At 42.9% G+C, this 72,089-nt stretch overlaps 1 protein-coding gene across 1 annotated transcript; it reads left to right on the forward strand.

Moving 5' to 3' along the window:
* Positions 1-19,368: 19,368 nt before the first annotated feature.
* Positions 19,369-58,829, forward strand: LOC148033475 (uncharacterized). The gene is made up of 9 exons (XM_087681407.1): positions 19,369-20,589; positions 20,787-20,960; positions 21,121-21,547; positions 21,632-21,900; positions 21,988-22,056; positions 41,933-41,989; positions 42,101-42,153; positions 42,253-42,328; positions 57,174-58,829. The coding sequence occupies exons 1-9, from the start codon at positions 20,549-20,551 to the stop codon at positions 58,294-58,296; spliced, it is 2,289 nt and encodes a 762-aa protein (XP_087537533.1). The 5' UTR covers positions 19,369-20,548; the 3' UTR covers positions 58,297-58,829.
* Positions 58,830-72,089: the final 13,260 nt, after the last annotated feature.

The raw sequence follows: 72,089 nt of genomic DNA on the forward strand, positions 1-72,089 counted from the left end.
GCTTTCCAGGCATAAACCAACTGTATGACCAACTGAAATCTGCCAGCAATATTTGAATGTACCTGAAAAGACAAATCCCCGCAGGAAAAATTCAAACTGAATGCACGAATTTCAGTCAACCAGTTGATCGGTCAACCCTAAAAGTCAACACTGGTCAAACACACAGTAAATCAGTTTTGACCAACTCGCCACCAATAGATGTATGTCTGCAACAACAAATACTACTGCTGTAGCTACAAAACCACTCAATAAACAAGCTGTTTTGACCAAAACTGGGGCAGTTTTGACCAAAATGGTCGTAGTTTTGACCACGAATGTCAAAATCCAGCAAGACCAAGGCAAATGGAACTAGAAGAGAAGGCCGACCAGATCTGTACCAAATTTTACCCAAAACAGTCTCCGAAACCCTAAAACTAGAAGTGGTTTTTGCAAAACCGGAGGTGGTTTTGGAGCAGAAAAGTGATTTTGACCTGATTTTTGCACCCAGTAGGGGCGTCCTGACTTCTAGAACACAGTTATGCCAAAAAGTTTGCACTTTGTCAAACCCATTGTGTGCAAGAAGTGGTTTTCTGATGCAGCAAGTGGTTTTGACAGAAAACAGGCGGTTTTGGCCCAAATGAAGGCTGAATCAGCTTGAATGGAGTCCCCCAAGGTTGGAGAAGCAGCAAGAAGGATGGGAGATCAGATTTGAAGCACTTTCCCGCGACGAAACTTCGAGCAATGGCTGGAAACTCCAAAAAATGGCGATGGGAAGCCTCCTAGGAGTGATGACCAGCAAGAAGAGGAAGCGGGAGGGTCAGATCTAAAGCAATGAAGTGATGGTAACCCGCTCTGATACCATTGTTGGGTGGAGTGGACAACGGAAGCAACAGGAGATGGAGGCAAGAATCAAAGTGTGCTGCTGAAGTTGTATTACTGAAGTTATGAAGAATACAAAAGATACACCTAATATAATGAAACCCTAACCTAACATGATGAAACCCTAACTGGGTGTCATACATGTACTAGGTGTCCCAACTGGAACTAGTACTAAGTGTACCATAGGTCCTAACTTATAATATCTAGGCCTACAAGGCACATACCAAGGAATGAGTGACACCTATGGATAGCCCATAGAGTGGCCTACACTTTATCTGTCACACAAAAGGATTATATCCAGAAAGTCCTTGAGTGTTCATATGCATGATGGTAAGCCTATTGGTTATCCTCTACCTTCTCATGTGAAGATTAGTTAGGTTGATTGTCCACAATCTAATGAGGAGAAGACTGAGATGGCCAAGATCCCTTATGCATTTACGATGGATATTTTGATGTATGCCATGGTACCCACTTGTCTTGACATAGCATTTGTAGTGGGAGTTGTGACACACTATATGGCTACACCTAGTAGATGGCATTGGGATGTTATAAGGGGTATCATGAGGTACCTAAAGGACACAATAGATATATGCATATATTATGCTAGCCAGGATATAGGAGTTGTGGGGTACACTAACTCTGATTATATAGGACATACACCCACTTGTCTTGACATAGCATTTGTAGTGGGAGTTGTGACACACTATATGGCTACACCTAGTAGATGGCATTGGGATGTTATAAGGGGTATCATGAGGTACCTAAAGGACACAATAGATATATGCATATATTATGGTAGCCAGGATATAGGAGTTATGGGGTACACTAACTCTGATTATGTAGGACATACAAACAGTAGGAAGTCCACATATGGCTATGTCTTTACCTTTTGGAGAGGTATTGTTTCTTGGATGTCTAGGGTGCAGAAATGCATCACCCTCTCTACTATGGAGACTGAGTATGTTGTAGCTACTAAGTCTTGCAAGGAGGCTCTCTAGTTAGGCCGGCTGGTAGCAAGCCTCGATATTGCTTATGTGGTCCCTATAGTGCATTCGAATTCTATGAGTGCTATTCAGTTAGCCAAGAATCTGGTCTTCCATGTGAATACAAAACACATTGATGTGTGTTACCACTTTATCAAAGAGGTCATTGAGGACAAGTTTGTTGACCTTGTCAAGATCTCAACTGATAAAAATCTTGTAGATTTTCTCATAAAAAGTCTCTCAACGGAGTGTTTTGCCTTCCTTTGGAAGTTGATGGGCATTGCATGAGATGACGACTTTCCTCATCCTATTGCACTTATGTACATTTGTACTTTGTCATCTTTTTCTCATTCTCTCCTCCTCACTAGGGGCACATTTGTCTTTAAGTGGCAAGTTGTTGGGGGTAAAGCCACGTGTGTTGCCTAGCCACCCATGTATTACTACACTGAGTGACAGTACACACACACATGTACACTATAGGTGGAAAGTGCCTATGATTGTCACTTCATTCTTTATTCTTTCAGTGACATTTGAATAAAGGGAAGGTCAGTCACATTGTGAATGTTGGAGTTCCCACATCTTATGTCTCTTTCTCTCTCTTGCTCTTGCTCCTTCCACCATAGCTCTTGCTCCCAATCACGTGCTTCCACTCCAAGCTTACTCCCTTCACTTCTAAGTGCTCTTCTAGACTTAACTGAAGTGCAAGATCTACCAATTGAAGAAATAACTCAATATTTTCTGATTCTAAAGCTTATTTCCTTGTATTATGAAACTAATTATATCCACGTTCAAACTTGTGCAATGACTCTATAGCAAGCAACCAAGCTTTGCAACCCACTCCATGAAAATTTTTCATTTGTGTATTTTTTAAAAGAACTTTTATTGTTTTTAATAATTTTTTAATTATCTCTCTCTATGGTAAGGTGAAATTTCTTACAAGGCCGAAACTGAAGTCCAAATCTTCTCTAATGGGATGTAAGGAGGAGGTCTCATAGACTAAAGTGGCTTCTAAGGTGTGGTGGTTTGGGAGTCTTCTTTGTCTCACTAGTTTCCTAGAAAAGAAGAAATTGACTAGGCTTCCCCTATTACCAAGCTAGTTTGTTTCTCATTCCATACATAAAGTATTATTTTATTACCAATACAATCTTTTGGAATCTAAAGGTTGTTATGGCAAAAGTCTAAAGTAATTGCCTCACATCATCAGTTGAACCTATATTATGCACATATATAAAATATTGCAAAAATGTGTGACAAAAGTTTGAAGCAACTATATATATAGCCAAAAGAGACTTTTAAGAAAAAGAGCTCAAAGCACAAAGAGATGAAAATTCATAGAAGATACTATGAAACAACAAAAATCTAACATATGTAAGAATCCCAATTGTAGATTATGACTATGGTGTAAAAGTCTGTGCCTAGCTCATATATAGCATGTTGTAGAGGGAGCTCACGCTCAATCGCCAAGACTCATGGACCTCTTATTGTTTCAATCATTTCAAGCGAGCTCTAATGGCTATCTCTCACCTAGCCGACGCACCGTCGATCCTATGAGTGTAGTGAGCTTACCTTGATGCCAAAATGAGTTGCCTCCTCTTTCGCACATGCCGGCAGCTCCACGATCCTAGATGCTAGCTCAAGCATCCTCAAGCCTCCTCCATCTCCAAGCTCCATCCACCATAGCCGCGCATGCGAGAAAAGAGAAGAAAAGAGAAGAGAAGAAGAGAAGAAGAGAAGAGGAGATGGTGAAGAGCTTCACCCTCTTGATCCCTCACTCCGCCACACTCACTCCCTCACACTCTCACACTCCCTCTCTCAAGAGCACACACAAGCAAGGAGAAGAGAAAAAGAGAAGAAGAAGAGAACTCTTGTTAGCCACACACCAAAGAATGAGCTCTCATTCACTTTTTGAACTTTATATACAAAACACTAAATTCCCATGGACGCCCATCCCTTTTTACATGACTGGCCATTGTGGCAAGGTCACTTTTTCCAATTCCCTCTTCTTGCATCATGGCCTCAACCTATACCCGTCTATTCTTTTACAAATAGCACAGGAGGGAGCCTGGCGCTCTTTTACAAGAGTTTTTAGAGCTTTTTGAGACGCCTTTCATTTAAAATTTTGTTTTTTGCCCCAGCTTAGCTTTAGAGGCCGCCTACATGTCTTTGCTCTTTTTCCATCTTTTTCCCACTTTTTCCTTCATTTCTCCGCAACTTTCTCCACCATCTTGACTTGGGGTTAACATCACCCCCCTTCGAGACGGGTGCCAGAGTCCCATAGCACTTCTAACTGCTATTGGGGAATGGTAGGCAATTGGCAATTTGTTTGAGTGAGGGTAGGGCGACATGTAGACTCGGGTGCTTGTGGAAGCTTGGTAATGATGTTTGTTGAAGAAGCCAATTGGATGCCAAGTGGATGATGGGGGCCTCCGAAGTTGGTGGTTTGTTGCCTTTTGTAATGCCTGAAAGGAGAAGGTGTGATGCCCTACCTAAGGGGAGTTTCTACCTTATTGTGTGGTGCATCGTGCTCGTGCTAGTGGAATGGGAAGGTGGATCTAACCACAGGCAAGCTTGGGTGATGTCCCACACTTGAGGACCCCATTCGTGTAAAGGGAGGTGTGGTGCAAGTAGCTTAGGGTGACAGGTCTAACCATAGGCGAGTGTTACCTCCCTAGGTATGTCCTGCCCTTGATGGGTCCTAAGTGTGAAGTGGGGGATCAAAAGGGCTAGGGGGTTAGGAGCGGAGCCGGCCAACCGAAGCCACCGGGCATGCCTAACTTGAGGACCCCTAGGTGTAGTGATCATGTTTTATGTGGTGCTAAGTGCTTCTTCAAGTGAGTCATTTTTTCCATGTCCTTGTGTGATGTTCCTCTTGCTTTTCCTTTCATGCTTTTCTTTTTCTTCTTTTGCTTCTTCTTCTTCTTCTTTCTTTTTTTCTTTTTTTTTTTGAATAAGTATTACACTAGTAAGATGACAGCCAGTGCCTAATTCTCATCATCTGAATTAGGTGGAGAAGGGGGTCAGATGGATTTGCTCAAAAATTGCCAACTCTACATGTATCCTTTAATATTCATGCGAACGTGGAGTGAAGTGGTGGAGAGGAAGGGATGATTACATCTGGTGAACTAGCTGTCATTCATGTCTTCTAGGAGAGCTAGGAAAAAGGAAGGGAGGAGGCTAGCCCTCATCATCAGGCGCGCCATGGCACAGCTGTCGATGGCATTAGGATCAAAGAAGAGGGAAGGCAAGCCACATTCTTGCGGAGTCGGGTTCTGCTTAAGTAATAATTTAAGAAGCCTAAGATAATTACATGTAGTTATGAAAGCTGGATCAGGGCAAGAGGAGAAGTCGACGAGGAAGTGAGTCATGGAGTCATCCAAGCTTTCTGAGTTGAAGATGAGGGCACGTTCAAAAGAGACAACATTAGAGTTGTAGATAATGGGAAAATCATATTGTCCATGGAGGGTGGCATCAAAATCCACTCCTACCCTATGAGGATACGCCATAAACATGGGGTTGTTCCTCTTATAGGGCAAGGTGTTGCAAAAAGCCATCCAGGCAAGTATGCTGATGTCGCACACCCACCTCCTCCATAGGGGCTGGCAGTTATAACCATGCACGGAATGTGGCACTTCAAACACTTTATTTTGCCAGAATTTGGCTTCTTCAATTCCCTAAAGAGTGGGGTTCTTCTCTCTTTCTTCGAGCCACTTCTGTCCTAGTCGGCTACCAATCCCAATAACCTCCTCCATCACCTTGAGTGGTAAGACCCTCCATAGGCTATTGGGCATGAGAAAGTTGAAAGTGAATTGCTCTTTTTCTCTTTCCCGTCGCTCCCAAACTACCAATTCAATGTGGAATCCTGCGGGAATGTCATCAGGGCATGGTGGGAGGGGTGCAAATGGCTACACGATTGGCTTGGCCCTTAGCTGCTTTCTAGTTTCTTCTACTAATTTTTTCCTTCTTTCCCTGAGCGCGGCTTGTCTTTCCGCAGATGTGTCAACCGGTTGTTGCTCTTGGAAATGCGGCGAGGGGGGCTGTGAGATCACCTCTTCTCTAAACCTTCCCATATCAAATTGAAGTTCAGCTTCATCCCCCTGTCGGTCTCCTTGTTGTGTTCCCTCTTCAAACCCTATCGTATCAATTTCCTGGGGGGTTAGGCCGGCCAGTAACAGGTACTTTCATTGATCATCCAGGCTTAGCTTAACCTCCACAGGTTGGGGTGGCATCTGCAGCCCTGCGTGCAGAGCTCTTCGTTCGATACTGAGCTTTTTCTTAACCACCTCCAATGACTCTCCTTCTTCTGGGCAGATGGTGTCCATCAGTGTATCTAGGAAGGACTTTTGCTGGGTATTAAAGGCTAAATGGGCGGTTTCTGCTTTGCTCTCTGCAAGGATGTTCTCTTTCTCTACCAGAGCCAGGCGTCGCACTAGTGTCTTCACCCTTCTTTCATTTTACCCTACCCATTCCTCAACTCTCTTCTTCATCTCTTCCATGCTCTCACCCTGCCTCTGGACCAGGGACACGAGTTTCTCCTCTTGGTCCTTTAGCTCTTTGCTCATGGTTTCCTATTCTTTCTTTCCTTGGTCCAGCTTGTCGGTCATGGTTTCCGATCTCTTTTTGCTGCTGCTCTAACTCCTGCTTTCTTTCCTCATCCCTGGTGGTAAACTCAGGCATACGCTTTTCGATCTAATCGGTTTTTGTAGTCAACTCTTCATGTTGCATGATCAGGAGCTTGTATTCTCTTTGCATCTTCACGAGTTCTTGTGTTTCATCCTCCAGCTGCTGCCTCTAGCCCTCTTCCCTATCATCCTTAGCCTTCAACTCTTGTTTGAGATCAGAGATCTTCCTTTGTTGCATGGCTATTACTCGGGTCTTTTCGAGCTAAAATGCAGCACCGACTCTTTTTCTGACACCAACTCAGCCACAGCTATCTTCCTTTCCTCCTTAGCCTTCTCCAATTGAGAGAGCAGCTCGGCGACGTACTCGTCGTAATTGTTGTGTGGAGGGGAGTGGTCGAGGCCTCCACTTTCTGGCGCTTCGAATCCTGCCTTGACTCAACATCCGTGGTTGGCCTTTTGTGGTTGTGGTCTCAATGCTCTTCCCTTGGGCCAGTTATTCTTTAATAAAGTACTGCATCCACGTCACGAAGTTTGAGACATCTGCGCTGCTGGGGATACTCGGGGCGAGGGTTGTTGCTTCGATGGGAGGCACCAGGAGGGTTGGAATAGGGTGGATGGGAGCCTTGCACTTGCCCTCAGTGACGGCCGGCGGTACGATTTCTAGCACCTGCGTGCTGGAACCGGGCCCCTCCTCTCTGGGCGGGCTCATAGCCCCTAGGTCATCTGCCATGCTTTGTTGTTCGATTGACCGGCGTGTAGCTTCGGCCAAGTCTTCCTCCTCCTTCCTTCTTAGCTCCTTCCCTTCTTCAGCAGCTCTTCTCTCCCTCTCTTTCTCTATTTTCCTATACTCTTCTTCCAATCTATCTACTTCCTATTTTTTCTTCTTCTCCCTCTCTTTGGCCTCCTTGAAGGATTTCCTCTTTACCCTCTCTAAATCCTCTTTCTCTTTTTTTCGACCTTTGTCATGCTTCTTCTTTTGTGTCATCTTTTTAACAGGTTTCTTTGTTGTCTTTTTGCTCATCTATTCCTTCTGTTCTTCCAATTCTTCTTCACTCTCTATTCTGTCACACTGGATACCTCTTTGTCCTGGTGAGAGGGCGATCTCTCAGGTGTTTCTCCTTCTCCTTCCTCTGCATCCTGAGCCTGTTTTACCGCCTCCTGAATGAGGGCAATCAAAATGCTTCCGTAGCCAATGGATGAGGCTTTGGATGAGACCTTCTTTATTTCTATGGTCTTGGACGCCGAGGAATCCCCACCTGCTAGATTATTGCCCAAAGCTAGCACTTTTGCCGCCTGGTCAATGGTCTTACGTACATAGCCATTCCAGTCGACTTCGTCCAAGGTGCGAGCTGCCACATTCTCCAGCACAGGCACGCTGATTCGATGCATCAAGGAGTTGTAGCGCTGGGCTGGAGAAGAGTGCATGCACTAGCTTTGCTTGTAGACGGGCTTCCGCATTTGGAATGTCCTGGATGCTAATGTTGTCATTGGTCAACACTTCTTCCCTCTTCATCTTAAGCATGGCATAAACATCTCTCTTATGCTTTTTCTCTACCTTCGGCTCCAACCCCAACGCCTTCTCCACCAAGGCTGGGTTTAAGTGTACATGCACTTGCTTGGTCTTTTCTCCCCTTCCCATCGTCACGATGCCGCACTCCTAGTCTGGGTTATACGTCCTGAGGAACTCCACACACTTCGTGTGATTAGGCTCTTGTGCAAAATTCTCAAGGTACTTTGTGAGATTGCACTACTCGACAGCTCTCTTGGTTGTTTCCTCCTTAGCCACGACACCCTCTATGTTATGGATGGTTTGAAATTTGAGCTAGTTGTAGGTGCGGTTTAAAAAATTTTAAAAATTCCACACTCGGCCCAACTTGTCCGAATTGCAGGGGCCGAGTGGATGACTCGAATGGGCTGAGGCGCACGGGCCGAGGGCCGAATGGACGACTCGGACAGGGTGGACTCGGATGGGCCAAGGTGCTGACTCGGACAGCCGAAAAGGTCCACTCGGACGGGGTCACTTGGATAAGCCGAGGGAGTCTACTCAGACCGGCTGAGGCATACAAGCCGAGGGCCGAATCACGTTTTTTCAAGGGCCGAGTTTTGCGTGGGCCATGGGCCGAATTGGGTCGCTTGGATGGGCTGAGGGCCGAGCGGAATGGTTGGCCGAGGGCCGAGTTTGTAAGTGGGGCCGAGTGATGTCACCTCAAACGGGCTGAGTAGGGTTTTGGGCCGAGTCGGCCGAAAGACAAAGGGCCGAGGGCCGATTCTGGGATTCAGCCCAGAAATCGACCGCTCGGATAGGCCGACTTGTGCACGATGAGGGAACACCGAGGTGATTTTGATGATCGAAACTGACAATTTAGCTAATCATTTCACACACAACCTTCCAGATCACAACTAGGGTGCAAGGGGAAGTGATTGATATACCTGAAGCGATCGGTAGGCTCTCCAGTGACAAGATCAAATCGATTCTCCGTGGGCTCTCTCTCTCTCTCTCTCTCTCTCTCTCTCTCTCTCTGTGTGCAAGGGTTGCAAATGAGCTCTCCCTTGGCCTCTTGGCTCTTAAACCCCTTCCTAGGTAAGTTTTGGACTCTCCCAATCACTCACTTGTTGCTGACATTAAGCATCCCAAGCAATCTTTTTGCCATTTTTTGCATGATTTGTGCCCTATTTTGCCTTGTTTTGCAATGGTAAACCCTACCCTTTTTTGATTCGATTTCCTAATCCTAACCTACGCTAAATGCAACAAGAATTGAAAGCAAAAAATTGAAATGATTTCTCCATGTTTTCAATCATCAAACAAAACAAAATAACCCAAAATACTTACTTGCTTCGAAGATCAAAAACCCAACTTCTTACCTATCTCAAGCTCCGGTTTCGGGGATGAATCCCTTACTTCGATGCTCGATATGAGGCGTGCAAGTGCTCAAGCTTGAATCCGTTGGTCCGGGCAACGGAACCAAAATGTAGAGGGAGCTCACGCTCAACCGCCAAGTCCCACGGACCGCTTATTGTTTCAAGCATTTCAAGCGATCTCTAATGGCTATCTCTCACCTAGCCGACGCATCATCAATCCTATGAGTGTAGTGAGCTTACCTTGATGCCGAAATGAGTTGCCTCCTCTCTCGCACACGGCGGTAGCTCCGTGATCCTAGATGCTAGCTCAAGCATCCTCAAGCCTCCTCCATCTCCAAGCTCCATCCACCATAGCCACGCTTTTGAGAAAAGAGAAGAGAAGAGAAGAGAAGAAGAGAAGAGGAGATGGTGAAGAGCTTCACCCTCTTGATCCCTCACTCCCACACACTCACTCCCTCACACTCTCACACTCCCTCTCTCAAGAGCACACACAAGCAAGGAGAAGAGAAAAAGAGAAGAAGAAGAGAACTCTTGTTAGCCACACACCAAAGAATGAGCTCTCATTCACTTTTTGAACTTTATATGCAAAACCCTAAATTCCCATGGACGCCCATCCCTTTTTACATGACTGGCCATTGTGGTAAGGTCCCTTTTTCTAATTCCCTCTTGTTGCGTCATGGCCTCAACCTATACCCGTTTATTCTTTTACAAATGGCATAGGAGGGAGCCTAACGCTCTTTTACAAGAGTTTTTAGAGCTTTTGAGATGCCTTTCATTTAAAATTGTGCTTTTTGCCCCAGCTTAGCTTTAGAGGCCGCCTGTATGTCTTTGCTCTTTTTCCATCTTTTTCCCACTTTTTCCTTCATTTTTTCGCCATCTCGACTTGGGGTTCACACATGTACACCAACATATATCTCTACAATCTTAGATCTCAACATAAATCTACATATATTCATCCCACATGCATTATCATTTTCCATACATGAGTTAGACATCAAACAATGGATCTGTGAATCAAAAACATGCCCATATATTCATATGAACAATTTAGAATCTATTCAACTCATACAGACATGTAAATCCCTATTCTAGGTTCCCAAAATACTCTGTGTAAATCCCTATTCTAGGTTCCCAAAATACTCTCCTTTAGCCTCAAACTTCAATCTTGCATCACATTACAATCCTAAAGCAAGTGATATCAAAATGGTGCACTAAAAACCCTATTTTGGGATAGCTAAGAGCAATATTTAGACATAGATCAAAGCTAGATCACATAGAGAACTCTATGAACAAAAATGTTGCCCTATTTCCCTATGTATACAATTAAGAAAAAGCTTCATCAACAATCCATAAACATCAAGGGTTTTCTTTCCCTTCATAGAGCTTAGTATACCCTTTGACATGCCTTAAAAAGCATGCCTAAAGCATGAGAAATCCTTGTCTTCATGCTTGTAGCCCTATCCACATCTAAAATCAACTAGGAAAATGATGCGATTTGTGTTGATTTTCAACCTTCACCCTAATGCTTCACTTCAATCCTCCCCAAAAAGCATACTAATGTCATGTGTAAAGAGGTCCTTAATTCCCTAAAATATGGCACACTTAAATCTTTGGATATATCCTAAGGTTGGAGCTTAATTAGGACTCTACATCTTTTAGGCATGTAGGACATTTGTAAAAACTCCCAGTCATGTCTATATCCTGGGCTTATCTTCTTATGAAGCTAGGAAAATAATTTTCCATACACTTAAAATATTTTTGTAGATGGTTTTTCCTAATATTTTCCTTTATTGGGCTTGTGATCGCACAACAATGCAATAATGAGCCAAGTTTAATTCATGTCCATGAGGGAATATTCAAATGGGTCCACCAAATCGTGTGCCTTGAGAGCACTCAAGGTGACATGCTTCTAAGCACTCCGAGGAATGTATTAAAATACTCAAAGTGCCATGGAAAATAGATCAATGTGGCTATTGCCATGTATGAAACACGCTCGATGTGGTAGTGTGATCCTAAGAGGATTGATAACCTCAAGTGAGCTTGCAAGGTCATAAAGCTCAAGAGTCTTGGTAGCATTGTGACCTTGAGAGAGCACAGTTTAAGGATTAATGGTAGGTTTGTTGGCTACCCAAAAATGCAAATATTAATTCTCAAACCCGAGAAAAGGCGGTAAGAATCTCAGTGCCCCAAGTAGGCTACGGCTTGATGGGAGAATGAGATGGCCTTACACCCCAAGTTGGCCTCACAAGTGGCCTACATGAAGCACTCACTCAAGTAGTTGTGTAGACTAAGATAATTCCCTTGAGTAGTAACTTGAATGAATCAAGAGATATGCGTCGCATGTGGCCTACATGTGACTATAGTTGACTCCTTAACCAAATGTTAAGCACAAGAAGATTGTCTCTAGGGTAGATAAAGATGTACTACGAGGGAAGTGCAATACTATGAGGCAAGTGGTGATGGCCTCAAGGGGGCTAGTTGTGTGATGCCCTAGTGGTTTGAAGGGCTCAAGAGCTACAAAAAGAGGCATGGCCTCAAGAGGCTTAGGGGAGCGGGTGTGCCTCATGTCAAGGAGTAGGTTCTAAAGGTTTCATGGTAGCAATGCCTTGAGACAATGACCTAAAAGGGTGATGGAAAGGTGGGCATGTGATGATCATGAGCAAGCTTGCAATTTTGGTCCAAGGAGAGGCGGCCAAGGCAAGCATCCTCATGAGGCTCATGGGAGATGATTGTAGATGTAACTTGAAGCCTCAGCTAACTCATTATAACAAAAGTTGTCCTTGAATGGTTTCCTTAAGATATGACTTTAGTGATTGAGTGGGGATGATGAAGGAAACGTCCTTGAGGGAGCAGAGAAGATGGTGCCTTGAGTGGGCATAAGGGCATGTGCCCTAAGTGAGTGGAGCTATTTGTCTCGAGGGGAAGGCAATAGGTTGGTTATGGCCCCAATAGAGTGGAAATGATATCTAAAGTAAAACCGTAGCCCAGAGGGCCTCAAACAAAAGGTGAGTAAAGTGCCTCTAGTAGGGGAGATGGAGGCAATGGTCATGTGGGGGAAGGAGTAAGCTACATGCCTCAATAGCCTTATGACTAGACAATTTCCTTGGAAGGCCTCAATTACAAAGAATTGGTCTTGAGGACCTCATGTGAGAAACAATGATCTTCTAGACTTTATGATGATGCCTCAAGGTAAGAGGAGTGATGGAAGTCTCGAAGGAATTGCTGAATGTTAATGTCTTAAGAAGGCTAGAGCAAGTCATGATCTCCATTCAACCACAAAGGATCATAATGGTTCTAGCTACCCACAAAGTGATCAATCATCACTAGGTCCTCAAGTCCATATTGCTAGTAATCTCTAGGCTATCAAGTATGTATCTTGAGGTATGCAAGCATGAGTGATTGATGGTAATGGAACCAAAATATAGCTTTGTACTATGGTTGTCCTAGACTTTGATGGATGAATAAATATTGATCCACACACTTAAGCATTCTCACACTCTAGGTTTCCTAGCCATGGCCTCTCTTTAACCTCGGCTAGTTGAAGGTGCAACTCTTCTTTTGGGATTGGCAATTAAAAAAATTGAATGAGATAGATGAGCTATAAACTCACCATCTTGTTTCATTGATGAGCTTCAAGCTCCTCTGATTCTGATTATTGCTCCTCTTCATAGCTCCACACTTCTTAATCTCATGTTCCTCATATGCAAGAAATCAATCTTCTTCCCTTGTCTCTTCAAGTCAAACTAAGCTCTTCTTCTCTCTTCCTCTCTATTTTATCTCTATGTTCACACCTCTCTCTCTCTCTCTCTCTCTCTCTCTCTCTCTCTCTCTCTCTCTCTCTCTCTCTCTCTCTCTCTCTCTCTCTCTCTCTCTCTCTCTCTCTCTCTCTCTCTCTCTCTCTCTCTCTCTCTCTCTCTCTCTCTCTCTCTCTCTCTCTCTCTCTCTCTCTCTCTCTCTCTCTCTCTCTCTCTCTCTCTCTCTCTCTCACATAGGCAGCAATGGAAGGAAGCAAGGTAAACAAACGAATCTTCAAATGAATGCGACAATGGCTACTCTCTCCTCTCAATCAATCCAAGTGGCAATGGTGGCCATTTTAATTAATTTTAGAAGTTCATAATTCGAAGCATAAAGAAGATGGAAAAAGGAGAAGGATAATCCACATTTTTGTTGGAACCACAATAATGATTTCATTTCATTTTTTTCTCACCTTAAAATATGGTTGGGTTGTTTTACATTTGGGAGGCTTCATACACTTTGCACCATATCTGGTCCTTTCATCACTTGCAACCTTAGGTTTTTGGCACATTGTTCCATCTCTTACATTGACTCACACATTTGTAGTGAATTTATTTGTGCATAATTCTTAAATTACAATTTACAAGGGAGTGAGCTGTGCACTCAAGAATAATTTTGTAATAAATACTTGGGTTTCTTAGGTATTTTGAGGTGCACTTTCACTGTTAGCTTTGGTTTTTACCACTTTGATGTAGTCAATAAACTTTTGGATAGTCAATTTTGATTTTTCCTAATTTTTTGAGCCTAACCTTTGCACACCCATTGTTTTTTTTAATAAATTGCACATTGCTGATCGCTTCTTACTTTTTGCTATTGTAGCTGACCTTGTGGAAAAGGATTAACATCTATCCCTTTTTCAATATCATGGTTATCACTAGAGCTTGCTAATCACCACAATTCCTAGGAATAAAGTTACAACCGCTCCTAGCACTTATCATGATAATTGGTTTAGGATGGGGGAACTTAGTAGGAGACTTAGGGGCTAGCCCTTCCAACTTCGATAACATCTATTTGGAACTGTCTCATTAATATCTTATCAAAAAGCAAGTTCAAAGAAAATATTACAACTTGACTTAAATATACTTTATTCAAGCAAAACAATCAATTATAGGGAAAACAATTATTTCACAATCAAGTCATTTTGAAAACTATTATCACTCAGAGTACTTCATGCTCACAATTACACTAACTAGGTTAACTACTCGTTTTGGTTTCAATTAAAAATGTTAATGCATCTCTTTAGTTGGCCATGAGTACCTTCTAGATCAAGGTCTAGTTCTTTGAGTTCCAAGGTTAGTTTTCAATGGTCTCTTTCCTTCTTTTCTAGAGTTTAGATATGTATGGCTTTTTTCAACAGTAATTGTCAATTACATTTAGGGGTTTATGGCACAGTAGACCATAGGTTTATATCTAACCATTTGAAGTTGCTCTAGACATCCTTCTAGGAAGGAGGGTTTGTTTCTTGAGAGAAACTCAATTACTAGATGGAATTTGGGGGGGGGGGGGGGGGACCTTGATAAAACTATTAGTCTCCATTTGTTTTGATAAGCAAGTTGGGGTTTGCACAAGGGTTTGAACCCCCACAAAACGACCCCTATTATCCAAAGATTCGAGCCTCTCTTACTTACAATCTACCAAGATAAATTGTAATAAGAAACTTGTCGCATCTACTAGTAGAGCCTTGCCAAGATGGTGTAATGTGCTATCTTGGAGATACACAACACAACCATCATTTTGAGTGTGAGATCTCTATGGCAAATTATTGAATATTTTGTGTCCTCACCACTCTCTTTACATGCACATGAGAGATAATGTGAGAGAGAGCAAGAGAGATTTTCCACTACTTGCCCCAACTTGTGCTACTTTGTTGCCTATAGCCATGCTTGCCCTCTTTGTGGGGCCAATTGAGAGAGAGAGAGAAAGAGAGAGATATTTAGTTTAGTGCACTTTGAGATTGCATGTCTATGTGCATGCATACCAACTTAACAAATTGGATAATAGAATATGTTTAAAAATAAATCCATAGGAATGAACGTGGCTAACCACATCAACATGGTAAGAGTAGCAAGCACCCGACCATGCATAGACATATCATTATCAATGATTGGATTGCCCAAGAAAAGTTAAGTGATACAAATTCACATTTTCAGGCAACAATCCATTTCTTGAAATCAGAGACTACCTATCAAATTAGATGACTGGGGCATACTTGTGTATGCGATCTATGTTTATGTATGTTGGAGTAATGTTATATTTTGCATGTGGATGTTGTATGGTGATTTGGGGTTAATGAGAATCAGTGGATCGTAATGAGAGATTTTAAAGTTAATGAATGAAGAGTAACATAGGGCATGTAGAGTCTCTCTCAACACATCATGTTCAATCCCCATGAGCCATTCATATTGTTGTTTACATGTAGACTATTTGGTATGTGAAAATTTTATTGCATTGTGAATGCTTTGGGGTTTAATACCCATCACACGAGCGTGCGCGCACACACACTGTGTGTGTGTGTGTGTGTGTGTGTGTGTGTGTAAATTCATTGTTAGCAATGAGTAAAACATGGTCAAGGGATTGTGAGATCTTCCTTACCTATGGTGAAAAGAGTGAAAAGTCTTCCTTACCCATGAGCTCAACCCCCCTACATCAAGGCTAACACATGTAATTGCAACTTGATAATTAGTCACAAGTAAAAAATGGGTCATATGGATAAGCTACATAGCTTGAACACCACATCCTACAAGCATATCCCCCCCCCCCCCACACACACACACTTCTTCTAGAAATTATATGCCACATGCATACACTCACCCTTACACGTGTATACATAACCTAGAGCCACTCTTACACATCCATACATGCTTTGACATGAGCAAATGATGTAGTCATAAACGCATCCACATACCTAAGCAAATACATACCATAAATCACAATGTTCTCATACCTTTGTGAACATACCATGCATACTCTCAAAGCCCACATATGTACACCCACATTGGAAAGAAACTTAACCTTGAAATACAACCACCATTGTGAAATCCGCACACCTACCATTAATAAAGGGTTTGGAATTCATAAGCTACACCACCTATGCACCACCTTAGGATTATACATGGACATATTCCATATATATGGACATCTTCCATAGCTCAAATGCACTGACGACCAAATCTCTAACCTTACAAATTTTTATCTTTCATCTCTCTATAATTCTCTCTCTCCCTCTCTATGTTCAAATTCTCTATCTTCTTCTTCTTGTTTCTCTCTCTGCCCCCTCTTTCCTCTTTTTCCTTCTCTCTCTCTCTCTCTCTCTCTCTCTCTCATCTTCTCTTTTTTTCTTCTCTCTCTCTCTCTTTTAAATTATATATTTCCTCTTTGTATAATTCTCTCTCTCTATTCTCCACTCTCTCTCTTCTTTTTATTCTTTTCTCTCTCTCCCTTCCCTGTCTCTCAAAAAGGGTTTAAATTTAAAAAAGAATTTTCTCTTTCCTCTTTCCCCCCTCCTTCTTCTCCTATCTCTTTGTCTCTCTCTCCTTTTCTTCTCTCCCCACTTTTCTTCTCTTTCTTCTTCTCCCCCCCTTTTCTTCTTCCTCCTCTCTCCCTCTCTTCTTTTTTCCTTTTTCTCTTCTTCATCTCTCTCTCTTCATTCTCTCTTTAATTTCTTTTCTTTTCTCTCTTTTAAATTTTATTTTTCCTTCCTCTCTACAATTCTCTCTCTCTTTGTGTTATGTTCTCTCTTCTTCTTCTTCTTCGCTCTCTCTCTCTCTCTCTCTCTCTCTCTCTCTCTCTCTCTCTCCCCTTTTCTTATCTCCTCACTTTTCTTCTTCTCCGCTCTCTCTCTCTCTCTCTCTCCCCTTTTCTTCTCCCTCCTCTCACCTCTCTTTTCCTTCTCTCTCTCTCTCCTTTTGTCACTTCTCTCTCTCTCTCTCTCTCTTAAAATTTATATTTCCTCTATAATTCTCTCGGTTTTTCCTCTCTCCTCATTTTTCTTTTCCTCTCTCTTTCTCTCTCTCAAGTTTTTCTCTCTCTTTTTTCTCTCTCTATGTTTTTCTATTTTCTATCTTCCCCCTCTCTCCTCCTATTTCCTCTCTCTCTCTCTCACTCTCAAGTTAAAAACTAGGTCGAAAAAGGTTTAATTTAAAAAAGACTTTTCCCTTTCCTCTTTTTCTTCCTCTCTCTCCCCCTCGTTTCCTCTTTCTTCTTCTTCTTCTTCTTCTTCTTCTTCTTCTTCTTCTTCTCGCTGCTTTTCTTATATATATATATATATATATATATATATATATATATATATATATATATGTCCTCCCCTTTTCTCCTTTCTCCCTATTCTTTGTTTTCCTTTTTTTTACTCTCTTCTTTCTCTTCGTTTTATATGTAATTTTTTTCTTTTTTCTCTTTTAAATTTTATATTTTCTCTCTCTATAATTCTCTTCCTTTATTTTCCCCTCTCTCTTCTTTTTCTTCTCTCCCTTTCCCCCTTCTCTCTTTTAAATTTTATCTTTCCTCTCTCTATAATTCTCTTTCTTTGTTCCCCCCTCTCTCTTCTTTTTCTTCTCTCCCTTCCCCCTTCTCTCTCTCTCTCTCTCTAGTATGTGAAAAACTATGATAGAAAAATTTAAACAAAAATATTTAATTAAAAAGAGAGAAAATTTGAAAATGCTTTAAAAATATTTCATTAAAAGAGAAAGAAAAAAAATAAAGGAGGGAAGTTTCAATTAAAAAGTCTAATTTAACACACACACACACACACACACACACACACACACACACACACACAGGGTTTTAATTAAAAGAGGACGTTTGGGAAGGGGGGTAGGTTTTTGAGAGCTCTCTAGAGGTTCGGAGCTTCCTGAACCTACAAGCAAAATAATATAATAGTATAGATATAGATGTAAGTAGACCTACGCATTCACCAGAAAGCATTATGTATGAGAACACCCTTGCCAACATCAACAATATATGAAAAATTACAACCATGTGAAAGGAGTGAATAGGTCTTGGATTACACTATATGCTCACGAGTCCTTTTAGACCTCGCAATATAAGTCAAAAACATTGATCTAGATTTACATTAAATTTACATGTACACTTATATGTTTAATAATATTAGGAGTTCAATATATTCATTCAAGACACCTTAACATTAATTTGCAAACTACACGTGATTAACCAACTTTTGTAACACCAAGGTAGCATGTCTAGAATGTGTGCATGCATGTATCTTTGTATATGTTGGTGTGTTTGAGAGAGTGAGAATGAGAGAGCATTAAAAAAAAAAAGGTCTCATGAATGGAAGAAAAGTAGACCTTAGATAAATTATTAAGTTTCCCTCAATTCGTACTTACACATAAGTAAAAGGGAGTAATAATGAAAGAGAAAGAGAAAGAGAAAGAGAAAGAAGTAATAAGGAGAGAGCAACACAGAGGGAGGGAGGGGAGATCTTAAGTGAAATAGTCCATGAGAGAGATAGAAAGAGAGGAAGGCAAGAGAGTATTACACATCCACACTTGACATTTGCACTTTTCAAGTATAGCTTACAAATTTACATCATGATGCACAGATCACACCATTTGCTTGATTTTTGCGAGGAAAGGGAAGCAATTGCATGATCTTTGCTCACAAAAATGAGATGTTATTAATAGCATATCCTTTTCTAGCTTCACTATATGCGAGTTATGCAATATAAATAATTTTCCTAGCATCACATCTTAGGCTACAGATGGGTGGCCTTGCTCCTCACGTCCTTGATTTCGATCAATTTTACTACGATGAAGGGTAGGCCAAAAATCTGTTAAAGTGTTAGAGCTTGATTCTCACATCCTTGATTTCAACCATTTTCACTACGATGAAGGTTAGGCCAAAAACCTTATAAACTGCCATGGCTTGAATTGGAATGACACTACCCTTCTAAGTGGGGTTCATTCTTCACAAAGGGAGGGTGGAAATAGATTTACTCTTCGAATAAGGATATGCTTAGATGCTTAGGTTAGATAGGAGAAGTCGGGTATTCTTCCAAGTTCCAATCTCTTGAGTCTTCACAAAGAAATTAAGGGCCGTTCAAGTATTTAATAGAGTGCTTTCAAAAATCTTTATCTTTAAAGAAGCAGCGAAACGGGGGGGGATTGCTGACTCAGAATTATCCAAACAACGACGGGCTACGAGCTGGAAAGCATAGACGCGTCCACGTGTCTTCGTCGCAGAGAAGGAAGGGAAGAGTCGGCCACCTGCGGGAGGCTACGTGTCACTTCCTTTCCAATCGCGGCAGTTGCGCGCCGTCGTGAATCGTGATTTTGCCCTAATTGGGAGTTGCTGGTACGCAGACAGAAACGCAGCTGAGAGAGAGAGAGACAGACAGGGACAAAGAGAGGCTTTTCAGTGTCCGAACGGGAATTATCCACGCGCGGGAGGGGGTCGACCCCCCCCATTGGCCTTGCTGATCCTTCTCACTCATTGACCTCCCTAGAGCGGAACGGAGAGAGAAGGCCGAAAGCATCGCCATATCCGAGGCCTTTCCCCTGCCATCGCTTAATAAACAGGATAATCTCCCTCATTCATCTGGCCAGGCGGAGCAGAGACGAGGAGGAACGCAGCGCCATATCCAAAGCCTCTGCCCTAACAGCGCTTAATTATCAGGGGAACCTCCCTCATTGACCTAGCACAGAGGAGGAGGAACGCATCGCCATATCCAACGTCTCTGCTCTAACATCAGGCCATAATAACGGGAACCTTCCTCATTGACCTAGCCAAGTGGAGCAGAGAGGAGGGGTAAAGCCAAGATAAGGCCAGTATACTCTGTGCTCTTTCGTGTACATAAGATATCGTTGAGACATTGTCAGGGCATTGCAAGACGTTCATCGTCAGAGCTCTATCTCCTCAACTTCCATATACCGTGTGTGACAGTATATCTTTGAGGTATTCTTATTACTGCAGAATAAGCGTTCAGAGACGATACCTTCATCGTACAGGTTGCAGTTCCTTGCCATCAGCAGGGTCGTAAGGTGTTTGGCATCAAGTTTTTCTTCTGACAGCAGAGCTCTATCTTCCGAACCCTGAATGAGTGTTTTATCTTTGAGTATCTTAATTGTAATAGAACAAACATTCAGGAAGGTACCTTCCTCTCACCGGCAGCAGTGCATTTGCCATCAGCTAGGTCTCAGAAGTCTGGTTGTTTAATTTCTGGATACAGGGTTGCTTTCTGCACCCACATTCACCTGGAACCTAAGGACTTTCTTCCTATTTACACAGAAAACAAACACTGTAGTAGAAATAGTATTCTGCTTTCTCAGCCATATCTGAATACTTGGTTTCTGGTTGATTGTTGGTAGTGCATCCTGCACAGGAGTGACAAACCAACTTCAATAACTTAACCCAGGGGTTTAGCAGCAACTCAAGGCTAGTGATTCTGGTGGCATTATCGGTTCCCTTGTGCCCACAATGCAAAGATTTGTAGACAGTGTTTTGGGAATTGCAAAAGAGTATGTTACTTGTTCCTTCTTCTGTGCTACTTAGTCCTCTTCTGTGCCGTGTAGCCTAGTATAATTAGTTCAGTATTTTGCACAGTTCACATATCTTCATCAATTCATTCTATACTATGCGGCTGATAAAGGCATTTCAAAACTTTAAATGTGAAAGATACTATCTCATGCCACTATCTGTTTATCCATCTTATCAGGTCATTGAAAGCTTTTAGTCAAGAGTCATTTAACAACACTATCAAGTTGATCAATGGTATTTCGGCTTTGATTCTTGCGATTCTACCTGGAAAGGCAAGCATTTTGGAAGGTGTTCAGGGATGGGAATTGAAACCCACCTTCAGAGCTCCCCGTCTTCCTCGGTGGATGGAAGAGTATGTTACGTTGTTTGTATCATGTAATAGTGAGAAATCATATTTGTTTGGTGTTTGAGAATAATTCACCATTGGTATCATTTCAAGTTTTGAGAGATTAAAAAGCTAACATCAAGATCCAAGTTGCTAAGTGGACTTCTCTTGATTTCTTTACTTGCAGAGGGGTTTCTTCCTTCAACCAGTTGATTCATGAGTATGCTGCTGATTCAGATGCAGACTCTGATTCTGAATATGGATCAGGAGCAGATGACAATGATAGCACTGCCCCATCGTCACCATCTTCAGTGTCTTCCCAGTTGTCAAAATCCAGCTCCTTCTGGTTTGATAAAAATGATTCTTCCACTTTCACCTATGGTTTTATTACTAAGGTCTCTGATTATTTGAAGCAGCTTCTGTGCAAGAGTCGAGGAAGGAATTCTTCAGTACCAGGCTCGTCTAGGGAGTCAGACTTTGGCAGACGTCTACTGAGACGCTCTAGCTCATCTGGAAGCTTGTATCAAATGTATGGCTATGCAAGTAGAGGCTTTACAAGTGTGAAGGATTTGGTGATCCACCATACCACTGACAGGCGTCGTGGAATTGTTGAGGTACTTTTTGCTTGAGATCAGCAGACATACAAGAATCAAATTTAAATGTCCTTGATCTCATAGCTAGCTTGTTCTGATTGGCAGGATTCTCAACTGGTTGTGGAGCTTTTAATTGAAAGGGTTTTTGATGTGTTGAGGAAGATATTACTGTACTCTCTCTCTCCATTTCAGACATTAAAGCTTCTTGTCAGGAAGCTTTTGTCTGACAGGAAGGCAGATAAGGAGACTGTAACCATTCAGACAGCTACACTAGGTGATTCAGATCCAGCTCCTTCAGTTAAACGATCAAAGCTGACCCAGGCAGCGATGAATACTGATGCACGCTCGTGTGAAGATGTTATCACTGATCTTGGGTACGGCAATATACTCTATTTTTTTTGTGAATGGGCATGGCTACATATAAGTGGCATAGCTGGAAAGTTGCTTTGTTTGTTTTCCAGGTATCCATATGAGGCGATACGGGTGGTTACTGCAGATGGGTACCTCCTTTTGTTGGAAAGAATACCCAGGTGATTATGTCTCTTACCCACATTTCAAAGCAATTTTAACAGTTGGAAGGATGCTTGATAAGTTGTCCATGCAAGCAGTTATTTCTTCATTTGCTATCTGGTTACTAGCCTGTAATAAGTACAACATTGAGGTTTACAACAGAATCAGGATTAGGACACCACCAATGGTGCTTCCAGTCTTCCCTGATCATCTGTGAAGTGAGAGACCTTATCAATTTATAGCCCAAATTTGCAAGAGACAGAACTTCCCTGTTTACCCAAAGTAGCACTAGAGAGCGCAGAGTTGTTTTGATAGAAATGTTTAACCTGGATATGCAAGCCCAAGTAAACAATCAAGTTCAACTGCCCGGCTGGCATTATTTTGCAAACTTTTACCCTCAGCAAATCTGGCTGAAGTCCATAAATGACTCTTATGACTCAATAGTAGGAGAGATAGGGTCTTTTACACTCCCTTTTTGGTCTCTATTCCAATCGAGACACACAGAAGATAAAAGATTAACATAGAAAGTTAAACTAATGGTTTGACTCATTAGTTATGGATCCAGTCTGATGAGCTTGATATGGCTCTTTTGTTGTTTTCTGTCCTGCCATGTATTATACCCACTTCTTGGTATAAAGTACCATGTGTTTGAACATCTACTTGCTGAGTCTTGGCATGCTATACACATTTTTGCCTATAATTACCTGTTCTATATTTAGAGTGGCTTATTTAGTGATGTTAAGTCACAGAAAGTGTAACGTGCCCGCCTATCGGTTGTCCAAGCACGTTTTTAGCAGTCCATCGAGAGACGAATTTAAGCGACGCCGCCCGACACTCCCATGGAATGTCACGGGGTTTGTCGCCTAGGGTTTTTCGAGCCTGCCTCGCAACGGGATGTTTGCGGCCGAACCCACTAAGATCGACTTGAAACTTTGAGTCCCTAGAGGTCGAGGTTCTCGGACAGCATTCTAGCGTCGGGTTTGGATATCCTACTTTACGCAGAGATAACCAAGCCGAAGCAGACCTATGTTGCACTTGGTTCAAAGAGAATGTGAAACGAGAGGGATGTAGCACTCCACCTTCTGCCTATAGGGCATAGTCCCATTCCGGTCTCCTAAAACGGCATGAATCGGGGTTCTAACCTAACGATTTCTAAGCGTCGGTTGTCAGTAAAACCTTGTGAGAAGCCCCCCAGTTCTCTGGGACCACCCCGTCGTAGGACAGACCCGTCGTGGGTTCCGTCCTCTTGCTTTCCTCACTTAGTGTACTTTAGTTGTCTAATTAGTCCTATCACTTTTAGGCGTGACATATAAAAATAGCTTCCTTAAATAGCCTTTTAAAAGGACAGGGTTCGTTCACGTAATCTTTTGGTATTGACACGAAAACAAATTCAAACAGGTTCCCTGGAAGTACTTACTACTAGCAATTTGTCAAAGATACAAATCTTGTTCAAAAGGGACAATATCCGCAATCCGTAAGGATGCACTCAACTTCCACTAAGTTCCACCTTGCACTAGTAACAAGGGCCCCTCGAGAACCTATTCTGAGTCATGTTGATTGTTTGAGTAGGACTCGGAGGCAGGGAATTTACAGCCAGAGCTCCCCTTGGCATTCGAGCGTCCTCCTACGTTCAAACCAATCCACGGAGAGACCTCTCTTCATTTCATCACCCCTCCCCCCCCCCCCCCCCCCCCGCGGGCTGTGTGAAGGGAACGAGCAATTATGCAATTGGATCTATATTTGATAGTTCGCGGATGGTAGCTATCTTAGCTTGCTAGCCTTTAAATCCAGGTTTTATCTTGGAAGAAACGACGCTTGAACTCTCTTGTATTAACGTCAGATTGTGTCATGGTTAAAGGTGATATTTTCAAGGTCGTTTCAGCTTTATTGAGGTCAGATTTAGAATAGAGACCAGTGAGTGTTTTATTTGTCTCATGGTCCCCCTATGAAGTAACAATAGATTGGATTAATTTCTTTAAAGCCCTAAATAAGTTGAGTTGAGCCCTATCCTTGCGTATATAGGGTTCATTTTTATTGAACGGCTTTTGAGCAATTATTAGTATTTCGTATGTGCAGTTTACAGTTATCTTCAAGATGAATCCCTAGCAGCACAACTGAAACTGATCATGATGCCACGCAATCTAGAGGTGTCTCTTCCCCAGGACAATGTTGCAATGCAGGCCTTTGCCTTTGGGAATTCATTTCGATGCGCTTATACAAAACACAAATAGAGACTTGTATTTTTTCTTTTGGGCGGAGGACGTGAAGTTATCAGGCCTAAGGCAAAAGCGAACCACTTCCCTCTAAAGGTTTATAGGGGCCTAATACTTGTTTTAGTATTGTAATGGCCTAGATATACTTAACCGTTATCGTAGCAATTCACGAACTTCATGTACTTGATTCAAGCCGTCACTTCTACCTTCCCAATTTCACAAATTTCGCGATGCAAAGAAAAAAATACGATTTCTGCTTAATTGACGAATATACATAAGTGTTTTAACATCCCTTTTTTCAGTACCTTCAAGCATGCTAATGTTAGTGCATAATCTAAAGCATTACAAGCACAATCAATAAGGTCCTTGATTTTTTTTTGCGTGCATGAATGTAAAATCTTTCATGCAATTTTACTCGTTCAAAACATGCCAAAGTGCAAGTAAACACAATTTCCAATATGATAAAACGATGTAAACTAAATGGTGGTTAGTTATCATAGACTTTCACTGAATACCTTTCCCTTCCCAATGAAGTCAGCCTATGTCATTAAGGCCTTCCATCAGGGTAGGATTTATGGGATGCACCTAATCATCAAGTGACACGGTTCCTTGACCCGTAGCTCCATCGGTTGAAGCGGGATTCGTGTTTGATTGGACCTTACTTCGCTTGGGAGGCATCATATGATTTGGCTTTTACTTCGCAGCTACGCACCTAGGTTACGAGAGAGACGGCTCCTCATGGAAGGGACTCGTCTGTGAGGACCTTCTCCAAGAGGGGGGAGAAAGTAAGATGGCAAGCTCGGAGTTCTTCAAAGAGGAAAAAAAAAACTATTTCCTTCTCTCTCTCTCTCTCTCTCTCTCTCTCTCTCTCTCTCTCTCTCTCAGTTTTTTTTTCCCCAGCGTGAAGGGTCCCCCTATCTCCCCACGCTTAAGCCCTTTTTATAGGGTCTTGGGGGCGGGGATTTAGTAAGGTATGGGGGTCCTCCCCCTCCCCCTCCCCCTCTGCCACGACACACGGCAGTCCCTCCTACCTCCTTCCCTCGGTGTGTGGCAGCCTTGGCCTCCTCCATGGCACATGTGGCACTTCCCCTTGCCCCTCCAGGGCACGCGGCCCCCTCCGTGCCCCGTTGACCACGGCAGCCCCCTCCCCTCACGCCGTCTGCCAGTTGGTGGCATAACCGGGGGGGGGGGGAATGTTACAGAAAGGTAAGCCTAGACTTTTGTGATCTTGCTTCAGTGCTTGTAGAAAGGCAACTATGGGTTGCTCGATGCATTCTTCATTAATTGCGAGAAATTGGATATGTTAGTGTTAATGCAGCAGTCCTTTGGCAAGCCATAGTGGTATTTTTCAATCCCTTCCTCCATGGGCACCTCTCTATAGGAGATCATTGATGGCAAAACTGCCCAAAATGGCTTGTTTCAATCTTCAAGATTTTCATAGTTGGCTGCATACAACTGTTGCCAAGGTGTCTTTTACATCCACGTTGAAGATGCTAGTAAGCCACATAGGTGAGAATGGCTGTTTGAACTCAATTTAACTAGATTGTTCTTTGACCTGAACCAAAACAGATTACCACCAGTGCATAGCATTCCCCTTAGAAAGGGGACCATCTTTCTCAATTTGGAAGCCTAACGAAGTTTCCTCTGGAATAAGCTACATAAAATTGCAACCAAGAAAAAAAGTAAGACCTTTAACTTGTTTTGGTTTCCAGACAAAGTCTCAAATTTCATGGACTGTCCTCCTTCCTCATAGTCCTTGCCCTTGCTGATGGGTGCTAGGTTGTTATATGCTGATGGCTGCAAATATTGTGCATTACTAGTATTACCAACATGTTTTTGATCTCCTAAACCTGTCCTATTCACTTGCACATCTTGCAAACCTGCAGTCCTACTTGTTAACATGCATTCCACTCTAAAAACTTGGTTTCTTGCAAACATTACCACACATTAGATTCTATGCATTGCAGGTTCTAGGCAAACCTTTTATTAGCCGGTTCTTTGTCTTGTGAAGCTGGAAATATTGAACCACCCCCAAAATACTCTGGATGTATAGATAGCTTTGGCATAACTTGTTTTCCTTAATTCACTCATGTAATTTATTACTTCTTGCATTTAAATCAGCACCAATCACTAGAGTAGAATTTTGCAAAGGAGCACCTTGCTTAGTAGGCATAATAGATGGCTCTCCATTAGTTTTCATAGGATCAATGGGCTGTCCTTGAACTATATTCTGTTTGCAAAGTGGACGTGAAATTTTGATGCTTTGTTTAGCATTTGATTTAGTTATTAATCAAATGTACAAACTGGAGGTGCACGGATGTTTGTGCAAGTCGGTTAGGTCACTATGATAGGTTCAAGATCTTAATATATCAGCGGTGTCAAATGCAAAAGTTTTGGTTGTATTTGGTAGATACTAGGTGGTATTGGGCGTCTGTTTGGACCTAGGATATTTATTTGGTCTGTAAGTGTCAATGGTGACACTAGGAACTAGATATTAATTAATTAATTGATGCAAAACGAGATTTTGATGCAAGGGAAGAAGAAGAGAAGTGGATGCCGAACCCGCCACCAGTCTTTGCCTTCACTCGAGTGGAGGATCTTCGCTACTAGGTGAGCAAATCCAGCTCTGATACCATGTCAAAAGATGACGTACCAGCGAGAACGGTAGGGTTTGCGGGGAGGAACACAGAGTGAACTTGGCAAACATGGAGAAGAGAAGAGAAGAGAAACGAAACTCTGATGAATGGAATGATGAAGATCTGAATCATGGAGTGAATGTGATACAAGGAAATAAGGGTGCCGTAGCACAAGGAAGATGATGAAAACAGCTACGAACCACGAACCGCAATGTCCTCCTGAAGGGGTGTCAGGGTATTGGAGAGGCTGGAGAGAAGAGGTGACAGACTGAATGAATCAGCCGTAAGGAATGAATGAGAGAGTGACCTATAAATAGGCACAGTCAGTCTAGGATAGCACCCCTTTTTGGGACCGCAAACCCTAAACACAAACCCTAAACGCAAAACGCAGAAACGCAAAAAACACAAACTGCGGGTGAAGAGTTTCTCAACAGCACCTAGTCACTACAGTTGCCACCAGCTCCTATAGACCCCTAATCGTCTCTCGTCTACTATAAATGCCCCTTCCAATGGTTGTAGCAGCTCCAACCTCCCATAGCAAGCGCCTACAATTGGGTAGTCTTTCTCTTGCCTCCCTCCGCCTCTCTCAAGCTGGAATGAGCTCTCTCCAACCTCCAACAACCTTTTTCCCACTTGCCAAATTGGCAGCCTTCCGAATCAATTTCTTGCAATTTTCAACCATTTAATTAAGTTTCAAAATAACTTAATTCTGAAAATTATTTTAGCCTTTTGTCCTTGCCTAGGAAATTAATTGTGCCCATCCACAATTAAATTGGCTAGGCCATTTGACACCCAAATGGTCTTGTGCATTATTTGACCCCAGAATCCGTTTTTCATTACTATATTTGATAATTAGTATATTTTTTCTATTAGGTACATGGGAAAACAAGCCCGTCCCAAATTTTTTTGAAACTTTGCAAATCAATCATTTTAGTAAAATTTTCAGATTATTTTTATTGATTCGTTTATCATTATCTGTTCTATTGTCGATTGATTACATGCGTTGCACAAAAGTAGCTTTGTCAGAATTAGGGGAAAGTACTTGCAAATTTAGAAGGAAGTATTTGCATCTTTAAAAGGGGAGATCATCTTAAATCGTGGGTTGGTTAGATCAACTAAGTAATTTGCGTATAATTGAATAGCTTACATGAGAATCATAAAGGTATGATTAGTTAGCATATGACGATCACCTCAATGTGCTAGGTACGGTTAAGCTATGATAAAATTCTGCCTAGTATCACACTTGGGTTGCCAACTTAATACTTCCAATCTTAAGGGTCCTACCCACATCCACGAAATGTTAGGGGGTTTCAACTTGATGCCTACACCCCGTTCGCGGAGGACATCTCAGCCGAAACTATCCATTGCTGTCTCCATCAGTTGGCGCTTGATTTTCAGCTCTCTTCACGTAGTTTGGAGCCGATTTCAGCCAGGCGACTGTTGTTTCTGTGCAGACCTGCTGCTGTACAACTTTCCACGTCATCATAGTCCTGTTGCTTGCGTTTTTAGTCTCTCTCTCTCTCCTGCAGGCTGTCCTGCCTGCGTTTTTAGTCTTTCTCTCTCTTGCAGGCTGTCCTGCCTGCGTTTTTAGTCTCTCTCTCTCCTGCTGCCCGCGCATTTCTCTCTCCTCACCTGAGTTTTTCTACCGGTTGCAGTCTCTTTCTGCTGGTCACATCCTCCTCCCACTCGCAGCTTACTTCCAGCCCTTCCACTACCCTCCCACCCCTTGAGGTGGATATTGCAGTTCGTGCTTCACACTGCCCTCACACCCCTTGAGGCGGACATTGCGGTTGGTGGTTCATGGTGGCTGACCTCTTCCTTCTTCAGGAAGGCACATTGGTATCCATGGCTTCTTTACCAACAGATGTCCAGACTACTGGGTGCTCCTACTGTGGCATCGTCGGACACACCACTGATACTCGCCGACTTCGATCTTTGCTCCCCACCCCCCTCGGAGTATATGCATTCTCACTAGGCACTCCTTGTGCCACCTCTCCTTTCTGGGCCACAGAGATGGTTCTGCATCGGCTATCAGAGTACTATGCTCAAGGCAATAAGACGCATCCGATGCGCACTAAGTCCTTTCTAGCAAATGGAGGATCAATTGGCGCTACGACCTCCTGGAGATCGTCGCAATGCCAGCAGCAGTCTTCTCCCACTTATTTTCAGGTACAGTGGCTTCCATGACTTGTGGTTCTGCAGTCCGCTCCACCGAGAGATGGTGATTGTTTGATACCGTTTCCTTGTCAGTCCGCTCCTTCGAGAGAGAGTGGTTGCTCGACTCCTTCCTCTTCTTCAACTACCCAGTCTGCTCCACCGAGAGACGACGACTGTTGCCCACCTCTTGCTCATTCTGAGCCCTACCCGTCCCCACCCTCGACTACTCAGGTTTGAGAGGCTATCTTTGAGAGCTCTTTGGCATCCCAGATACCTTCTTCGGTACGACCGGCGGTACTTCCTTCATCATCAAACATTTTGGAGTTTGTGATCCATGAGTTTTTGGATTCCCTATCTACTTCAGAGGGGGATGTTTTTTCTTTGCCCTCAAAGGGGGCATCTACTTCTTCGACTTCAGTGGGGGCCCCTCCACCTCCCACCTCAGAGGGGAGACCTACTCCACATGAAATTCTTTACCCATCCTCTACTTTCTTGGGTTGGCTGTCTTCAACCAGTCATCTCTTCTACTGATACCTAGAATCTTCAAGTACCACCTAGATTGGGACCTCGGAGGTTCAGCCGGCCGCGACTTGGTGACGAGGCCTTCATATTCCTTCCAGCATGGATGCACGGATCTAGTGGCTTCTCTTCCGAGGTTGAGTTTCAGGTTCTCTAGTTCACTCTGTCTACTGGTCTTTATTGTAGGTTCCCTTTCCGGTGGAAATCTTGGATCTTAGGGATCCTCTTTATCTTCTTCCTCCTCTTCTCTTCTTGCCTTGGTCACTTGGTTAGCATGGAGCGACCTCCCGAGATCGAGTACGGGCATATCCTTATGGTTCTCGGCACCACACAAAGTCCGACATTCCTCCTATGCATTGCATGTTTTCATCATCTTTGTACTAGGGCGCTTGGGCAAGTGAACAATTTTCCCACGAGGAACATTGTCCAAGTGGCACCTGCTGCATGAGCTTCAGCATGTAGCATTGCATCTCCACCTCACTCTTCTCTTGTTCCCCTTTTTGGGCCTGAGAGGGGGTGTTGAGAAACCCTTCACCCGCAGTTTGCATTTTTGCATTTTTGTGTTTTGCGTTTAGGGTTTGCAGCCCCAAAAAGGGGAGCCATCCTAGACTGACTGTGCCTATTTATAGGCCACTCTCTCATTCATTTCTTACGGCTGATTCATTCAGCCCGTCACCTCTTCTCTCCAACCTCTCCACTACCCTCACACCCCTTCAAGAGGACATTGCGGTTCGTGGTTCATGGCTGTCTTCATCATCTTCCTTGTGCTACGGCACCCTTATTCCCTTGTATCACATTCACTCCATGATTCAGATCTTCATCATTCCATTCATCAGAGTTTCATCTCTCTTCTCCTCTTCTCCATGTTTGCCGAGTTCACTCCATGTTCCTCCCCGCAAACCCTACTATCTCATTGGTACATCATCTTTTGACAGGTGCCAGCAGATTTTACTCTCCTTGGGGGCATTTTGAGCCCTTATATGGGCTGGGCTGCAGTGAACCAGCCATATGCAGTAGGGCTGCAGCAGATTTCACCCATTTTGGTAATAGATCTTTGAATTCTCCCTCTCCTCAGCATCCTCTCTCATTCTTGAGCCTTGCCTTAGAGTATCTCAGCAAATCTCAGCCATCTGTAGCAGAAATCAGCCAAGTTTGATGGACAGCAGAAGTGTTTACTGCTGTAAGCCCTAATTAGCATCCACCTTGGGTTGCATGCTTGAAGATTTAAGACCTAGTATTTGGAACAAGACTGAAATTTGTGTAATTTCAGCATTTCCAAGAGCTCAGCCCATCCCAATCAGATTTGAGGCTAGAATTGACCCACCAATGGTCAATTGAAGGTCAATGCATGTGTGAATCAAGGGGCAAACTGATTAGAAGGCTGCCTGGTCACTATTGATGGCAAGAGATGTTGGAAAGCAAAGGATATCTTGCTCACTAAATCATAAGCTGCTCTCACCAAGTGTGATTAATAATCTCGAGAATTGGCTAGAACTATCATGAAAGTTTAAATTTTTGCATCATCTCTTCAAAAAGCACTTTGCACATAGACCAAGATTGCTTGCTTTAGGATGACACTAGTGTGGGATGCTTCAATTCAGCCTTGCACAATGTTGTCCAATCTAGTCCTTTGCATATAGAAGAGAGAACCTAGTCTATTTCTCATGGCAAACTGTATGAAAATGGTAAAAGAACTTGTGTGCAGCCCAAGTCAGCTGCCAATAGAAATGCTAGTGCTCAATGTGGAGAGAAAATTGCACACAGCTTGCATACAACTCTAGACAGCAAGTCTACGCTGTCCAAAGTAGTTGGTAGCTGTTGCTAGCATAGCATGACCTCTTCCAGCCTTACACACAGCACATTGCTGTTTCGCCTTGATGATGTCTAGAGGGGATGAGAAAAGAACTTGTCCTTGCATGCATCCTAGTCAGGAAGAAAGAGAAGACTGCCATGTGTTGTTAAAACAGCCATGACCCTTGTTTGCAAGCCATGACCACCTCAAAAACCGCATTCATCAGCCCTAAAGTTGTGCACGCACTTGACTTACGTTTTTAAAGCTTTTCCTTGAGGTTTTTTGCATTAAAAACATATTTAAATCCAAAAACATTAAATTTAGTGTTCATGCTTAGACCTTGTGAAACCAGCCTTCCTTCTTGGAAAGGGTGGTAATTCTTTGATTAGGCACTTAATTACACCAATCAACAAATGAACATAACTTAAATTGCACAAATTACCTTAATAATCTTGGACATTGGACACCATATTGGCCCCAAAATTGATGCCCCTTTCGGTAGTTCTTTAACTTAAATGCTAATGGAATGAGTATAAGTTGAGATTCATAATCTCCTTTGTTGTTCCAAAAGCCCTTTTGTTGTAGCAATAATCAACAATTAATTTGGGTTAATTGCTCCTTGACTTTTTACCCAAGACTTGCACAACTAGAACCTCCAATTGGCCAAATGTTGTCCCAAATTACAATGAATGGGTTGGCAACACGTCAATCAGCAGCTTAGTACCGTTGTGACGCTTGGCGCTATCCCCCCGCTCCGTCTGATCGGCCTACCCCCCCCGTTTGGTCTACGCCCTTCGCCTCCGTCCGATCACGTCCCTCGCCCCATCAGATTGTGCCCCACCAATTCGCGCCCCCAAATCGCGGCCCGCCGTTTTTTTTCTTTTGCCCCTTCATTTCGAATAGCTGTCCCCGTCTCTGGCCGCCCACGTGACTGGCCAACTCGCCCACTTGGCGCCTCCCCCTCCTTGTCCAACCAGGCATGACTGTTTCCCCGCCACACCCGCCCTCGACGTCTCGCTGTTCCCACCTCCCAGTTGTTATTCCCCTCCCCCTCTCAGTCCGCCCAAGCAAGACTTTCCCCCCTTCCTACCCAGATATTTCGCTGCTCCCCCCCGCTATTGATCCCCCCCACCCTCTAGTTGCTCCCTCTATTTGCAGCAACTCTTCCCCCTCAGGTAGCACTGCGACGTGATTGGTAGTTCTCTCAGAAGGAACGTGCAATGGAAACCTTTGGTCAGACACCGGCGCACTCTGCGAGTGCCCCCCAGTCAAACACCTTGCGCGTAGTCCTCTCAAGGAGCAGCTCTTAGCCGTCTGAGCTAAGGAGCTGGAGCTAATGGAAACAACGATTTATGGTTAGGTAGTAGGATATTCCCTAGCTAGGGCCCGTCTTCGGGACTGGCTTTACTCCACGTTGTGCATCGGCGCAACGCAGATCGTGGAGGCAGCCCTATTGGGCCAAGGGATCTTCATGGTCCGGCTCAGCTCGGCGGACGTAGCTCCCGAATTACTCGTCAGTGCACCATATGCGTCCACGAAAGGGGTCATATGCATGGTCCCTTGGTATAGTGGCTTTACTGTGGAGGTGTTTGCACTCCACAACAGGTTTCTTCGGCACCCGATCACCCTTCTTTTTCCCGGCCTGGCAATTGAGTATCGCCAGTTGGTGGAAGACTTTGGACGGCTCTTCGGCACTGTCCTTCCTGCGTTTTTCGCAGATGCAGTGACAGCAGCAGGAGTCCCAAAGGTACAGATGGCAATGAAAGAGGTCAAGAATATCCCATAGTTCCTAGAGATTAAGGCAGGCGGGCATTCCTTTAGGTAGCAGGTCATTGTGATTGGGCAACCAGGGCAGTGCCTGCGCTGCCACGATTTTGGGCACCAGGCAGCAGTTTGTACGCATTTCAGTGCCAAGGCGGCTCCGCCGACATGCCCGCAGGTAGATGCCGACAACTTTACTTGGGTCCAGAGACGACAGAGAGGGAGACGGCAGGGGGAGACGCAGCCAGCTCATTAGACAACCTCATCAGCAGGGTGCAGGCGGGCATGCGACGCCCCCTCAGCAGAGCACTCCATAGCCCCCCCTATCCATCCCACCCGGCAAGACCGCAGCCCTCCACATCCTCCACCCTCGCCACAGACCGCCCTGCCCGAGTCTCCACAGTCCCCTCACAAAACTCCCCTTTCCCCCCTCCCAAACTGACGTTGGTCCACACCTCCCCTCTCCAGGGCCACCACCCCCTTTCCTCACTCACACCTGCCATGCATCTCTGTCCATCCCATCCCTCAATCCTCTTCTCCCCCACCACAGGGGGTGACAAGCCACACACACCTACCTTCTCCGTGCACCAGCAATCTTCCCCCTCCCATACAGCCACCAGCTCATCCGCCCCTGCCACTCGCCATACTTTCCTGAGACAGGCACAACTGCTGTAACAAGAGTTCTTCCGCAGTGGTCCATGGTCCTACTTGAGAATTGCGGAGTGCGGAGAGTTTCCACTACCTCTAGAGGTGGGGATCTTCGTGGTCGTAAGTCAAGGAGGGACAAGGTCCACCTACTAGCACCACCGGATGGACCAAACTACACCTTTTTTCTTCAGGCCTCTCACTCAGGGAAATGGACGACTACACAGATTGAGTAGGAGTTGAAGAGTCAGGTCGCGGATCACATCTCCCGGTGGATGGGAGATGAAGAATTAGCACTGTTTGCACAACAGTGGTTTGGTTGCATGATGGACATTAATTGGTGGGCTGGTACCGAGGTTCCACACTTCAGCATAATCTTTAGAGCCCCCCCATAGTGGAGAGCTCCGAGGGACGTGATCGAGTGGCCCTCGGACAGGCGGCCCGTTTCTACCAGTGTACAGAGTCACTTCTCAGAGTGGCTGATAGATGCACTGATAGTGCTACCTGGTGCATCTATCACCCCTATGGTCCGGCCGAGAGCCACCATGGGGGACTGGAGTTCATCGTCCAGACCGACGACAAAGCGTACTTGCTTGTCTCACAGTCTCTCCTCATCAACAGCATCCACACCGAACAGATGCTTGTTCGGTCAGTTATAGGTTTTCCCATGAGCTTACACCTTGCATCTTGGAATGTGAAGTCTCCACTACAGTGGGGCACGTGGTTCCAGGAAGTTGATTGTTTGGCAGGAGTTGCAACCTGCCCTTGCTAGACGGATTGACATCTTGCTTTTGCAAGAGCACATGCTCACCCCCACCCAGGCCGAGCGGGTTGGGAAGGTACTTCCGGGCAGCTCGCACACGTACTGGGAGCATGCCATAGGTGCCCACGGCAAAAGTGGAGGCATATGCACCTCTATTGGCCCGAGTCTCACCGCCTGTGTATGAGATCACCGGGACAATAGCGGCAGGAAGGGTTCTATGGATCAGACTGGATATTGGGGACTCGTGCATTGGAGTCTAATGTCTATGCCTCTACGAAGGTTAGGGCATGTAGCATGTTCTGGGTGGAGATGGTAGATGGACTCCCAGAGGTGGACTCCCGGATCGTTGGAGGGGATTTCAACAATCTGGAGGCTTTGGAGGACCAACAGGGTAAAGGCAGAAACTACCAAGGCATGGCTGGGGAAGAGTAGGAGGCATGGGAGATCTTTTTGCTTGCAGTCGGAGCACGTGATGTGTGGAGAGATCCTGCCTTCCACAGGAGGGAGAGGTCGTTGGACTTCTCTTGGGGATACAGGTGGCTAGGTGGAGTCTTGCTGGAGCGGCTGGATAGGTTTTATGTGGGAGAGTGGGGTGGCTCTCGTGGAGGCCAGATTGAGCAGTTGGCAGGCACCATGTTGTCCGATCATTGCTCGGTTCTCTTGACGCTTGAGTCCCCAGCATCTGCCCTAGACACACGATCCTGTCGAATCCCTGACTCGATTTGTAGGAGGGAGGAGGTGATGAGATAGATGGAGCAGATTTGGACCAGAGAGGAGGGCAGGAGGGACCGGATAGCTGTCACAACTCTATAGAAACAGAATTTGTATCCTTTTTCATTAATTTGTCTATATAATGATTTATTAAATTGTTTCCTTTGCACTAATTATATATAAAGAAAAGTGCATTGGAGCTGGCCACTGATGAGTGGTCACAGGTTATGGTGGACCCACGCGGTGGGTTAGAGAAAAGATAGTTCACACTTCCACCTATATGGCCCGATTGGGCGCCTGTGACCAGAACTCACACATATCAGGGTTAGACTCGCACACAGAAAGTCTTGAAGTGTGGACTAGATCCGCCAGAACAGACAGTTACAATCAACAAGATGGCATGATCATGAAATGCTTGTACAATGTGCATGTGTGGGCTGAAAGCTTGAAATGCACATTTCTTTGCATAGGAAAGTCACATGAAGATTCTGATACCGTTTTTGTGATGTACACGGAAAAAGCTTTCATATGACACCTATATTGGGGGGGTCCCTAAATTTTAGGAGCCTCGAATTAGCCTAAAAATGCTAGTCCTAAAAAATAGGGATGTCATTCTAAAAATAGTAAATTCTGTACTCTAACTGTGCTTACTAAATTTGGTTGTTTCTATTCTTGACAGTATTCAGCCCAAAAAGGAAGGCCATAGAGAAGAGACAAGTGTCAAGATACTTATCACACAAGTTTCTAAGTGTCCCACCACTTGTCACATCTCATGACATGTGGTTGGACACTTGTCTTGTGCTACTCCACTTTCCCCTTTTGTACTAGCTCTTCCCTCTCCTATAAATAAGAGCTCGTTTTTCTTCATTCAGCATCATTTTTCTTTGCTGTAAACTCATGTACAGCACCCACAGATAGCCAGAAACTGGCCCCATCCATCCCCATCATCATCCCCCACTTCTCCATTATCAAATTCCTCCATATTCCCTCTTCTACCACTGCTGTTTTACAGGACAGCAAGCTTGTAAATTCATTACAGCACCTCCTTCTCGAGCTCTTTCTTCCATTTTAGCAACAAGAAGCAAGCCCTATCCATGTACTGCTGATCAACGATGGAGAAAGGCTGATTTCCCCTCTTTCTTCTCTTATACTGTAAATAAATCAGTTCTTATCATTGCATAATAGATAATGCATGTGTGTTTGTACATCTTTGCATGATCTTGTGAGAGTGAGAATTACTTCTCCTCACTCTCAAGTTGATTGAAACTGAGCTCTTCCCTAAGGGACTTGGGTTGAGCAGAAATACATTCCTTCGGGGGGAGGGGGGGTTGCCCATCTTCAACCCTCAATCTTGTCTCCATTACTTTTACATTTTCATGGCTGTAATTTTGTGAGTAATTTTCGTTTTTAGCTTTAAGTGTTCATTCTCTTTTATATTAAATCTCGAAAACAAGCGAATATCATAATTGTTAAGCATACTACGTTGTTCGGGGCGTTTACAATAGCAGAGGAGGTTGCAAAGGTCCTAGCTAAGTCAAGCAAAATCTGCCAAGAGGCAGCCATACAGACCAGGCAGCAGTGTTGGGAGGAGGAGAGAGCACTCCGGCGGGACCTTGCAGCCACGCAGAGATTATTGTAGGAGGCACTAGGGGATCCCAACCTTCATGCACAAGAGGTGCGTGCGTGAGCGCCCATTGCTGGCCTAGAATACAAGCTCACGGAGTTTTCATTCCGAAACCTCAGCAGCCTTCTGGGTGTGGAAGGGGGACACGATGTGTAAGGAGTTCTTCCAGGTGCACTAGCCCCGCACCGCAGGGGAGCAGATACGCAGCCTTCGGGATCAGTATGGGAGGACCCGTTCTAGCCCATAGGAGGTGATGGAGATTGCCACCGACTACTACATTCGCCTTTTACAGCAGGAGACAATTTCAGCTAGAGAGCAGAGATGTAGACAACAGGTATGGAATCACATCTTATACCTCGTCACAGAGGAGATGGGACACTCCCTCCTAGCCCCCTTCACAAAGAAGGAATTAGAGGAGGCTTTCCATACACAGGATGGGCAGAAATGCCCGGGGGAGGATGGCCTCTCTAAGGCCTTCTTCACTACCTACTGGGAAGTGGTGAAGGACCCCCTACTGAGGGCCTTCCAAGAGATTTTCACTTCAGGACAGATGCTTGGGAGTCTCTCGGCAGGCCTCATCAGTCTTCTCCTCAAAGGGGGAGACCGGTTGGAGCTCTCCCAGTGGAGGCCGATCACCTTATTGCCAGTGGTCTATTAAGGCACTGGCAAAGATGATTGGTAGGCGACTACGCCCCGTGCTTCCAGATATCATCCATGACACACAAACAGGCTTTGTCTAGGATAGGAGCATCCTTGACAATGTATTTATCTTCTTTGAGGCGACAGAGTGGGCTCAGCACAGTGGGCAGAGACTGGCCGTACTACTCTTGGATTTTGAGAAAGCTTATGACAGGGTGGACTGGGATTTCCTAGAGGGCACCATGGTGAGGTTGGGATTCCCCCAGGCTTGGATTTGTGGGTATCCACCTTGTACAGATCGGCCACTGGCACGGTGCTCATAGGCGGAAGGCGAGGGGAGAAGTTTCGGCTGGAGAGATCGGTTCGACAGGGCTGCCCCCCGGCCCCATACCTGTTTCTACTCTTCGGAGTGGTCTATTAAGGCACTGGCAAAGATGATTGGTAGGCGACTACGCCCCGTGCTTCCAGATATCATCCATGACACACAAACAGGCTTTGTCTAGGATAGGAGCATCCTTGACAATGTATTTATCTTCTTTGAGGCGACAGAGTGGGCTCAGCACAGTGGGCAGAGACTGGCCGTACTACTCTTGGATTTTGAGAAAGCTTATGACAGGGTGGACTGGGATTTCCTAGAGGGCACCATGGTGAGGTTGGGATTCCCCCAGGCTTGGATTTGTGGGTATCCACCTTGTACAGATCGGCCACTGGCACGGTGCTCATAGGCGGAAGGCGAGGGGAGAAGTTTCGGCTGGAGAGATCGGTTCGACAGGGCTGCCCTCCGGCCCCATACCTGTTTCTACTCTTCGCAGAGCTGACGTCTCACTTCATCAAGTCACGTGTGAGTGGATTACGTGGCCTCCGACTTTCAGTGAGAGAGGAGATTGAGTTGCTAGACTCAGAGTACGCAGATGATATAGCCCCTTTACATAGAGGACGATGAGTTGATGCTGGGGAGAGTGAGGCTAGCTCTTGATGTGTTCTGCTCTACAGCGGGAGCGAAAATCAATTGGCGAAAGTCCGTTGGTTTCCTCACAGACCCGGACTCTAGCACGGAGTGGAGCGTCCACCTGGGATTCAGATGGGTGAGCAGAGGGCAAACCATCCGGTACCTAGGGTTCTAGGTGGGACTCGATATCACTCCTGCCTAGCAGTTTCTTCCTGTACTGGATTCTATTCGGAGGAAACTGACCTACTGGAGCACGCTTCGCCTCTCACTAGCCGGACGAGCCCTGGTGGTTAACCAGGTCCTCCTAGCAACGGCCTGGTACATTGCTTTATGTTGGTGCTTTTCCTCGTCGTGCGTAGTGCAACTTCGCCGCCGAGTGTGGAACTTCCTTTGGTTAGGGTCTAATGGCTCCAGGGATTTCACGGCCAAGGTGTCGTGGGCGACCATCATACGACATAGGTTGGAGGGAGGGCTTGGGATTATCGACCCTAAGTATCAGAGTGTGGCCCTCTTGGGCAAGCTAGTTGTCCGTGGTCTCACACCAGGCGGGCAGACCTGGAAGGTTCTAATGCAGGAGGGCCTTTAGGACTGTAGACCAAGGCTTGGCAGGGAGTGGAGGCTATCCCTGAGATGGATCTTCACGTTTGCCCAGATCATTCCCTCTCCCCCCCCCCCAAATTATCTTTTCTTCGCAGCTTGCTCCGCGTGTGGCAGGGCCTCCGAAAGGCCCTAATCCGGAGGCCCCTAGGCTGCCAAGAGGAAATGGACCGTCAGCCAATGATCTGGAACCCCTAGGTCAAAGATTGGGAAGGGGTACAGATAGGTGAACGCCTCCACATCTAATGGGCTGGGTGGAAGGCCGGCCTGGCCTATACCATCAGGACATGGTGGGAGGTGTACAGGATGGCAGACGAGGTGTTGCAGTGAGTATCAGGCTGCCAGAGAGGAGTGGAGATGAGGAGAACAAGGGAGATAGACATAGTAATACCTTCGGAGTGGCTTGCTCCCCCGATACGTGAGCCGATAGAGCCCGGGGAGGTATGGGCAGCTAGGTTTTCGCCAATAGGCATCTCTCTTCAGGTGGCAGGTAGAGTGGGTGGCGCCCCGCAAGGGACTTTCTTCATCGTTCAGGAGGGGGGACGTCTGGTCCTTGACAGAGGGAAGCAGGATGAGGGGATTGCCGCCCTTTCGTGGAGGAGGATTCGGGTGGTGGGCCTTCAGGGGAAGACATGGCGACTAGGCCACTATGTTTCTTGGAAGGAGCTCAGGGAGTGGCGCCTTTGGATCTGGGAGGGCAGACCACTTGATGAGCTGGAGTGGAATCGAGGAGAGTGGCTATGGCCGGCCTTTGCGGTCGCCAAGAAGCCACCTAGGTTTCTAGAGTACACTGCCAGGATAGGCAAACATGTACTGATGCAGGAGAAGATGGACTGGGCGCCATCACATAGCAGACACTAGGCGGAGCACAGCATCACGGAGCCCTTTCGACAGACCTTCTGGAGTTGCCTATGGGATAGTTGGAGGCCAAGGAGGGTGTTGTACTTCTTATGGCTGGTGGCACATGGAGGCTTGGCGGTGGGAAGTTGGCTTGCCCAGATGTAGGAGGGAGATTGTAAGCGCTGCGCACAACAGCCTCTGGAAACCCCAAAGCACTACCTTTGGTCATGTGAGGAGGCACAGCTTGTGTGGAGAGGAGCATGCCGCATCCTTCGCCGTATAGCACCCAGCCTTGGATATATCTCATGGGGAGCTTTTTGTTGGTAGGTAGTCAGCTAGGGCTGTCACCTTTTGTATTGAGGCCGGGATGTAGGACACGATATTCATTATCGAGGAAGGGTCGTGCGCAGTGGTCGGTTTGGAGGCTCTACCCATCTGCCAGGTACTGGAGCCCACAGTAGACCGCTCGGAGATATGAAAGATCATAGGTAGTTTTACTGGATGGCATATCTGAAAGGCGCGGTGTCAGGAGGCCTTCGACGGTGAGAGACTTTCAGCACATGCGACCTTAGCAGAGCTTTGGACCTCCATTATCCACTCCTTCTGCGGCCGATGGGACCAGGTGCAAGGTGAGTCCAGGGCAAGTCAAGAGCTCCGAGGTCACTTCATGCGCACTTGGGGTGGCTAGGGTCTATTCTTCGTGATGCAGGCAGGCAGTCCCAGTTGGCGATATATACCACCCCCCCCAAATGGCTTCTCGCCCCCATCCCCCCCAGACCACCTTGAGAGGCTTGTATATATGATGTATTAGTGACTTTGCATCAGCTCCAGCTAGTCTGTTGAGCATGAGCACTCTGTTGTAATCAGTTTTTTTGAGTAATATAGTCAGCCACATTTTACTTGCAAAAAATGAATGGGTTGGCATCTGAATTCCCTAACAATTACACAAATTGCAGGTGCTGAATTCAGTGTACAATGCTTTCACCAATTGGCATGGGCCCCAAGGTGGTTGTCAAGCTCTAATTTCTATGAAAATTTAGGGTTTATAGTAGAGATCTCTCTGCTATCCACCAAATTTGACTGAAATTTGATCCAAAAGGTTGAGAAATACTCAGATTGATTGAGCATAAGTTGGAGAAAGTGAGAAAATGCTAGAAGAGAGAGAGAATTCTTCGCGAGAAAGGCCTGAAATCTGATTGCTACCTACACTCGGCAGCATTTAATGTTGTCACCAGCTGCAAGGAGGGACCAAACTGCTATTGCTAGCTCCAAGCTGCTGTCGCCAGCTCCTGTGAAGGCCAAAATTGCTGTCGCCTGCTCCAATTGGGTATTCTTCTATCCCTAGCTGCCTCAAAAGGTCCTCCAACATATCAGATCAACAGCCTCTCCTTCCTCTCTCTTGCAGGTTGAATCCACCGAATGCCTCTCTCTAGCCTCCAAAGACGTTTTTCAATCTTACATGGGTATTTTGGCCCATTGGCAGTTTTCTAAACCCATTTTTCAATATTATCCAATCATTTAATTAATTTTCAGATTTTATTAATTTTGAAAATTAAATTAGCCCTTTTGACCCTATCCAACGATAAATATGTCCATCCATAATTTAATTGGCTAGGCCATTTGAAACTTGAAGTGGTCCCTAACCTTTGTCGACCCTTAGATTGACATTAATTAATTAATTAATGCTAGTCAATGCCCTTTGAGCTTTCGAATCAAAATCTTTATAAGGAATCAGCTCCTCATCATTGTACACAAATTGCTTTATATACTTGCAAAAGTTGTAGTCTTTTTGCTTAGCAAGTGTCCATTTGAGAAGATATTGAGCATTTGCATTCTTTGCTATTGTCTCTTAGCATAAACAATGCATGTAGTGACCACATTTTGAAAAGTATAAGGGATCCATCAAACACTGTTTTTGTTGGACCATAATAGCACAAAAAATAAAGAAACATAGTTTTGCTTATTGGTATCAAATGTACATATGTTTCTTGACGCTGGAAAATTGTCAAAGTGGTCTTCAGTTGGTTTTTCTTTTGGCACAATTATGCAGGCGTGATTCTCGAAAGGTTTTGTATTTTCAGCATGGAGTTTTGGATAGCTCTTTGGGGTAAGTACTCAAATTTTTAGTTCCCTTGGTATTTGTTATTGGAATCATGGGATTCAAGTTTTTGGTTATGTATTTTCCTCATATTTACACATACTCTTTATGTTATTATAGATGGGTATCAAATGGAGTTGTTGGGTCACAAGCCTTTGCAGCTTATGATCAAGGTATGTTCTATGTACATTCTTACAACTTTGTGTTCATATTTAGAATTCTCAATCTTCTTGTGAGAGACCTTTATGGTATCTACTTGGTTGCAATGACAGGTTATGATGTCTTTCTTGGCAACTTTCGAGGTCTTGCTTCTAGGGAACATGTAGACAAAAATATCTCTGCTCAAAGGTTGGTAACTTGGTGGATGTGTTTGTGTGCATCCACAGAGAGAGAGAGAGAGAGAGAGAGAGAGAGAGAGGATGCTGTCATTCCAGCCCAGTCTAGGGTTTATTCTTTCCAGAATATTCGTCAATGCCACTGAGTGCCTCTTGATTTGGTTGACCTTGCGTTTTCTGATAGAGACAGTTCCCAGCCTGCACACATCATTTCCAGCTACTGCCTACGACCCCCCAACTGCATGCGTTTGCTGCATCCAGCTCATCAGACACCTGTGTTTGCAGCATCCAGCACTCACCAGCTTCTCCAGGGGCAGCATACTGCTACATTTTCAGTTTCTAGCTGATGCTTGTACCTTCTTGACACTTCTCAGCCTGCTGCCCACTCTTCCGAGGCGTCTCTGATGTATTCAGCCTGATCTAGGCTCTACAGATGTGCCTTTGCAGCTGCTGATCACATCTAGAGGCTGCCTGCTCCATTTTGGGATCTATACAAAGTATGACACACTTTCCAACTCATATTTTTTGCCTTGGTCCTTCAGTGACATGGGAGTTTGAGGTCTTGTATTCACTCTGCATGTTGTGTTTATTGTATTGAGCATTGTATCTATTCATACTTCATTCATCTTCTGCGTTTATTGTCTTTGAGTTACTCTAACCCTTTTGTGTTCTATTATCAGATTGTGCTTTGTTGTATGATTGAGTTTTTATTTTGTATTTAAGTAATTCTTTACACTACATGCAATGAAACTCCTGCTTGTATTTTCATCTCTTCCCCAGTTGCCAGACATATTTGGGACTTCATTTCCTGAGTATGGACATCATTGACATGTCTGAGAACATTCATCCAATCTCGGGTTTTCAGCAAGATGCCATCCATTGCCATGTTACAGTCCCATCATCCTTGTCTCTTTTAATTCATGTGATGGACCGGTCTTTGGCACATCTAGTGGGCTTGCATGCCTTTATCTTTGATTCAGCCTTTGGCATCTGTGGTCATCTAGGTCTTGTGCGAGGATTGCCTTTATAGCAGATTACTTCCATTGTTTCGGTTGGCTTGGAGAGGTGGTTGCTTCATGCATGGATATTGTTTGCTCCACCCCTTTTCTACCCAGTTCATGATCCCCCTTTCTTTTGTTCTTGTAGCATTGTGTTTTCATGGCCCTTTGGCTTCATGAGTGTTTGTTGTGTGTCTTTGATCGTGCTTGGTTGGCTAGAAGGCCCGATGTAAATACTTCAATATCTTAATTTAAACTTTTGTATGGTATACATATATTTATTTATTTTAAATGAAATGAAATGATTTGTTAACGTCTAGAAGAGGCCAAAATGACCTATGAGACCATACGTTACAACCATCTATACAATGATTCAAGTGTTTGGATTTAAACAATACAATAAAAGGAAATATAAATTTAAATGTTGATAACAAAAAAAACTAGTTGTTAGTATGAGGGTACACATTATCTTAAAAAATCACTCATCGGTCAATGGAGCATAGTCTTAATCTTTGCAAATATTTGCTCAAGAATATCCCATGTGCCTTCAAGGTCTTACAAGACCAAATATGCAGTATTATTGCTTTTTTGATTGATAGAACAATTAAAGACAATACCTATGCATCTTTGGAGTCCCATTTTCTTTGTTAGTTTGTAGGAGGAATGGGGGTAGTAGCACGGACAGCTTTTTGCCCTCTAGCTCCTCTTTGAGGCATTGAAGGAGCAAACCCTCTTGGTCTAGCCAAATAGTCACAAAATCCCTACAAAATCCCAAAGACCTTTAGTAATCAACATATTGCGCACCATGAAACTCTACAAGGAGTTATTGATGCCATCCAGATTGTCCTCTTGAGTAAGAATACCCAAATTGTTGCTTGATTATTGTGACCTTGTTGTGCCATTTCTGCAATAGAATTCATGAAATTTGCAACCAAACACTTCCAAGTTAAAGTGTAAAATGTACTTTCACAAGTATTGAAATCCCAACACGGGATAGATAATGCAATCATAAAATTGTCCCAAAGAAAAATCTTCCTTAAATGTCTTGTAAAGGGGACCAAATCTGCATAGACAAGCATTACATTGATGTACCTTGAAATAAATTGAAGTTCAATAATTTAATTCTGTAAATCCCTAAACTATGCAAATGTCTGTGCGCAGATTGTATCAATCAGGAAATAAATGTTGTACTTGCACTTGTTTTCTACCTCGTGATGCGTGAAATACAAAAGTCTTCAATTTTCTGAAAGAAATTTTGAAAAATTGAAGAAATTTGATACTTATAGCCTTATAATTTGATGAAATGTCACATCAAGATGTGAGTTGACTGGAATTAGCAACTTCATTGTATCTCTGTATGTGCTCTAGACCCAAAAATCACAAAAGTACCAAAGTTCTGGTGAAAATGTTGAAGAAATTGCTCAATCTCGGCATAGCACGGATTGATAAGTTCAGAACGCAGTTAGGGTTAGGTTTAGGGTGACTCAGAGACAATAAACACAATGAATAATAAAGTGAATAAATGATGAATATACATAGCTCATGCAACAAACAGACTATGTAGTGAATATTGAATCTCTAGGATCAAGGCAAAGGTTATGAGCAGTTGAGTGTGTCGTACTCTGAATGGATTCCAAATCGCAGCAAAGGCAGCTTTCGAGTGTCGAATACTAGCAAATGCAATCAAGGAAGGCTGGATCTGATATAGATGACAGTGCAGCAGAGAGAGTAAAAACGCAGGTACCTAAGGAGAGAAAAACTAGGCAACAACTGTTAGATGCAAACACAAATGTCAGAGGTGAGAGAATGTCAGGCAACAACCAGAAATTGCAAATGCAGTATTTAGAGGATCGAGAAAATCCAAGGTGATTGTAGATAACAAGTGGCGATAGTATACAACAGTCAACTTTGAGCAGTAGTAGGCGATGGTCTCAGAACTGTGTGCAAAAGGTTGAAATTAGGTGTTGGATGATAGCAGGTGGCTAGTGGAAGTTTTGACCGTGATGTTTTTTGCAAATGGATTTCGAACAATAGAGTTATGGTTCCCGAAATTTGCAAAAACGAGATTGAGGGAGAGTGGTGGGATGTGTGCATATTTATAGAAAGTTTGGGGTATCCAAATTAGGGTTAGGTATGTAGGACATAGTAACTCTCTAGGATTGCATTTCTTTTTGAAATGAAAAGTTTTCTTCATTAAGTAAGTATGTTGGTTGTTTAAGTCAGACTATTGCATTTTTAGCTCAACACTCCCTTTCAAGCCCAAAATAGAGCCATGAGAAATAAGCTCTTGATATATAGATTCTATTACCTCAAGGCTTTCCATCCCAAAAGCAGCTAGGGCATTGGGCAAAGGATGTACATCAGCTGCCCAGTGATCTACCAAGACTACAGAGGCAATGGTTATCTTACCGAGGAAGCCCAAGTGATCACCTTAGAGAGCCCAGGACATTAGACCAAGAATGCACGTCGGCTGCCCAGGGGTCTACAAAGTCCTACAAAGGTGGATGGAATCAGCAATGGGATTTTTGTTTTGTTTTTTGTTTTTGTTTTTGGTTTTTTTGTTTTTTAGGGCTTTTGGTATGATCGCTTTCAAAAGATTTAGCTTTAAGTGAGGATTTTGAATTAGTTTTCGTCCTATTGAGTCACTATGCATCGAAGTACAAGAAAATAAGGATGGAGTTTCTCACTATCTTCATACAACAAGCAAAACAATCCCACACACTACCAGGATAAGTGTCTAGGAATACCTAAGTGTGTGTGCCAATCATATGGAGATTATGTGGAGAGAGAGGCAGAACAGAGAAGCAAGTAAGACAAGCAAAGCCAGCATACAAGCATAGGAAAAATAGTGCCTTCGGAGATTGCCATGGTGAATGCCACGATGATGGTGGATCCAGAGTCGACCACTCCAAGGGTGACCTAAAAGGGATAAATGTGCATAGACGCATGTTTACATGAATAGAATGCCAATGTATAGAATAATGCAAAGGAGAATATGTAAATATTCATGCTCATGCAGAATGCGATGCAATTATGACTTGTATAGTGTCCTCGCAGGGGGATTATTCACTTGCCCAAGTGCCCTTTTACAATCATGTTAGCCAGACAATGCGGATTGGGTTTTCGTGTAGTGGCCAAAGCTTGGAAGTGATGGAACTCTGAATCATTGACAGTCGGCTTGGTAAGGAAATGGGTCATGTTGTAAAGGCCATTAGGTCAATGGGAAAACTGATGCGACTTTGTGTCTGAATCATGACCGAGGAGTTATTTTCTATGTGGATGGTCCTGACTGCAAGGGCTCGGGAAATAAAAGTGTTTGCTCTAGGAGTCATGTGATGGACAGCTGCATTGTCCACAAGCCAAATAGGTATTGACGAGCTCGACTGTGATGAGTGGGCCTTTGTAGGCACCTCATCAAGAGGCAACTCGTAGATGTGAACGAGACTCGCATCCGATGCCTCTAAGGAGACAATGTGGGCCTTTGTAGACCAATCAGACAAACTGTTTGGAGTTGAGTAGTTCATTGACTATGATGATGGATTGGTGGTAGTGTGGATCTGGCCTTGCTATTGCCCCTGTTGAGGGTTGCCACCACCTTGCTTCCCTTGTTGGGGGTTACTCAATTGGCATGCAGGGGGTCTAATTATTGGATTTGGGCTATGTACCTCTTGCCTTAGATCAACACTTATTATCATAATGGCTAGCCTTTTGACAATGTTGACAATACCTATTCTTTTTAGGTAGATTCTATCATCTTGGTTTTAAGTGTTGATTGATTGTTGCCTTGCCTTGTTGATTTGTGTGTACCTAAAAAATTAAAACTTTTGATTTTGATTTGAGTTTTGTGTGTCCTTGCCTTGTTGCCCTCTTTGAGAAGATGTAACAAGGGCTCCCTCTATTGAGGACGTGTTATGAAATTGATCGAACAACCATGTATAACGCAATAGCTAACGCTCAAAACTCATAAAATGTGAGCATCTAAGGCTGTGAAATCACCTGTTACACAAAATGGAAATATTTTCAAGGCAGCTTGTTAAGAAACAGGGTAACTTGATCGTCAGAGGACTTAGGAGTCTCAGTGGTTGAGAACTTGGTGAGAGACGTAGATACTCAGCCAACTTGACTTTCAAGTCATCCTTGTCTATGATTTTGAAATTTTGGAGCTCATGATTCAATTTGATGTGACGGGTCCTATCTTGAGCCGCATAGCGGTTAGTTAAGTGTGCCTAGTGCTCGGATGCTAAGTCGAAATGCTGAAGCTGAGAGTGAAACTCAGGCAACAAGTCTTGCATAAGCTTGACAATAGTGAGGCATTACGAGCCTTCCATGAGCGGGCGACCTCGTGTGGAACAAGGGTGGGATTAGGTTGGGGTTCCAACCTGTACACTAAATCCCATAGGTTCTTAAAGTCTAAGTGTAACCGGCCTTCCTTTCGTGGATGGGTGGTAATTCCTTGATTACAACTTAGTTACAACAATAACATTTATTACAAAATTGAGAAATGCAAAATAACTTACAATCTGGGACAATGGACAGCTTGTTGGCTCCAAAACTGGCGCCCCTTTCGGTATTTCTTTAACCTAATAAAAGAAAAAGTTTATGTACAATGGGATTCTCCCAATCCCTTTTGGTATTCCAACTCCCCTTGCTGTCCAAAATGACCAACAAGTCTTTAATTTGATATGTCCCTTGATTCAAGCAGTCAATTGCCCTCACCCGCTTTGATGGAGATGGAAAATGCCCCAAATTCATTGATTTGCTGGTCCCTCCACTTGAATTTGACTGAAAACAGCTTCAAGCTTGTTGAATCCAAGTCTTGGAGCTTCGAATTTATGGCACACTTCTTGAGGTTGTTGATAAACTCTAATTTCTGTTGCAAATTGTGGTTTATAGCAGAGAAATCTGAAATTTCTCAGCCTCTGGTGATCTCAATGCTATAATCTTTGGAGCAAGGCTATAGAAAAGGCGGGAGACGAGAGAGAATGCTGAGGAGAGAGAAAATTTCGACTTTCTTTGCGAAGAATTGAAGAAAATCGGTCAGTTACTACTGTTGCCCTATCTCAACAACTTGTAGATGCAAAGAACTGAAGAAAATTAGTCATTTACTACTGCTGCCCTGTCTTAACAGCCCGTAGATTCTATCACCTACTATTGATTGGTCTTCTCCTGCCCTTGGCTGTCTTAGAAGATCCTCCAATGGCTGTAGATCAGACCAGGAACATCTCCTCCCTCTCTCTTGTAGGCTGAATACACTAAAATGCCTTTCTCTAGCCTCTAGAGACGTTTTTCAGTCTCACACGGGCATTTTTCTAAGTGCCAACCTTTCCAAATAGTTTTTCAAGCATTATCCATAATTAAATATTAATTTTTAGTCTTTAAATACTTAAAATTAATCTAACAATTATTTCGGTTCCTAGAAAAATAATATGACTGACCAATAATTAAATTGGCTTAGGCTATTTCCGTTCCCGAGTGTCTTTGCATCATCTTTGACCATTAGATTGGTGCTAGGTACCATTAAACGCTATTTCTCTAGTGTCACCAACTAACACTTATAGCTAAATGAATGACCTTGGCTAACAACTGGTACCAGATACCACCAAGTATCTGTGTGCCATAACTTATAGCAACTTTTACCTTTGACATCCTGTGATTTCCTTGGGTCTTGAGCTTGTAAATTTACTCCCTAGTTACATCTCATATGTGCGACATTTACTTAACCATGTGTTTAAAAATTAATCAACATGTTAAGTGAGGTTTCAAAAATACATGTTCGCATGACACTAAGACATACCTCATCAAATTTAACCAAGTGGTGTAGTTTGACCTGTTGAAACGAGTCTTGTCATTAAATGCATGAGAAACTAGAACCATGAGGTGTTTGTGAAGATGGATAAATGGGATAAGATGGAGGATACGATGGTGGTGGTGGATAAGGAGGAGGGGATAATGATGGAAAGGTAGAAATAGGCTGTTGATGTTCAATAAGTGCCGATTGCTGTGGAGATACCGAAACGGATGTAGGTCCATATGATACCATAGGTGTAGATGAAGGCACTGGGATATGATAGCCTTGTCTAAATGTTGAATAGGGCACTACAGAATGATCGGATGGTCCACTAGGTAATGCCATAGAGGCAAGCTGTGGTACCAAACAATCCACACTGAATGCCGTGGAGGGGGAAAAAACTTAAATGTATGTGTGTGTGGGAGGTCAAGCCTCCATCACAGGTACACCACTTGGAAATGGGTATGTAGAGGTCCTAAAGGCTGTGCCTAAATGTGCAGAAACCCCCGGCATGGTGTGTAGTGGATAAAGTGGATACAGTGGTACACTTAATGGAGGCTGAAAGAAATGTGTAGCGGTCCTAAAGGCTGTGCCTAAATGTGCAGAAACCCCCGGCGTGGTGTGTAGTGGATAAAGTGGTACACTTAATGGAGGCTGAAAGAAATGTGTAGCGAAAGATGAGGGAGGGATGGGTAGGAGCCCAAATGGATTTGTGATAGATGTTGTTGTGGGAAACATCGTAGGTTTCTTTTGTCCATTAAATGCACTAGAACAAGATGCACCTACTCCATATTGACCATGAGAAATATGTGTCTTCCTCATTACTCACAAACCAAAGCTTGTTTTGAAGAGTTCCTTCTTGATGAGCATCTCCTGATCCAATAGAAAATACAGAATCAGTTGGCATAGAATCTGAAATAGTAAGGTTTGTACTTGGCATTGAGAAAAGTAGTACTGTGAAAGTGATGTGTAATCCGAGCCAGGTTTCACTTGCGGATGGCTAGCAATCTATAGTGGAGATTCCAAAGGTCCTATAAGTTCATTAGTTCTGTGCACTGAATCTAAAGGAGAAAACTAATGTATAAGGATAAGATCATACTCAATGGCCAAAATTTGATATGGTTTGTGAACTCCATGGTAGTCCGATTATTCTCCGCCCATGTTAGATCGGGCAATAGCAAGCTAGGATGCCCACTCTTGATCGTTGCTATCCATGTTTGGCTGTGGAGATCGGAGTGGTGTTGTGAATGTGTTTGACGTTATTAGACCCTTTTGTTGTTTTTGCTTTCGTGAATAGTCTTTTGGATTAAAGGCCAATGTTTCTCAGAGAGTACCTAGCTCTGATACCATGTGAAAAAAATGCTCTAAACACAAAAAGCATGAAACCAATCGTATGACAAAGCACAGACTAATAAACTCAAAATACAGTTAGGGTTAGGGTTAGGGTAACTCAGAGACAATGAAAACAATGAATAATAAAGTGAATAAATGATGAATATACAGTTGATGTAGCAAACACACTAAGTAGTGAATATTGGACCTCAAACTCTCGTATCTTTGGGATCAAGGCAAAGGTTATGAGTTGTAGAGTGTGTTATACTTTGAACGGATCCCGAATCGTAGCAAAGGTAGCCTCTGAGTGTCAAACACCAACAAACATGGCCAAGGAAGTCAGGATGTAATGCAGACGACAGTGCAACACACACACAGAGAGAGAGAGAGAGAGAGAGAGAGAGAGAGAGAGAGAGAGAGAGAGAGAGAGAAACTAAAAACACAGGTACCCGAGGAGAGAGAAAAGCTGAGCGATAGTTGCTATGCAAATGCAAATGTCAGAGGTGAGATAATGTCAAGTAATAGCCAGAAATTGCATACATAGCATTCAAAGGAGAGAGAAAATCTTGGCGATTGTAGACAATAGGTGGCTACAGCTCTCACGAGTAGGCGATAACTCCTAGTGGTAGGTGACAGCTCCCCAGGCCTAGCAACAATAGCAACCACGTGTAGAAGGTTGGAATCAGGTGCCGGATGATAGTAGGTGGTGGATGGAAGCTCTGACCGTGATGTCCTCTGCGAACGGGGTGGGAGCAATAGAGTTATGACTCTTGAAACCTGCAAAAACGAGATTGAGGGAGAGTGGTGGGCTACATGCATATTTATGGAAAGTCTAGGGCACTCAAACTAGGGTTTTACATGTGGGACACGATAACTATGTAGGATCGCATTTCTTTTTGAAATGGAAGGTTTTCTTCATTAATTAAGCATGTTTTGGGGTTGTTTAAGTCAGGTTAATGCATTTTTAGCTCAACACAGACTTGAGTAGAGGGTGGTAGTGGCTAAAGTAGGCATTGTTGCAGTAGATGGCAAGGTAGATAGGAGAGAGCGGTAGTGCAAAATCTGGTAGTGTAGGCATGCATAGGGGAGTTGGTGTTGCAAGATCTGCAAGCAGCTTAGGCAGAGTAGGGGTGATGTTGGGTGGCTATGCATAGCTAGTGGTAGGAATATGAAGGGCACACTAGGGTGGTGTCAGATTGGCTGAGGCGCAGGGTTTCACAACTGATGGCGTGAATTGATTGGTGACGTTGTAGCAACAGCTGCTCCTCACGAATAGAAAACCGGTGGTAGCTCTTAGCTCCTTAGTGTATGGAACCAATGGTGGCGATGTAACCTTGCTTTGATACCCAAATGTGAAAAATTGACTGGCTATGGAGAGGAGAGAAATGAGAGAGTAAATGATGTGTGAGCTGAAGAGAGTGTATTAGCTCAAGTAAGAATGACAAATGGAAGTACCTGATGAAAGTACAACCAAGGTCTAAGGCTGACCTAACCAACCTTCCACCACACGCTAACTAGAGTTGAATTAACTTAGCTCTAGGGCCTAGTGTCGCCACATTTAAGTCCTAAGATACACCACAATTTGACACTTTAATAAGTGTGCACAGACATTGGGTGTTGCCCAGAATTGGCAAATTTTAACAATTAATGTTTGGGACAATTATATGTTCCATGGGAGTTGGCACATTAAATGTTAATGGACACTAGCTAGTTCTTGGGTAGGTACAAGGGAATATTTAATTAATTAAAAAAGTAAAATTAAAAGTTAAAAATTAATTAGTTAATTTTGGGAATTACATTTATAAGGCCGCCAAGTGAAAAACTTTATCATGCAAGGCTGAGAGAGGGTTATTGGGGATGGTTAATGTTGATTCCAATCATTCTAAACTTTGGAGAGAGAGAGAGAGAGAGAGAGAGAGAGAGAGAGAGCTTATTGGGGCTCTTCCTACTGGGGTTCCTACTGGGGATGTGCTGTGTGCTCGCAAGATCTTTGCTGGTCGATGTGTATTCTGTACTACATGTGATGAGACAGTGCTTCATCTCTTTGTCTCTTGCCCTGTTGCGAGACAAATTTGGAGTTTTGTTTCCCATGTGTGGTCCTCGGTGACTTAGCACAGGATATCAACTCCTTCATGGATTATGGGAAAGATGACCTCTATGTCCTCTTTGTATTCAGATTATTCCTGCCTTTTCCATTTTCTTTAGATGGACAGCCTTATGGCATATTTGGCGTACTTGGAATACTTTCATTTTTTTTTCAGTATCGGGCATCCATGGTCATGTGGCCCGTGTTCGTGGTTTAGTGTTGTGTCAGATCTCCTCTGTGGTGTTAGCTGATTTGGTTCTTCCTGACATTGCTGCTTCCTAGCTGGATATTGTTCGCTCCACACCAGCTGTGCTTTCGACATTTCTGTGTTAGAGTCTTGGTAGACTTTCATTTATGTCTGTTTTTTTCTATGTGACCTGATGGTCTGATGTAAATATTTACCACTTAATTCAATTATCTTCATGAGAGAGAGAGAGAGAGAGAGAGAGAGAGAGAGAGAGAGAGAGAGAGAGAGAGCTGCTGCAGCATTTTTCAGCCATTGATGATCAGCTCCAGCCATTAGAGACTGCCAGAAAGTTGCTGTCAGCTGATTAGGAGACTACAAAAGGCAGGCGATAGCCCTAGAAGATGACTATAGGCAGGTGATTGCAGACTTGGGGCCCACAAGGGGAAGATAACTGCATTTGGGGGCTTTTGTTGATGCTGGGCTGCAGCCAATCATCCATTTCTAGCAGGGAAGCAATAGATTTGAGCCAATTTTGGTGATAGAAACCTCTTAGCTTCCTCTCTCATGCATGATAACCCCTCTAACAATTCTCACCCATTTCCAGCTTCAGGTGAAGAGAAACTGAAGAAATTGCTGCTGAAACCCTACTTTACTAAAGAAACTAGGGTTTCTTAGCTACCTTGGGATCCATGCCCAATTTTTGAGGACTCTGCACTCTATGTAGCAATTGAAGAGAGAGAATTTGCAACTGATTCGAGGGGTGAGTTGGAACCAGTCTTCCTTCCATGGATGGGTGATAAATCCCTAATTACAACTTGATTACAGCAGCAAACAATAAATGCAAATCTGTAAATACAAATTTACCTACTGATCTTGGACAATGCACACCCGATTGGCCCCAAAATTGGCGTCCCTTTCGGTATTTCTTTAGCTTTATTAAAGAAAAAGTTGATTTGCAATGGGATTCTCCCGATCCCTTTCGCAATCCAAACTCCCCTTACTATCCAAAGTGACCAATAAGTCTTCAATCTGTTTTGGCCCTTGATTCGGGCACTCAATTGGCCTTCACCCACTTCATAGATGATGGAAATGCCCCAAATTCATCGTTTGGCTAGTCCTCCATCTGAATTTAGCTGGAATTCACCTTCAGCCTTGCAAAATCCAAGACTTGGAGCTTCCAATTTTTGGCAGGCTTCTTGAGGCTGTTGCTAAACCTTAATTTTTGCTGTACATTAGGGTCTATAGCAAAGAAATTTGCAATTTCTCAGCCTCCAAGGGTCCAAATGCTGAGATATTCGGAGCAAGGCTGTGGAATGGTTGGGAGATGAGAGAGAAAGCTGTAAAGAGAAAATTTAGAGTTTTTTCGCGAAGAATGATTGAAAATCAGTCAAATAGAGTTGTTGCCCTGCCACAACGGCATCAAATGCTGTCACCTACAACTGAGACATCCAAATCAGCTATCAGCTTGTACCTGGATGTAATCGCCCAGCTGTGGAGGGTCCGAATCTGCAATCACCTCCTCAAAACTCACTCGTAGCCGGTTGCAATGGCTGAAAATAGGCTGGTCATGGTTACTCATAGCTCTCCCACATTTGCTACAGCAAGAATGATCTTATTTTTCCTCTTCTTTAGCCTTTTACCAGCGTGCATGGGCAAGTTTGCCAAGTGGCAGCCTTCCCAAATGGTTTTTCCAACATTATCCATCATTAAATATTAATTTTCAGCCTTTAATTACTAAAAATTAATCTAATAATTATTTCGGTGCCCAAAAAAATAATCTGACTGGCCAATAATTAAATTGGCTAGGCATCTTCCACTCTGGAGTCTCTCTGTGCCATCTTTGACCATTAGATCGACGTTAGGTACCATTAAGTGCCACATCTCTAGTGTCACCAACTGACACTTATGGTCAAATGAATGACCTAGGCCAACAATTGACACCAGAAACCACCAAGTACCTGTGCAACATAACTTATAGCAACTTTTGCCTTTGACATCCTGTGATTTTTTCGGGTCGTCTTGGGCTTGTAAATTTACTCTAACCCTAGTTACACCTCACATGTGCAACATTTACTTAATCATGTGATTAAAAATTAATCCACATGTTAAGTGAGGTTTCAAAAATACATGTCCTCATGACATGAGTCCATTCTACATTTATTGTGGGCCGCATGGAAGAGATTGAAGAGATTGAACTCCTCCTCCGGTTTTTAAAACAGGCCAAAACTCTAGAACCTTGTTTTTTGCTGTTCTATTTCCCATGTTTCTGAAACTTTCCGATACTATGTTCTCTAGAGGAGTTTGTTATTGTTGGTGAGAGCTACAAGGAGGTAGGGGTCCTTCCATTTTACAGTTAAGGAGGATGGCAGAGGCTAGAGGTTGACTTGTCATAGACGTTGGCTGCATGAGGCAAAGGATTAGGTTTAGTGATTGGAGGTGGTTGTGTTGACCCAACTGGTGGTTTATAGGAGGGGTGAAGGCTTACAAGGATGCTTGTAGGGACTTGAGTGGGATCAAAAGAGGGGTATAGAGAGACTCCTTTCATGACAGAGTATTGTGGTTGCATTAGATAGAGGATCAGGGTAGCAGCTCATAGTGTTCGGAAGTGGTATATTGATCCTCAGTCAACTTGTGGGTCATAAATGGGCTAGAGATTTTGGGTTTACCAGAGGAGAGCTCTATGAATACTTGAGTGGGATCTAAGAGAGCAGGTATGGAGAGACCGCTTTTAAGATAGAGCTGCAGACATCCACTTTTTCAGTACAGTACCAGGTTGGGAAGGTGGCACATGTGTGTGATCAAGACATTCCCATCATTCACTCCAAGACACGAGGTCTCTTAGCTATTTTTTACCTACTTTTGGGGGATACAGAAGGATGATTTTAGCCCCAGGAACATTTCGCTCTTTCTGTTGCTTATGGCACATAGGAGTTTGGTAATGGTGGATGGTTGGGAGTTGGTAGTGGCTCAATTATTTGTTTGAGATGTGGGGCAGCTGAAGAGACCTAGAGATGTTGCACTTGGCTTTCCCCAACCTCACGAGTTTGGGAGTCCTTAGATCGGTATTCCATGGCGAGGTGATGTGACCTAGGGAGTGGTGTGGGTTGCTGACAAAGGACCAACTTGTGAATATTGAGAGTAGTGTGGGTAGCATATCCTATCAGATATTTGACAAGTAGGAGAGCATTGTTCCCATTTTTGGCTTTTGTCAAAGAAGTGACTGTACTACCATAGGCCATCGTCAGAAATGGAGGATCATTGGTAATATCATTGCTTGGTACATATGGAAAAATTTAGTAGGGCTAAAGAGCAGCGTCACACTTCTACTTTTTTGGAAGCACTTTCTTGCATGCGGACTGAGGTAACTTATACACGCAGAGCTATATAGGAGAGACTATAGGGAGACTCTGATTGCAGGAGGCAAGTGTTGAAAGGTGGACAATTTCTGTTATCTTGACCCGAGATTAATCATTTGGAAAACAATGGTGTTCATTCTTTTAAAGGCCTAAGCTCACATCTCTCTCTTGATGTTTTCTAATTTAATGATAAGAGGCATTCTACCTTCCTTTTATACACATGAATACGAATGTAAGATACATGCACTTAGAGTAGGCTCAATATGATGCACAAAGGTTAGACGGAGGTTCTTGTGTGACCTCTCCTCTTGGAGAAGATTTTTGTGCAACTATCATGGGCTGCCCATGCAGGCCCCTGGGGAGGGGGAGAGGGGAGTCACTAATAAATATAGACATAGTAGTGAATTCAACATATGAAATTTTCGAAATCCCCCTTTTACACATTCTTTACATACAGATGGGTGCTGTACAAATGGAGTTTTCACAGATTGAATAGAGAAAAGGTGCATTTGATTTGTAGTGAGTTTAAAGAAAGTGAGGTTTTACAAATAGGCCTTGAGAACATGATATGCTGTTGACAAGGTGTTCACTGGCCTAGGCTCTTCTTGAGTGGGACCTTTTGAAGACTTGTGTGTGTGTGTGTGTGTGTGTGTATATTGATAGAATGACAAATGGTTGCATATCAAGACGTTGGAAATGCCACCCTCTTTTTTTTTGGGTGGGTCTTTGGTTTTTAGAACAATTGAGTAGGTCCATTAATAGTAGTTTTCTTCTCCATGACGTCCAAGATGCATTGGGTATCTGGCATCAGATTGCAAGTAGCCTGCTCTTGTTGTGTCCTTTCAGTTCATCTAGAACAACTACATTTTGGGTGTTGTGTGCAACTCATTGTCTGTGTAAAAAAACATGTTCATGTGAGCTGATTTTTTTCTGAATTACATGACCAGTACTAAGTAGTTTCCCATAACTGTTGTTCTGTTTCTACATGATGGTAGGGAATAAACCTGCTCTCAACATGTTCGTCTTCTATCATGCCTGATGTGAGCTTGGGATGTCTATTTTAATTCATCCTATTGACAGATTGTTGCAACGTTTTTGATATTTTTCCAAGGTACTGGAGTTATTCTATCAATGAGCATGGTACACAAGACATCCCAGCGATGATAAATAAACTTCATGATTTAAAAATGGAAGAGCTGAAGTCCTTGCAGATTATTTCTAGTGACATTTCCGGCTTGGGTCAGCCTTATACACTCTGCGGAGTTGCCCATAGCTTAGGTGGTGCTGGTATGCTTATCTATGTTGTAACACGGCGGCTAGAGGGGAAACCACATCGATTATCTCGCCTCATCTTGCTTTCACCAGCAGGTTTTCATGAGGCGGCTCCATTGTTTTGCAGTCTTGTGCAGTATGTTTTTCCTGCAATGGCGCCATTCCTTACTCCATTAATACCAGGCCTTTATATTCGTACAAAAGTTTTAAGGGCACTTTTCAACAAGTTAGCACGGGATTTCCAGAAATACCCTGCAGTTGGTGGTCTTGTGCAAACACTGTGCGGCTATCTTATTGGAGGAGACAGCTCAAATTGGATACAGGCCCTTGGCCAAACACATTTTAACATGTATGACATGCCTGGTGTAGCTTATCGAGTGGTTGTACATTTGGCTCAGATGAGGCGTTGTAATCGTTTTCAGATGTATGATTTTGGGTCTGCATGTGCAAATAAGGCTGTGTACGGCACTCCATATCCCTTGGATATTGGAGCCAACTATGATATGATTGATATTCCAGTTGATTTTGTTGGTGGCAAGAAGGATAAGCTCATTCCAAGGGATAATGTTAAGAAGCATTATCAATTGCTTAAAAAGAAGGGCGGCAGGACCTCTTACAGTGAGTTTGAATATGCACATTTGGATTTCACATTTGCACATCATGAGGAGCTGCTTGCTTATGTAATGTCCAGGTTGCTTCTGGTCACACCCCCAGAATCATCTGGCTTGGTCAGAACTGCAAGAAAATCAAAATCTGATATAATGAAGTCAGAGTCTATAAGAGATTTAAAGAGGACAAGAAGCAGGCGATCTAGCAGGGCCTCTGATCAAGAAAGTCCAACAGATGAAAATGGGGTTGGTATGCCTGACATTGCAGAATTGGCAGTATCGCCATTTGAAGATCATGAGAAGAGAGATGGTGTTAATGGAAATATTTCAACTTACATGAATGGTTCTGATTAATGCTTGAGGATACTGCCTATGCAACTTCTGCATTTGTCCAGATGGGAGTGCTGATATAGACAAGGCATTGCCGAGCTAGGAACAGGCTGCAGAAGATGATGCTGGTTGTTTATTCTGGAAGTGTGCTGTTTGTTTATTCTGAAAATGCTTGTTTCCAGTTTAGCATGTTTGTAAACAATTGTTTTGTGTTGCCCAAGTGTTTATGCTCTTGCAGACGACTGCAACTTGTACACCTCTCGTAAAACAAGCCTTACTGCTGGTGAAAAGCCCTTATTTGTATACTCAAATTTGTCATGAAATGTGGCTACACCCTTTTTAGTTGCAAATCAACTGGATGGATCCTCTCTTTTGACAATAAAAGCTTCAGATGTATAAGAATGCATAGACTTTGATGGCCCAAAGGAAGGTACTGTATGCAATAACAATCTCACCTTTGTGATGCCAAAACGTTAAAAACTTTTTATAACAGCAGCTTATTGTAGTGTTTGGCTACGGAATTTGTTTGAAAATTTATTAGGCATACTAATATCAAGTTGGGCAATGTTCATGCTACCTAGACACGTCTTGTATTCTGAAAGTGAATCATATAAGGTGAGGCACATTCTTTGTATCCATGGCAGTAGAGTCTAGCTGTACAACTTACAAGTTTAAGCAAAACGTGGATTTTCATTCATGTGATGAAAATTAAAAAGTTTAAAAACTATATTTACAAAGATTTTGGAAGTTACATGCTTTCAATTGCTCCACAATGATGCTGCTATTCTGACACTATAATGCTATACAAAAGTGTCAAGTAAAGGCAAGCTAATAGGCGTCTAACTAAAGTAGTAAACTACTAACAATGAATCAACAATCTAAACAAAATAGGAAACTAACAGCAGTAAAGACGAGGTATCAATAGGCCAAACAAGGTAGTAAAGTAACATTGGATCTAATATGTGCTAGTGTCGTATAAAGAAATGAAGCTGTAATGTGAAGGTAAGCTTGGATTTAAGGAACAAAATATCTAGGTCAATGCCAACACAAAGTATATGGTTGATTGGGTTATTGTCTATCTTGACGACCCTTGCAATGCCCTTTACTTTTTTATGCTCATTTGTAGGTTCAACCATTGACTGCTAAGATTCACAACTAGAAGTTGTTCTTACTATAAGACACATGCACATGCTTACCTAGTTGTCTTTACGTTAGATGCAATCTTGGAAAAATGAAGTGGAGAACTTTAGGGTCTCTATGGTTTTCCCATTGTGGAGATTTATTCAGCAAGGCTACCACCTAGCCTTGCTTCATTTTATTGTAGTAACCAATTCTTAGTGATTAGAGGACCTAAGCTACGAAATGACATCACTTCAGTTTCCCCTAACCAACTTCAGATGGGATCATAGCTGAAAAAAGAGATGGTGAGCATGAACTTTTCCTTCCTATAACAAAATGAGTTTGAATCAACCTTACACAAAACATGGATGGTGTGATGCTCCTAGTCAACCCTTCACATACTCATATGAGTAGTAAATTTACAACACAAAATGGCATAGCACTCAAACTAGATGTAGTAGAATGTTTAGTGCAAATGCTTTTGAAGTTTCAAGTTTTGGGTCCACAAGCCCTTTCATTTAGAATGTCGGATATGCCTAGCAATTGTTTCTGCAACATAAAGAACTACCTCTCTCTCTCTCTCTCTCTCTCTATAGTTGGAATGTAGGATATGTTTAGGGATTGAAAACTCCTAAAACTTCACAGTAACCACCCAATACTTGGAATGTGGGATATGTTTAGGGATTGAAAACTCTACCTCTGGTGTTTGATACTTGGAATGTGAGATATGCCTAGGGATTGTTTCTATAGCACAAAAAACTCCTACCTCTTGTATGTGCTTTGAGAGAGAAATGGAATATGGGTCACACACTGTGTGTGTGTGTGTGTGTGTGTGTGTGTGTGTGTGTGTGTGAGAGAGAGAGAGAGAGAGAGAGAGAGAGAGAGAGATAGAGAGAGAGAGAAACAAATTTCACACACACACACACACACTCTCTCTCTCTCTCTCTCTCTCTCTCTCTCTCTCTCTCTCTCTCAATGAACGCAACAATTGTTTGCCAACTAAAAATTGCTGCAAAGGGGGATGTGCAAGAGCATTGTTGGATTTTATTAGCAAATATTTCATTGACTTGATCTCAAACATGACTTTATCTCTTCCGCTACCATTTTGACATGATATTATCGCCCTAACCTGCAAAGGACCCTGCCATTGCTGTGTTTTCCACAGTATACACCCTGTCACTGGCCTCAGAGAGTCGTTTGCCAACTGTTGCAACTGACGTAGATCATGCCGCGGTAGCCAAAGGTGGTGTAATAGATCTAGAGGGGGTTGAGAAGGTGGTAGCATAGGGAAGAAAGCACGATCGAAGCAAGGCAGTAAGCAGAGGCATCCATTGTCGGGAAGGAGTGTTTCCAAGCAGTTGTATCCTTGTCTTTCAATGGGGCTAACCAGCATTATGCTGATTTTGACATTGCTAGCATTTCCTTTTACTTCGTGGGCAAACCTTTTGAATTAGGAGAGCTGGAGTTTGAGACGTGGTTCTTGGCCACATTTCCAGGGAAGGTGATGCATCAACAACTCCGCTTTGTTGGAAAGGTCCTCTTCATGGCCCTGCTCAAAGCTCAGTGGTGGGAAAGGAGCATGAGTGGGAACTTGGTCGCACTGTGGGTTACCAGGGGTACCTGGTGTTCTCTCTCCCATGGAGTTTCATCTTCCCGAATGCCTGCTATTTCTGCAAATAGTGCAGCCATTACACAAAAGATTGCCCCGCCAAGGTGGATGATTCAGCTAAGGTAGTGGGAGAGGTTACGAAGCCACAAACAGATCCAGAGCAGCTGGTGGAGAGCGGTGTGGCTAGCAGTAGCAAGGTGGATCCTCGAGTGGACATGTCTGGAAGCAAGGAGGAAGAGGCTGGAGGCGGTGGGGGACTGCGGACCTCCAAATACCAAATAGAGCAACAACCATCAAAGGAGAAGGCTAATGCAGTTAGCAAAGAGAGTATCGGACCCCAAATCAAAGACCAACAAGGCAGAAGGCAAGATGTCCGTTAAGCAGCTTGCACAAATTCCACTTGTGGACATGAACTATGCAACAATGAAGGGGCAGAGGAGCTATTTGATGAAAGCTTCTGTTGAGATGGAATATGCATCAAGGGAGCTCTGCATCATCTCATGGAATGTTAGGGGGCTCTGCCTAGAAAGGATAAAGGAGGTTATCCATTTGATCTTGAGGAGGTGAGAACTTGATGCTCTTGCAGTTAACGCGATCAAGTTGCAACAGGGGGAAAGCTATGGATTTTCTTAGTCTTTTGTAAGGTGGCTGGAATATGACTGTTGAGGTGGCTGATAGGTCATGAGGCAAGCTACATGGGTAGAGAAGAGAAAGAAAAGTGGTAAGAGTTGCAGGATGCACATCGGCTCGAAGAGATGGCAGAAGTGCGTCGAAATCTTCGTGCCTTTAGCTGTCAACAGGGGCAAGCATGGAGGGCTGCATGGTTGGACAGAATGTATGGGAATTATAATGCATGGAGGTCTTACTGGCCTGATGGCATCGGATCACTGTCCAGAGGATCCACCTTTCCGATTGAATGCGTTCTTTTTAGATGATTCCCAATCCTTGATGAAGATCAAGCACGCGTGGGTGGAGGCTAGAAGGCGACATAGTGACCCAGAGAAATTGGGTTGCCTATGACTCTCTTGTAACTCGAGAGGTGAAGGGACATGGCCGAAACAAGAGAACATCTCTTGAGGATCAGCAGGCAACTCGAGCTCACGCTACCAAAATTGAGCTAAGGGTGAAGTACAAGACGGATGGGGATGCTCCAACGTCTCTCTACTTCAAGGAGACTGAACATCAGCTGCATAGAAGATGAGCAAGTTAATAGGGTATCACTCAATGAAGACTTATGAATGTTTTCCATGAACACCTGTATGCCATTGTTGGTTCTTTGTTTCCCAACCAATAAACTATAATGAAATGTTATAGCATAAGATTTTGAGGGATATGGAAGACTTATTCCTAAATGAAACATCAAATTTGATTAGTAGAGCCTTCTCAAAGGATGAAGTGGCCTTTGCTTTGCATACAATGAAAGATGATACGTTTCCAAGGGCTGATGGTCTGTGTGTAGAATTCTACAAAGCTATTTGGGATGTTTGCAAGATGGGTTGCACTAGCTACGTCAACAATTGCTTTAAGGAAGGGATTATCGCATAGTAGCTCAATAGGGGCATTATCAAATTGATTCCCAAGTCAACAACATGCCTTAAGGTAAGGCAGTGGTGGTCCTTAACTATGCTAACAATTTCTTACAAAATTCTAGCCCAAGCTCTCACTTTATGAATTAAAACCTTGTTGCCAAAATGAAGATTCTACATCCTTGCCAATATGACTTTGTTTTTGAAAGGAAGATACAAGATGCGATCCTCAATCTCATGTTGCAATGGATTGGGTGTTGAGGAGTGGGCAAAACTACCATCTAGTCAATATGGAACTTGACAAGGCTTATGATATGATAAGCTAAGAATTTATCCTTAAGAGATTGCAGATCATGGGGTTTAGCCATGGTTTCACTAGCATGGTCAAGATATTGTTTCATAATGCATCTCCATTCTTGTGTATTAATTGCTCATTCTCTAAGTGCTTCACCCGAAAGACGTTAATTCAGTAGGGATGTTTGCTGGCTTCTCTTCTTTTTTCATAGTGTGAGTGATCCACTCTCGAGGAGGCTCAAGTGGTTGATCCAAAGGGGGTCTCTATGGATATGTAGCTTCCAAAAGGTGGGTGTTTTGGATCTCTCTTTTTTTCCAATGATAATGCCAAAATTATCAAAGTAGAAAAGACAGAGCTAGACATGCTAATGGAGCGTTCAACATGTTTCTAAGCTATTTTAGGATTAGTAACATATCAAAAGAAGAGATTTTGTGATATGTAGTTAATCTTATTAGTTTTGGCCTTACCTAAATGCAAATGTTTTTGTGGTTCCAAAATAAGTTGTGTGTCAAAGTTCAGAAGCAAGCTAGTGAGACGCCTTCTATGGGAGACAAAGTTGTGACATTGAATTCAAGGTTGGTTTCTATCTCAATCTTTGTGGCAACCATACTTTCTTTTAGCACCTTAGCATGGAGGGACTCATACACTCATGAATCCGTGATGCCTTGTGATCTCTCATCTTGCAAAGTATCCTCACCACAATGTCTCATTAACATCACCTAATTGCAACTCTATTCTATAGTTAAGCTCAAATATTTGAAACAAGAAAAGAAAGTAGCCAAATGCAATGAAACTCAACATGCATAGTCTAAATGGTGGTTGTTGAGCTTCGAAGCTTCCAACAATTCCAAAAGCCACTTCTCCTTGTAGCTCTATGCTCCTTGATCCCAAGAGCTTGTGCACACAAGGCAATAAAACTTCTTCATTGCTTCTGTAAGTTGAAGCAACTCTCTCTCTCTCTCTCTCTCTCTCTCTCTCTCTCTCTCTCTCTCTCTCTCTCTCTCTCTCTCTCTCTCTCTCTCTCTCTCTCTCTCTCTCTCTCTCTCTCTCTCTCTCTCTCTCTCTCTCATATCAAAAAGCAATGAATGAAAGAAAGCAAGGTGAAGGAGAATATGATCATGCAAATGAAGGCTACCCTAATCTCACAAGTTCTATTCAATAGAGAAGATAGAAGCTAGAATAGAGATAAGCCACATTCAATTAGCAGCTACTAAAATGTTTTCCTTTCGTTTGTTACACACGATTAGCCTCTTACTCTTGGGCATTGTGCCTAGGTATTCTATTGATTACAAGCTTTGAGATTTTGGCTTGTCAGTGTATCTTTTTTTAATTCCATTGACTCCATGCATGGTCATGCATGCAAATTGTAAGTTACAAATTGAATGGGAGTGAGCGTAATGCTCAATAATGATTTTATAATAAATGTTTGGGGTTCCTAGATATTAAATTTATGTGCCTAATTTTTGTTGGAGCTACGCTCGGTGTATAATTAGACAATCGTGTTTTGATTTTAGCCTTTTCATACACATCACTTTCTACTTTTTGTTGCCCATGGTTTTTTTCTTTTTACCCTTTGTTATAGTTGGCCTTTAAAATGATTAATATTTTAACTCCCTCCTAAACATATATTAGTCCCTTGGCACTTAGGTACCATAATTCAACTTGCACCATGGATGTGGAATATTGGGAATGATTGTGGTGGGATATGTAGGAGTGGTTGTTGTCATTGATATTGTGGTCATGGTAAATGATGATTGGAGTATTATTGGTGACAAAGCTAACGGAGGATGACATGGGTAATATTGGTACATTCTATTACCATTCCCATGTATTGGATAAAGATTGAATGGGCATAGGGAATAGGTTGGAGATGTAGAAGATGGGGGATTTATTACTGGAGTAGAAGTAATGGAGGTAGTTCTCCACACTTCTATACATGCAAAGTAAGACCTTGCATGCATTCTCTTCCTAAGGGGATGCTAGTCTTCTTTTCCATACACACAACATACGTTGCTAGATTTGGAGATGGATCAAACTCTCAACAATCTTGAAGTGTTTTCCCACACTTGAGGACCTAATCCATGTGTAGATTATGGTGGAACTACTATGTAAGTGTGTGTCCTTATGTAGGCTATACATAGAAGCATTAGATCACCCTTAGCCTTTGCATTGTTCATGTGGGCTCCATAGCTTAAGTAGTTTCTTTCATAGTTATTCTTCATTGTTTGGTTCCTGTTAACTAAATTTTGAAGGATTACTGTAAAACAAAGACAATGTACAAATGCCAAAAGCTACCCCAAAGGATGCATAAACTTTGATCTTTATCGAGATTCATGTATGAGACATTTGTATTCTTCAAAATGATAGTATGATTAAAATTCTATTAAAATAAGAGTTGGGCTCACTTTTGTGTAGCTTGTATTTATTTCCATAGGCTCAAAAGATTAAAGGGAAGTTAGCGATGCAATTTTCCATCTTAAAAATAGTCAGGACCTTAGAAGAAGCATGCAACTAGACTAGAATTGGTCATGTGGCCATAAAATGGGCAAAATGGCCAAGTCTAGGGTGGAAACTATAGAAATTTCGTACATAGTAATGAAAACTAATAGGACAAGATATTCATGTGTGAGATGAGTGACGAACTTGAGTGAAGCTCTTCTTGCCAATCTTATTTCCTTATTTGCCATATTCTCCTTTCTACATTGCACAACATGAAGGTAGTGGCAAGAGTGTGGATGACTTGAGGAGCAATGCAAGAATCATGAAGTACACACCAAGCCTTGGAGTGAGACTATAATGAAGAGGTAAGTCAACATCCAATATGATTGAGATTGTTTTGCACCTATCTTTTATTGGATGGGAATGATACGATTGTGTGATTGGTTTTGAGTAGAGTGTGTGTAGTGGTTATGTGAGAGGTGGCCACCTTGATGTAAGTGTGTTGAAGCTCTTGAAGGAACAAGAGCATGAGGATGGTTTGACCATGAGGTTAATCACTCTCTCATTGCATAACTGAATAGGAGGCTGTGAATACCAACAACTTTGAAATGCTTCTAGCTAGATAGGTGTATTATGGACAATGAAAAAAAAAGTGTCGACTACAAAAAAAGTATCATTTTCTGTTGATGAATGGAAAATAAATTTTATAGCACAGGAATAGCCTTGGATTCCAAAAGGCTAGAAAATCTTTAAAAAAGTTTAAAAACATTAAAGATCTGAAATTTTTTTGAAACTTCAATGCTTTTGAAATGTTTTGAGCACAAGATTAGGAATATATCCTTGCATTAAATCCAAGTCAATTCTTAATAGATCCATGCTTAAAATAAAATTTCAAAAATTTAAGAAAAGAGAGCTTTGTTCTCCCTATTGTGCTTAGAAGGGTAGAGAGGTAGAGTTTTTTAAAAGGGCTATCTTTTGTATTTGTAGTAAAAGTAAAAGGAAATAAAAAAGCAAGTGTTTGAAGAGGTAAGAGTTTTTTAAAAAGGGGTATCTTTTGTATTTGTAGTAAAAGTAAAAGGAAATAAAAAAGCAAGTGTTTGAAGAGGAAAAACACAAAAAACAAAGAGTGGTTTTCTCAAATACATAAAGGTAGCAAGAAGAAGGCTCGTTAGAAAGAGAAAGGCACATAGTTCTCTTGGTTATGGAAAGAGCACCCATGTTGCATGGCCTTTTAAAATTGCACTTCTACCAATGTTTGGCACCATCAATTTTCTATATCCAAAGTTTATGTATCAAGCCTACTAGACCTTTATTGATCCCTACAAAACATGGTATGTTGTTATTGATTAACTATAGCATTGTTTTAAACAATACATGGAATTGAAGGTGCAGTGTAGAAGGAGGAGGTTAAAAGTGTTTTGGAGGGAAGAGCATGTTATGAGGTTGCCACCTTGATGTTCAAGCTATCACCTTCATGTCAATGTAGTGGAGTGGGGTACAATCATGATTAGGTTAACTTATTCCCTCAGTTGTTTAATGATGCACATGGGAATCATTTAAAGATGACCATGTCTATCCCATCCTTAGTCATTGAGCGTAAGCTTCAAATAGAAACCCACCATTAGCCTTTTGTAGATTATGTAAATGCTTAATTTAAAGCCACATAGGCACATCACTCAACCACCACCTTGTGATCTTGTGCACTCATATGCTAGAACCTTGTGATTGTGTACTCATGCACTATACATGTAGTGTGAACATGACTTCACAACAACATGGCTATTCATCACGAGCATGTGGCTTCATGACAACATGATTGTGCACAAGCATACGACTTCATGAGCATGCAACTTCATAAGCATATGATTGTGCATGAGCACACAACTCCTAAAGTACATGTGCATGTTTGTATCTGTATTGAGCACATGGTTGTATTTGTAGTTTGTAGATATGTGGTGCACATTCTATTGCACTCCCATGTCCACATGTTCTTGTGCACTCCACGCACCCATGGTCTTGCACTGTAACATGCATATGCTCTTGCAGTCCCATGTGCACATACATGCACTCTTATGTGAGCACTATAATGCATGTGGACATGCACTTGCATGGTTACATGGTCACACACACACACACACACACACACACACACACACACACACACACACACACACACACACACACACACACACACACACACACACACACACACACACACACACACACACACACACACACACACACACACACACACACACACACACACACACACACACACACACACACACACACACACACACACACACACACACACACACACACACACACACACACACACACACACACACACACACACACACACACACACACACACACACACACACACACACACACACACACACACACAATCCCCTACATTAAGGCAACATCACAAGTGCTAATGCACCCGCATATATACACACATTTGTTTAGATAAAGGCCACTGGCCATGGGCATCCCTGATACATCTAGATCTACATTCTTCTTCCACATTGCTATTCTTGACTCAAGGCAAGCTGAAGAAGAAAATGATTATGATGAATCAATTATTCATTTTAGAGATATTGGCCACTAAATCGGTGTGGGAAACTTGCTCAAATCTAGCTAGCATAGTTGATCTTCAAGCTTGACCAACTAAAGTCCTCCACAATGGTTATTAATATCTAAATGGAGAGTAAATTGAGGTCTAACTTGAACAATGGAGTGCCAAGATTGAAGAGAATAGCTAGAGCACTGACGTAAGAGTGTGATGAAGCATTTAATGGTTAAATTTTCATGAAATGAGGCTTGAAAATAGACACCAATCATGCTAGCATGAGCTAATCAAAGCCTCTTCAAGTCTCACTAAAATGGTACTCCACTTGTGGCCAATGGTACCTCCAAGACCTTCCTACGAGTCCATTTCTCACAAAAGATGAAGATCTTGAAGCTAAATGGAGTTGTAAGGATAAGTCTACCATGAAATCTTGAGAGAGCTTGTGAAAAGAGGAAAGTGAAGGTATGCCTTCAAGAGCAACCCTAATTTAAGTCTTCCCAAACTCCAATTAGGCCTCTTTCTTCAAAATGACTTTCAAACATGCCTAGACGTGAGTGATGACTTGCTAAAATGATCTTTTGCCATCAAATTTGTCTATGCAAGCCTTCAAACATGGAGTCTTCCAATTGTAGGTGTCATGTTAATCACATTCCATGTAGTATACCTATAGTACCTATCTGAAATATAATTTTTTGAGTGAAAATGAGTCTAGGTATAAAGAAAAGAAAAGAAGAATGGATCAAAGATCTATACTTTGATACCACTTATAATGAAGGGGTAGAAGAGAGAGAAATAGAGGAGAGAGAAAGATTAGACAAGGAGAGATAAATTCTAGAAATGGAGAGAGATATTGATCAATGATGCTAAAAAATAAGCCTCATTATACCTCCTCCTTTGTTTATTTCCCTTAGTGTCTCTCAATTACTATATAGATGTATGTATGTATGTGCATGTGCACATGTATGTACACATGCACATACGCCCATGCGCACGCGCGCGTGCGCGCGCACACACACACACACACACACACACACACACACACACACACGCGCGCGCGCGCACACACACACACACACACACACACACGAGGTGTATGTGTACCTATCTAAAATAGAATTTTTGAAATGTGACTAAATATGAAAAAAAGTAAAGAAGAATGGATCAAAGTCCTATGCTTTAATAGCATTTGTAATGGATAGGACTAAAAGGAGAGAGAAGATTGCAAAAAAGAGAGGAACAGAGTATAGAGGAGAGAGAAATATTGGATGAGGAGAGAGATATACTAGAAATAGAGAGAGATAGATAGGAAGAGGTGAAAAAAAAGAAAGGACATCACCATTAAAGCTAGCTTGACAAAGTAGCTGAAGAAGATGAATGAGACTTTGTATTATTCATCAGTGATGTTGAAATATAAGTGTCCTTACATCTTATATATCATGTCCTTATTTATTTCTTTTATTTCCTCTTCATTACCATGTGTGTGTGTGTGTGTGTGTGTGTGTGTGTGTGTGTGTGTGTGTGTGTGTGTGTGTGCATATATGTATGTATGGTGTATGTGTATTTAATACATGTATGTTTATTTGTGCAGTCTTGTAAATGTCTGTCATCTCTCTCTCATCATTTTTATTTTCTCTCCTTTATTTTTCTCCCACTTGTCTCATGTATATATGTGTATGTACATGTATGTATGCATTGTATATTATATGTATATATGTATGTGTGTACGCATGGATATGTGTGTTTGCATAAGTGCATGTGTGCATGTTTGTAAGTATATATTGTATAAGTCTTTATCCATTCTCTCTCCTCTCTCTCTCTCCAATTTTCCTCACTCATATATATTCATGTGTGTATGAGCATGTATACATATGCATGTGTGTATATATGCATTCATATGTATATGCATTTTCACATATGTATACATGTATATGTGTATGTGTGCATGTATGTTCACATGTTTTCATAGTCTATGCACATTTGTGCATGGTTTTAGATTAAATATATACTCCATGAACATGTTCAACCATTGAGTGAGAGAGAGAGAGAGAGAGAGAGAGAGAGAGAGAGAGAGAGAGAGAGAGAGAGAGAGAGAGAGAGAGAGAGAGAGTGTGTGTGTGTGTGTGTGTGTGTGTGATCGAAAGATAGAGCTCGAGTGAAAGCACACAAGTGAAAGAAAGAGCTATGGTAGATGGAGCAAGAGAGTAAGAGAGAGAGAGAGACGTTGTATATATCTTGACAAGCTCAATAAACTTGTCCTCTACCACCTCCCTAATGAAGTGATAGTGCACCACCTCAATGTACTTTGTATTTGCATATGGAAGACCGAATTCTTGGCCAATTGAATAGTACTAATAGAATTTGAATGTAGTGTAGGAGTAACAATAATACCAAGCTCTATCAACAAATGGCCTAACCATAGGACCTTCTTGCAAGCCTCAGTGTGCCTGCAACATACTCTACCTTCATAGTAGATAAGACTGTGCATTTTTACAATAGTGCAACCCATGATTGTAGTATCCTAACCACCATAGCAAATGCTCATATCTATAGTGCCTTTCAGGTACCTCATTATACCCTTCATGGCATCCCAATGTTGTTGGTCAGGTATAGCCATATAGTGTGCCACAACTCCCATTAAAAATGCTATGTTTGGATGAGTGGCTATCATGGCACTGATATCAAATTGCCCATTGGCGGGGATGCATAAGGGATCTTGGCCATCTTAGCCTTCTACTTGTCTAATTGGGAACAATCTACCTAACTGAGCTTCACATGGGAAGGTAAAGGATAGGCAATTGGCTTAACATCCTGCATATGGAAGTGCTCAAGGATCTTCAGTATGTTCTCATGTGGCATGTAAATGAGCCCCTTAGAGCGATCTCGTGTTATGCACAACCCAAGAATATGTGAGGCATGCCCCATGTCCTTCATTTCAAAGCTCTTCTCTTGAGCTAAGTTTTCAAAGCATCTAGCTCATTCCAACAATCAACATATCGTTCACATAAAGTACCAAGACAATAAGATTGTTGTCACAACCTTCTTCATGTAGAGACATGAATCTATATCACTATTGAAGTAAGACTATGACCACATAATGTATTAAACTTATTATACCATTCCTCCCTAGGTGTTTGCTTAAGACTATGAAGGCTCTTTCTCAACTTGCACATACGTGATCAGTGCCCTTTTCTTGAAATCCCTTAGGCTATTGTATATAAATCTCATCATGCAAGTTCCCATGCAAGAAAGCCATCTTAACCTCCATTTGATAGAGATCCTAATCTAACTTAGCAACCAAGGCCAACACAAAGCATAGGGTAGTCATCTTGACTATAAGAAAAAAGACTTCATCAAAGTCAATATCATGCTCTTGCTTAAAACCCCAATCTGGCCTTATATGTTGGCTTGGGATGAGGCTTGGGACGACTAGGGGTACTCTTTAACTTGTACATCCACTTGCATGGCAATTCATGTTTATATTGGGCAAAGGAACCAAACCCCATGTATGATATTTTTTGCAATGAGTCATACTCTAACTACATGGCCCTCTCCCAAGAGTGAGTATCACCTTTACGCATGGCCTCCTCATAGCTAAGGGGCTCACCAAAATTTTTCACCATAACATAGTCCATGGAGTGCTCAAGCTTATTAGGTTGATGTCTATCTCCAGTAGACTATCTGAAAATATGCTGTGGGGCATGTACATCTTATCCAACATCATGATCATGGGACACTGGAACATCAGCCACTATAGGCTATCTAACTGACTATTTGGTAATAAGAGGCCCCTCCTAAAATATCACCCTCCATACTTGAACTACTTGCTCAGGCTACTTACACATCTTCTCCTCATGGAAAACAACATCATGGTGGCTACATATGACTTTCCTACCTTACGAATCCCATATGCAATAGCCTATCTCACTTGCATCCCCATGACCAAGAGAGATATATTTCACTAATTTAGGATTCAACTTATTGTGTTTGTCCTTGGAAATGTGGCAAAAATCCTTACGTGTAAAGACATATAAATGAACATATGACAAAGGTTTTCTATACCATACCTCCTTTGTAACTTGACAACCAATAGCAGTGTATGAGGATTTGTTGATCCAGTGTATGGCAGTAGTACTAACTTAGCCCAAAAATGTTGCAGTAGTAAGCCTACCTAACTAAACATACTACAAACTCTCTCTTGAATTGTCTTGTTCATGCGCTTTGCAATACCATTCTGGGGTGGCATGTAAAGGGTGG

This window comes from Lygodium microphyllum, chromosome 7, assembly GCF_053477565.2.
Source record: "Lygodium microphyllum isolate KBCC chromosome 7, Lygodium_microphyllum_v1.1.10, whole genome shotgun sequence".
NCBI classification, from domain to species: Eukaryota; Viridiplantae; Streptophyta; class Polypodiopsida; order Schizaeales; family Lygodiaceae; genus Lygodium; species Lygodium microphyllum.

Excerpts from the sequence above, each read along its gene's own strand:
- LOC148033475 (XM_087681407.1), top strand. The coding sequence starts at position 20,549 with ATGCAAAGATTTGTAGACAGTGTTTTGGGAATTGCAAAAGA. Across the intron at positions 21,901-21,987 it reads GATGTTATCACTGATCTTGG|GTATCCATATGAGGCGATAC; the intron begins GTACGGCAATAT and ends TTTGTTTTCCAG. Across the intron at positions 41,990-42,100 it reads GTTTTGGATAGCTCTTTGGG|ATGGGTATCAAATGGAGTTG; the intron begins GTAAGTACTCAA and ends ATGTTATTATAG.